Genomic DNA, 72,089 nt, shown 5'->3' on the forward strand with positions numbered 1-72,089 from the left:
CAGAAGCGACAAAGGCGTCGCAGATGCGAGATGAGAGCTGGATGAGGAGGACCGCAGAAGCGGAGATTTAGGCGCATATGCGGATGCGCAGGTGCGCAATGATGGAGTGCAGGAGCGAGGTATTTCGCAGGTGCGGATGGTGGCTCGCACCTGCGATGTCGCAGTAGCGGATATTTTGTCCGCAGGTGCGAGGGTCGAATTTGAAGATGTAGCTGCGTTCCGGTGCTAGCTGCCTCTTGTTCGTGGTAGCCTTAGATCTATAAAAATTCTGTTTATGTACTTTTCAAACAGACGATGTATTCATTTCATTTCAGCTTTGTAAACTCTATTCTTAGAAGCTCATGATTTGTACTACCAGTTCTTGGGGAATGTATTAGATTCAGATAATTTCTTTACTTAATTACTTTATTAATTGTTATTGGAATTGGTTAGTGGTTAACTGGCTTACCTAGCAGATTGGGTGCCATCACGACTATTTGGATTTTGGGTCGTGACAAGGTGGTATCACAACTCTAGGTTCATAGGTTCTACAAGTTATGAGCAAATGTCTAGTAGAGTCTTGCGGATCGGTATGATGACGTCTATACCTATCTTCGAGAGGCTACAAGACATTTAGGATATACTTCCCATCTTTCTTTCCTTATCACGCGGCATTAATTCAGCTTGAAGAGTAACTCTTTGAATTCCTTCCACGCATTCGTATGCGCATGTGAGCGCTCGGTATCGGTTGTGCGCTGGTGGCTTGTGATTCCATGGTTGAGGTGCGAGATGTGATTTTGGTGTGCTGATGATGGGCCAGTCTGGAGGACTTGAGGCCGGATTCTGACGGTAGCTTGAGCACAGAGATTTCGATTGTGTGAGCACGGGCTTTCGGGACTTATAGGTCCGTTGGTGTCCCTATTAGTGAAATTTGTGATTGGATGACTATGTGGTGAGTATGATGAGACTGGGAGATGTGTTCAGATTGTTCGAATGTGACAAGAAGAGTTCACTTGAGATGTAGCAAGGACTATGGGGTGTCTGATTTCTGTCTTGATTTGGCATATGGTTTTGAGTTTTGGGTGTGTTGAGGGATCTCTCATGTTGTTTAGTTGTGGGGTGAAGTAGATTCTCATGTCTTGTTGATGAGTTCGGAATCAAGAAGATTAAGTGATTGCGTAGTAGTCGTGACTGTGGAATGGTATAAAGAGATATCAGTTTCAGGAAAAGTAGGTGGGTTATCCCCTGCGGAGTAATCTACGTAGGTGTGTTCCTTATAATGTGAATAGAGAGTTTCTTTTCTGCCAGCGGGGCGTATGTGTTGGGATTTGAATTTGCATCTGGTTGAGAAAGTTGACTTGAGTGTTAAGAGAATGAATGTGATCTTAGCGGACGATTCAGGTATTTTTTATGGTTGGCATTATATGAGCTTGAGAAGAATTTTTGTTGTACAAACTACAGTATTATGGCAGTAATAAGGTATGGAAATTATGAATTATGGAGTGTTTTAATCTATGGCTTTGAGCCAAGTGGGGGTGCCTGCTATTGACAATTTCATTTCACGGTTATGTGTTAACTTTTAATTTTGATCTGAGGCATACTTGTGGATTAGTTATGACTTACAGAGATTGAGTTCGAGATTGACTCGAGTAAGAAAATTTCTGGATACGGGTTATGGCACATTAGGAGTATATGAAAATCATGGGAATCATAAAATAATTGAGTGGTTATTCACGAAGAATGTAGTGTACATGGAGTAGGAATTTGCTAGGTTGCTTAGGAGTGCGAGTTACTTCCTTGGGTGTTAGTGTGCTAATGGGGCACAGATCGTTCGGTCTGTTTGGTTGATTTAATTGAGATTTGAGTAGAGTGAATGACTCTCGAGAATGGTTCTAATGGATTCAAGATTTATATGTAGCGATTTGGAATTTTCAAGATTCGTATATGGCTAGAAACTGAGAGTTACATTGGATGGTGTCGAGACTTGCGGTAATAAAGTATGACTATAGATTCTACATTTTAGTATAAGAAAAAGGAAGAGGAATAATTTTAAATTCACATAAGGTATTTCAGAGTGGATGTCTCGGTTGTGGTGCTTTTGAGGTACTTAAAAAGGGAATTCGACGGCTTATGGGCCTTAGGGCTTTGTGGTTTTATACTAGGGTCTCTTGTGTGGTGAATTTTAGTTAAGGATCGTGGTGTTCTAGCAAGGAGAAGTATCAATTTGAAGGCAATTTGGAAATGACTTGGAGAAATAGGACAGCGTGGTGGTAGGTTGGATCAGCACAGTAACATGTATAATCGGTTCTTTGGGTACTTATGATGTGACTAGCCTCCACATGTATTTTGTGGCAATGCTCTTGGGTTTTGGCGACCTGCGTGGCTAGGTTGAGTTAGAGAGATTCAGTTCTGATAGCTTGGTTGTGTGCAAATGGGTTTCAAAGAGTTCTCAATGGTTTTTACCACAGTTCGAGGAATATATTTCCTACCGGCATGAGGGATATGTTGCAATTGGGATTTTCTCCGAGATGAGATCAAATGGAAGGTTTCTGACTGATTGGGTATGTATTCTGCTTGTCACTCAGAGTTGATTATGAGATTCTTGTACTCTTCACAAGATGGCATGGTTGACGTGGTGTATTGTGTGGGATTGAGATTTGCATGTGCAAGGTCACAATTCAGTTTTGAAGGGAAGGACATAAATTCGTAGGCAGCATGGACGGTTTCAGATGACTAGGAAAATTATATTACTAATCGATATGGCCTGATGAGAGTATACATTTCGGAAGGGGCAAAGTGTTTTGATTTATGGATACTTCATTATTATTGCGACACTCTCCTGGTTGATCGACTACTGATATTCAAATTTTTTTATGTGGCACGGAAGAATTTTAGAAGTATTCCTCGTGGGATGATCGTGTATGAGAGATGTGTTAGACATTCTAGCGGTGGAGTTGGGATCAGATATGGGATTCGTGTGTTCTATGGATTTGGAGACTGGGAGTTCTCAAGAGCAGGTTGTTTTCATGGTTGTGGACTGTGAAGTTATGGCCGAAGCTAGCTAGACGATAGTATGTGTTATGATTCAGTCATTGTGGGCTTTCAGAGGGTTATTTATCTATGTGTGGGTTCCCAGAGTTGATTTGGGGGTCCATTGGTAGGACCAATTAGGATGTGTATTCTACATCGAGTCGGATTGGTTAGATCCATACTGCTATTGTTGAGGGATGTGCAATTCGATTGTTGTTGAGCTTATTCATGTTCTGATATGTTCAGAGAGTTACTTTTCTATACTACGAGGGGTTGTGATTCGTTGTTTGTATGCACCCATGGTGCAGTTCTATTGCGGCCTTATAGCAAAATTTGCGCGAGATGGGTATTTGGGTGATGTATGAGTGGTTGCGCATTGGTTATGTTCTTTCGGGTTTTTATGGCATTGCGTCATTTGATTCTCCATGGTTATGGTAATGCACTTTGAGTACTTGATGTCAGATTGCGCATGGTGGCTGAGGTATTTCATATGGATCAGTGTTTGGATGGGGTCGCGCATTGCGACATGGTTATGTTGAGATATGATCCTTTGTGTTAGATTCGTGTGTTATGGTTCTACGGTGTGTGATGGGTTCTTAGCATTGCGTTGGGGTGATACCCGTCGAGCTTGCGGGACGGTTCTCTTGTTTGAGTCATTTTCGTGATTGAGCACATTTGGAATGTTGCTTATTGGTGCACGGATTGCACGGGTTGTGGCTTTAGATAGTATTGGTGTGGCATGTCAGTAGAGTAGCTGGTATTTGATAAGATGAAGTCATCAGATCTAGGATGAGTGCTATCAGATTTGATTGTGGTACATTTGGAACGATAATATCGAAAGTTGGCTTAGAAATTTGCTATGGTTCTTGTCGAAGGAGAGGGAGCTCCACAACTGGTGGATCTGATGAATGGTTATGAGTTTCTACGTGTTTCTTTCATCATCGGTAGTGTACAAAGTTTTTAGAATGGAGTCTTGTTTGATATGAGGTTTATTACCGGCATTGGGTTGCTTTGAGCAGCTACTGTGATTACAAATCATTGCTTCGAGCATTTGAACTATGTGGTATTGGAGTTTTGAGTATTTGAGTTATGGTTACGGCTTTTGATACAACTTGTTCAGACTTATACAGTTTGTAGGTTGCGGGATTCAGATCTTATAAGAAATTCCGGATGTTGGAAATTGGATTCTAAGTCTTGTGGGCTAGGTTGAATTAAGAAAGTTCAGTTATGTGGTGTTATCAAACCTATATGGGATAGGGTGACGTGAGGTCACCCCCGAGTACGTGCGTGGTAAGATGGAATAGCGATTTGGTGGCTTGGAAACAACTCTTGGTACGTTTGAGGATGAACGTATGTTTAAGTGGGGGAGGATGTAACCACCCGGTCGGTCGTTTCAAGTATTACAGCCCCGTTTCCACATTTACTGCTCACTTTATGCTTTACAGTCGTTGTATGACTTACCAGGGTAATTGGTTCGGGTCCGGAGGGATTTCGGAGAGAAATGAGACGCTGAGTCTCATAATTGAAAACTTAAGTTGGAAAAGTTGACCGGATGTTGACTTATGTGTAAACGACCTCGGATTTGAATTCTGATGATTCCAATAGCTATGTATGGTGATTTTGAACACAAGAGTGTGTTCGAAAAATTATTTGGAGGTCCGTAGCGGAATTAGGCTTGAAATGGCAAAAGTTGAATTTTTGGAAAGTTTGACCGGGGGGGTTGACTTTTTGATATCGGGGTCGGAGTCTAATTATGGATATTGGAATAGGTCCGTAATGTGAAATGTGACATGTGTGCAAAATTTGAGGTCAATTAGACATAATTTGATAAGTTTCAACATCAGTTGAGGAAGTTGAAGCTTCAAAGTTCATTGATTTTGAATTTAGGTGTGATTCGTCGTTTCGATGTTGTTAGGTATGATTTAAGGCCTCGAGAAGGTCCGTATTATGTTATGGGACTTGTTGGTATATTTGGTTGAGGTCCCGGGGGCCTCGGGTGAGTTTCGGATCAATTTCGTTGCATATTGCATTGTTGAAGGCTGCTGGTTCTGGTGTTTTCGCACCTGCAGAAATGGGCTCCCAGGTGCGATTGCCGCTGAAGCGACAAAGGCGTCGTAGATGTGAGATGAGAGCTGGATGAGGAGGACTGCAGAAGCGAAGATTTGGGCGCATATGCGGATGCGCAGGTGCACAATGATGGAGAGCAAGAGCGAGGTATTTAGCAAGTGCGGATGGTGGCTCGCACCTGCGATATCGCAGAAGCGGATATTTTGTTCGCATGTGCGAGGGTTGAATTCTCAGGCTGTAACGACCCGACTTGTTATTTTAAGAATTAACGCCCCGTTAAGTGACTTAAGGTCTCGAGCAGTTTTGCAATATGTATTATGAACCGCGGGTGTGGTCGAGTTTGAATTATTGAAGATTCAGAATTAAATTAAAAGAAACAATTCTTATTTAGAAGCTTAAATGGAAAGAGTTGACCGGAGAGTTGACTTTTGAGCAAACGACTACGGAATGAAATTTTGATGGTGTCAATAGCTTCGTATGATGATTTCAGACTTAGGCATAAGTTCAGATTTGGATTTCAAAGTCCGTAAGATAATTCGACACATTTTGGCGAAAGTTGAAAAATAGAAGATTTTGAAAAGTCCGACTGAAGGTTGAATTTTTGATAACGAGGTCGGATTTTGATTCTGGAAATTGGAATAGCTCCATTTCGTCATTTATGACTTGTGTGATAAATTTTAGGTCAATCGGGAGTGATTTGATAGGTTTCGGCGTTGTTTGTAGAAATTAAAAGTTTCAAAGATCATTAGGCTTGAATCTACGTGTGATTTGTGTTTTTAGTGTTGTTGGATATGATTTGAAGACTCGACTAAGTCCGTATGATGTTTTAGGACTTGTTGGTATATTTGGTTGAGGTCCCGAGGGGCTCAGGCGTGTTTCGGATGGTATTCAGAGTATTTTCCTTCATTTTGGCATTGCTGGTAGCTGCTGATTTCTGGTATTTTAAACCTTCTTCGCGATCGCGAAGATTAGGATGCGATCGCATAGGCTTAGTTGAGGCAGTGTTGATTTTGTTCTTCGCGATCGCGTAGGTTGGGCAGTCTGTGCATCGCGATTGCGTGGCATTGTTTGCGATCGCGTAAGGTTAATTGAGGGCTGTTGAGTTTTGTGCTTCGCTATCGCGTGAAGCAGGATGCATTCGCGTAGCTTTGAGATTTTGTAACTCGCGAACTCGTGAAGAAGGTCACGTTCGCGTAGAGTAAGTGTTTCTTATCAAGTTTTGATTAATTTCCATGATTATGCCTTTGAATTCATCATTTAATTCGGATTTAAATGGAGGAAAATCAAGATTTGTATAAAATCTTCCAAAAACGAAAATTTAAAATTTGGAGGTCGAGTTTTTATTGGAATTCGATAAAATTGGTATGGTTGAACTCGTATCGGAATGGGTATTCGGATTTCATGAAAATTATGTCGGATTCCGAGGGGAGGGCCCCGCATTGACTTTTGTTGACTTTTTAGAATAAATTTTTAAGTCGACGTTTTATTATCCGGAATTATTTTTGATGAATTTTAATGAAGTTATATAATTGAATTGGATAGATTTGAGGTGTGCGGAGGTCAATTCAAGCAAGAATGCGATTTTGAAATATCGGCATTACTTCAAAAAGGTAAGTGTCTTGCTTAACCCCGAGTGAGGGAATTACCCCTTAGGCATCGAGTCTTATGTGTCATTTGTAAAATGTGAAAAGCTGTGTACGCGAGATGACGAGTACATACTTGGCTTATATGTGCAAATTTTATTTAGTTAAAGTCTTGAGCATATTGTGTAGTAATTGGATAATTGTTGGCATTTATTTAGTCATCTGTTTGCCATGCTTCAATTCGCATTTATTGAATTTGTTTTTATATGCCGATTTGATGTGCATGTTACCTGTATATTTATGTGAATTTCATGAGTTTGATGGTTTGATATTCGTGGGATTTAATTTCATTATGGATTTTTCCTCTGTAAATTATTAATTAAATGAACTTAAGAAAATGTGTTAATATAATTATCTAAATTTGGATTAATGAAGGTGTGCCCTATGTTGATTATTTTTCTATCTCTGTTGATTATTTTTTTTTTTATATATATATATATATATATATATATATATATATATATATATATATATATATATATATATATATATATGTGTGTGTGTGTGTGTGTGTGTGTGTGTGTGTGTGTGTGTGTGTGTGTGTGGAGCCTTGGGATATTTGTTGTGAAATTAATTAATTTTGCTATATCCTTAGAATTTGTTGTGGCCATTAGGCAAACTGCAGTGTGAATTAATTTTGTTATGTTACCGCAATAATTTTTCGTGTAAATTATTGTGTTATGTGAGTTGTTATTTTTAGAATATAAGGGTGGCATTCCATTGTTAATATTATGTGGGTATAAGGTTAACATTTCACTATTGTTGTGTGTGTTGGGATATTGTCTGGGCGGAGTGATAAGGGTGGCTATAGGAGCGATATGGGTGGCTATAAGAGAGATAAGGGTAGCTATAGGAGCGATAAAGGTGGCTATAGGAGATATAAGGGTGGCTATAGGAGCGATAAGGGTGGCTATTGATATTGTCAGGGCGGAAGGATAAGGGTGACTATAGGAGGGATAAGGGTGGCTATTGTCAGGGGTGACGTGTGATGATGTGGAGTTATTGCGTTGGTGACTGTTATGCGATATTGTGATTTTTCTTGTGTTTATTTTTATATCTTGTGCTATTGGTCTTGTTGTTGGTAAATTGGTAATAGTTTGATTTATGTCGAAATTGGGGTTTGTGGCCATTGCCAGACGGATTATGATATGAAATGTGGGCACGAAGTACCGGGAGTAAATAATGATGATATTGGCACGTGAATTGTCCGTGCAGTGTCGATATGTAAATAAGGGCACGAGGTGCCGGAAAAATATGATGATTTAATTATATGAGAGAAATACTTTCCTCCTGCTATTTGAAAATGAAACATCTTCTATTTGTTGAAAGGAGTTTTGGGAGAAAATCACAGTTTTCAAACTTACTCGTATTTTGGCTTTTTCGGTAAAAGATTTGGGTTTTTACTGAGATACTTGAAAAGAAATGCCTATTTTTCTGGAACTGTGAACGAACTTAGCCTTTTATTTCTGAGATACTCTTTTGTTATTGTATTATGCTGTTATGAATTGTTATGGAATATTGGTGTTGGACCCGACCTTTTTGTTAGCTCGTCACTACGTTCAACCTAAGGTTAGGTTTATTACTTACTGAGTACATGGGGTCGGTTGTACTCATACTACACTTCTGCACCGTGCAAATGTTGGCTGCTGATGTTGCTGTGTTCAATGGGAGCTAGATTGGAAGATATACATGCATCCCGGTTGTAGCTGCCTCTTGTTCGTGGTAGCCTTAGATCTATAAAAATTCTGTTTATGTACTTTTCAAATAGACGGTGTATTCATTTTATTTCAGCTTTGTAAACTCTATTCTTAGAAGCTCGTGATTTGTACTACCAGTTCTAGGGGAATGTATAAGATTCAGATAATTTCTTTATTAATTATTATTGGAATTGGTTTGTGGTTAACTGGCTTACCTAGCGGGTTGGGTTAGGTGCTATCACGACTAGTTGGATTTTGGGCCGTGACAATAAATCTTTCAAAGGATAAATTCTTAAGATATTTTCCTCAACACATTATATTCAAAAATTGGCAAATAGAAAAATACATGAAAGAAATAAAGTTTTTTGTTATTGTTGTAACTTATTGAGTACACCTTCACGTACTTGTAACAATAAACTAGCTAGTAATGATAGTAATAATTGGAGAAAATTTGGTGCTAAGCTCAAATCTCAAGAAGTAGAAAACGAGCATATGATTAATAAGTGTGCGTGGACTGATTTAGAAATGATATTTTACAAAAATAGAACAATTAAGATATATGAGTACAAATAAATAGAGATAGCGAACACTGGAAAGATATATTGTCAAGAATTATTATCGTGGTCAAAACTGTTGAAAAAAATAATTTAACGTTTAAGGGAAAAAAATAAAAAGATCTATCAAGAAAGTAATACACTTTTTTAAGCCTAACTGAAATGATTGCAGAATTTGATCCAATTATACAGGAACAAACATATTCGGCGAATTAATCATGATAAAATTCATATTATTACCTTGGAAATAATATACAAAATGAATTGGTAAACTTGTTGGCAAGTGAAGTAAAGAATAAAAGTATTGAAAATATTAAAGAAATAAAGTACTTCTCAATCATACTTGATTGCACTCCAGATGCAAGCCATCTAGAACAAATGTCTTTTATAATATTGCAGAGTGTAAATATTTTAGCTACCCCAATAATAATTAATAATATGTTAAAGAGTTTTTAATAGTGAATGATACAAGTGAAAAAAGTCTTTTGAAGTTATTATAATTGAGATAAAAAATATTGAACTTAATATTGATACTTTAAGAGGACAAAGATATGCTAATGGATTCAATATGAAGGGAAAATATCAAGGAATGCACAAGAAACTTCTTAATGTAAATCATAGAGCATTTTAAACATCTTGTGGTTGTCATAATTTACAGTTGGTACTCTTCGATATGACTAATTCTTGTATGAAAATTATATCATTCTTTGGAGTGATATAACGTATATATACACTATTTGTTTCTTCTACTAAGCAATGAGAAGTTTTGAAAGATTTTGCACCCAACTTAACACTTAAATCATTATCGTATACACATTGAGAAAGGCGTATTATACGTATTAAAGCATTAAGATTTCAAGTATCACAAATAAGAGATGCTTTATTAAATTAATAAAAGTTAGTGAGGATCCAAAAATCAAAACTGAAGCTACTTGTTTAGTAACATATGAGCTTGAAAAATTTTAAATTATTATTGGATATCACTATTTGGTTTGATATATGTTTGCGGTAAATTCAATTAGAAAAAGTTTACAATCTGAAAATATGCATATGGATGCTGCCATAAATCAGCTAAAATGTCTAACTTCTTCACACTCCCCTCCCCCCCCCTCCCCCTCCCTCCCAAAGAAATATATAGGAAAGAAGGATTTGCAACTAGGTATGATTTCTGCTAAGGAAATTGCATTTGAGATAAATATAAAACCTGAATTTCTTAATAAATGCGTAATATTTGGAAAGGAATAATTTGATGAAACTGTTGAAAACGAAATCACAAAGTCTTTAGAAGAATCTTTTAGAGCTGATTACTTCATACATAGTAGACCAAGTTATTTTGTCACTTCAAAATAGATTTGAACAATTTGAAACGCATGAGAATATGTTAGTTTCCTATTTAGTGGTAAAATTGAGATCACTAGATGATTAGAATTTTAAAAAGCATTGTTTTAACCTTGAACTTTCTTTAACGCATAATAGTTATTCTGATATTGATAGTTTAGATCTATTTTTTGAATTAAACCCGTTAAGAGAAATAATACAAAAGAAGATAATGATCTAATTGAAATACTCAATCAAATAAAAAAACTTGATTCTTTTTCAAATACATATATTGCTTATAGAATATTGTTAACAATTCCTATAACTGTTGCCTCAACAGAAAGAAATTTTTCAAAATTAAATTTGATAATTTTGACTTATCTAATATCAATAATGTCCCAATAGAGATTGAATGAATTATTTAAATTATCAATTGAAAAGAAATTATTAGAACTAATTAATTTTACGTAATTAATGACTTCACATTCGAAAAAGCTAGAAAAGTACAACAACAACAACAACCTAGTAAAATCCCACAAGTGGGGTCTGGAGAGGATAGAAGTGCATTTCAAATAAAAATATATATGACGATGTTTCCTTTAAAAGAACAATTCGAACTTCTTTGTGAAGTTTTGCTTTAGACCTCCAATCTTATTGAGCCAGCCCTGTTTTTGGTATGGCACATTCTGTCACGACCCGGAATTCTCACCCTCGGGACCGTGATGACGCCTAACATTTCACTTGTTAGGCAAGCCTACATTAGAATAATTGTTATCCATTTTTAACAATTCAAATTAACTAATACCGAGTAAACTGAATAAACTGAAATAAAGTGAGAAAATCATACAACGTATCTAAATACAATCCCAAAAGTGGTGTCGCAAGTGCACGAGCGACTAGAATAATACAGATAATGGTCCGAATGAATGTAAAACTGTCTAAAATAAAATAAATATCTACGATAAGGTAGAAGGGGATTTCAGGGCTGCGAACGCCATGTAGTTGTACCTCAAGTCTCCGAACCGACAATCAATCCGAGCGATCTACTAACCATAGCTAGGACCGACTCCAAAATCTGTACAATAAGTGCAGAGTGTAGTATGATTACAACCGATCTCATGTACTTAGTAAGTACCGAGCCTAACCTCGATGAAGTAGTGACTAGACTAAGGCGGGTTGCTTACAATAATCTGTACGTAATATAATAATAATAAGAGGAAAAGAATAAAGGAAAGTAAGGCAGTTAACTTATGAAAATAAACTCAATCCTCAAAATTGGTAAAACCAGAAACACCAGTACTTAGAATCTCGTATGAAAGCACCGAAAGCTAATACAATACAACAATGAATATAAAACACACAATCCGTTACGGCGCGCAAACCTATCCCACCGTACAAACACAATCCTTTATTATTTCACCATATAAATATCACGAATAACATGTAAAATCCGTTACGGCATGCAACCCGATCCCACCATATAAGTAGAATCAATATCATATTCCTCCCTTATTTCACCATATCAAAATCACATATAAAATCGGTTGTGGCAACCCGATTGTCACGACCCAAAATCTCAACCTGTCATGATGGTGCCTATCTCGATACTAGGCAAGCCGATAATCTCAATAAACCACAAATCTCGTTAAGTTTGAATTTATAATATTTAAATACAATACAAAATCCCATAAATACTGATAAGAACACTCCCCAAAACTTGGTGTCACTGAGTACATGAGCATCTTATATGGATACAAGTCAAAGAAAATGATCTATAATAGTCTAAGACCAAATACAGTAAACAAGGAGACAAGGAAGGAAAGACAAGGTCTACGAAATACGACAACTACCTATGATTCTCCGAAAAATTAACTGTGCGAGAGAATCAACACCCGCAATGTCCAGAAGCACATGGAGCTGCACACGAAGTGCATGGTGTATTATAAGTACAATCAACTAAGCAAGTAACAATAATAAATAAGGAATAGAAGATAATGACGAGCTACACAGTTATAGTTCGTTTTCAATAATTCCAACATAAAACAGACATGCTTTCAAATCTAGCAGTTTAAGTCAAATCAATTTATATAGTTCAAGTTCATGTAATCCGGATATAAAATCTTTCAGAGAATTTTAGAACAATGATAAATATCAACTAAGTGCAACAACAAATGAAAAGCAAGTACAGCCTTTCAGGGCAACAGTCGCTCCACTAGTCACAACAAGTCAACCACTCGGCTCTCAGCCCTCATCACTCACACTCAATGGGTACCCGCACTCACTGGGGGTGTACAGACTCCGGAGGGGCTCCTACAACCCAAGTGCCATAATCCGCACGGACAACTCACGTGCTGCACGGACAACTCACGTGCTATAATATCCTGCACGGACAAATCACGTGCCATAATATCCTTACCTCACTGACATTCCCTCAACCTTACTCAGTGCTCGACCTCTCTAGTCTCTCGGGCTCTCAGAAATCACAAAGATCAGCCCAAACAAAGATAACATAGTTGTAACGACCCAACCGATCGTTTTGAGCATTTACACTTCGCTTGATAGTTTACGAGCGTGAGTAGCTCCGTATGATATATTTTGACTTATGTGAATCGTCGGTTTTGGTTTTCAGGTATTTCAGAATCGAATTGGAAGAATGGATTTCATTGTTAAAGCTTTAAATTGGGAGAGTTGACCGAGTTTGACTTTTTAGCATTTGACCTCATATTGGAATTATGATGGTTCTGTTAGCTCCGTTGGGTGATTTTGGACTTAGGAGCATGTCCGGATTGTGATTTGGAGGAATGTAGTTGAATTTGGCTTGAAAAGACAAAAGTTAAATTTTGGAAAGTTCAACCGGGAATGGACTTTTTGATATCGGGATCGTATTTTGATTTCGGAAGTTGGAGTAGGTCCGTAATGTTGAATGAGACTTGTGTACAAAATTTGAGGTCAATCGAACGTGATTTGATAGGTTTCAGCATCAGTTGTGGAAGTTTAAAGTTTCAAAGTTCATTGAATTCGAATTGAGGTGTGATTCATCGTTTCGATATTGTTTTATGTGTTTTGAGGCCTCGAGTAGGTCCGTGTTATGTTATGGGACTTGTTGGAATGTTTGGATGGGGTCCCAAGGGGCTCGGGCGTGTTTCAGATTGATTTCAGATCATTTTTCTTCATTTTGGAACTGCTGTGTTCTGCTATTTTCTGGTATCTTAGTTCTTCATCGCGTTTGCATGGCAAGTATCACGAACGCGTAGTGTATTTTGATGGCAGAAGCAGATTTTTCTTCACGATCGCAAAGTATTTCTCGCGTTCGCATAGAGTTGGGGCAAGTCCTCTTCACGTTCGCATACGGAGAATCATGTTCGCGTAATGTTGAGGTTGGCAGCTGGGAATTTGAGTGTTCTTCTATGCGATCGCGTAAGGTTAGTCGCATTCGCGAAGCTTTGGAAGCAGTGTTCATCGCGTTCATGTGGGGTGGGTGCATCGCGAACGCGTAGAGTCTTTTGTGGCAGTGTGCATTTTGTTCATGGTGAATGCGATGGTTTTCCCGCGTTCGCGAAAGAGGACGTCTGGGAAGTGTATAAAGTATTCTATTTCGAAAGATTCAGACATTTTTACATTTTGGGAGCTATGGAGCTCGGAGTGAGACGATGCTTGAAGCATTTTTTACCATATGAATTGGGGTAAGTGTTCTCTACTCGGTTTTGGTTATATTTCATGAATCTACCTTCATTTTTGGTAATTGGATTGTGAATTTTAAAGAGGAAAATTGGGGGATTTGGCCTAAAGTTTCATAATGTGAAATTTTGAGTTTTGAACATCGAATTGAAGTCGGATTTGAGTGAAACTAGTGTGGTTGGACTCGTAATTGAATGGGGTGTTGGATTTTGTAAATTTTGTCGGGTTCCGAGGTGCGGACCCGGGTTAGGCTTTTGGTCGATTTTGGGCTTTTGATTCAAGATTTGATCTTTTTCGATCGGGATTGGTTCCTTTAGCACTGTTTGATGTATTTGAGTTGTTTTTGGTTAGTTTCAAGCCGTTCGGAGGTCGAAACGCGAGGGATGGAATTTTTGGGGCATCACTTGGCTTGCTTGGTGTTGGAATTGGCTTGGGTATGAAACCCCGAAATACGTGTTATGTGATTGGTATTGAGGTGACGCACATGCTAGGTGACACGCGTGTGGGCGTGCACCATGTGAATTGGGACTCTGTTGTTTCCATGGCACTGTATAGTTTTCCTATTTTGTTGGTATCCATGTTTTCACCGTGTGATAAAGTAGTTAAGCTATCAATCATGCTAGATATCATGTTAGGGCATTATGCCGATACTGTTTGGACCCACAGTGGTCGTTTCTTACTATCATTTCACTGATTTCATTGATATTTTATACTCAGTCATATTCATGCATTCATACCATAGCTCAGTCTCAGATATTATTTATTGATACATCATATCATTGTTGTCGGGATAGTTTCATGACATTGTGAGCCCGTGAGTGAGACTGGAGAGATTGGTGACTAAGTGAGGCCGAGGGCCTGAGTGAGAGTGACATTCTGGGATCGGGTTGCACGCCGCAACATATTATATTGGTTATATCTCTCTCTCTCTCTCTCTCTCTCTCTCTCTCTCTCTCTCTCTCTCTATATATATATATATATATATATATATATATATATATATATATATATATATATATATATATATATATATATATATATATATATATATATATATATTACTGGATCGGGTTGCACGCCGCAACAATATTGGATCAGGTTGTACGCTACAGCAATATAGTGCTTGGGCTGAAAGAGCCCCTCCGAAGTCTGTACACCCCCAGAGAGCGCAGTCGACTATATATATGTGGATAGGGTTGCACGCCGCAACGGACCTTATTATAAATATGGATCGGGCTGCACGCCGCAGCAGGCATTATACAGCGCTGAGTGATTGAGTGTGCTGAGCATAGTGAGAGAGAATGCGGGACAGTGAGATTGAGTACTCTGAGAGTGTGAGTACATGAGCTCATCATCGAGATACATTTCATTTGACATGCATACTTGAGATACATGCATAAGGATGCATTTCCTTCTGCTACCCGATTTTGGGACATTTATGATTTTACTTGTATCTTGACATGTAGGCATAGAGAAGTACTTTCCTCATGCTATCTGAAAATGAAACATATTACTATTTGTTGAAAGGAGTTTTGGGAAAAATCACAGTTTTCAAACTTACTCATATTTTGGTTTTTTTTTTCGGTAAAAGATTTGGGTTTTCAGTGAGATACTTGAAAAGAAATGCCTATTTTTTGTTTTCTGAAACTGTGAACGGACTGAGCCTTTTAAATTCTGAAGTACTCTTTTGTTATGTGTACTATGCTGAACTGTTGGGGAATATTGGTGTTGGACCCGACCTTTCTGTTAGCTCGTCACTATTTTCAACCTAAGGTTATGTTTGTTACTTATTGAGTACATGGGGTCGGTTGTACTCATACTACACATCTGCACCTTGCGTGCATATGTTGGCTGCTGATGTTGCTGTGTTCGATGGGAGATGGATTGAAGATGTACCTGCGTCCCGGTTGTAGCTGCCTTTTGTTTGTGGTAGCCTTAGATCTATACAACTCTGTTTATGTACTTTTCAAACAGACTATGTATATATTTCATTTCCGCTTTGTAAACTCTATTCTTAGAAGCTCATGATTTGTACTACCAGTTCTTAGGGAATGTATTAGATTCAAATATTTCTTTACTTAATTGCTTTATTAATTGTTATTGGAATTGGTTTGTGGTTAATTGGCTTACCCAGCGGGTTGGGTTAGGTGCCATCACGACTAGTCGGATTTTGAGTCGTGACATGTGGTATCAGAGCCCGAGGTTCATAGGTTCTACAAGTCATGAGCAAGTGTCTAGTAGAGTCTTGCGGATCGGTATGATGACGTCCATACCTATCTTCGAGAGGCTACAAGACATTTAGGATATACTTCCCATCTTTCTTTCCTTATCGTGCGACATTGATTCATCTTGAAGCGTAACTCTTTGAATTCCTTCCATGCATTCGTATGCACATGCGAGCACTCAGTATCAGTTGTGCATTCGCTTTCTTGTGATTCCATGGTTGAGGTGCGAGATATGATTTTTGGCGTGCTGATGATGGGCCAGTCTGGAGGACTTGAGGCCGGGTTTTGACTGTGAGCGCAGAGATATTTATTATGTGAGCACGTGCTTTTGAAATTTATGGTTGGATGGCACGGGATGAGTATGATGTGACTGCGAGATGTATTCATATGGTTTGAATGTGACAAGAATACTTTACTAGAGATGTAGCAAGAACTATTGGGTGTTTGATTTCTGTCTTGATTTGGCGTATGATCTCGAGTTATGGGTGTGTTGAGGGATCTGTCAAGCTGTTTAGTTGTGGAGTGAGGTAGATTGTCATGTCTTGTTGATGAGTTCAGACTCAGGAAGATTAAGTGATTGCGTAATAGTTATGATTGTGGAAGAGTATAGAGAGATATCAACTTGAGGCAGAGTAGGTAGGTTATCTCCTGCGAGGTGTCCTGAGATTACGTGGTCCTTATGATGTTTCGTAGAGAGTTCTCTTTTACCAGTGAATAATATATGTTGAAATTTGAGTTTGGATCGCTTGTGGAAGTTGGCTTGACTATTACAAGGGTGAATGTAAGATTTGCAGACGATTTGAGGTATTACATGGTTTGTGTTACATGGACTTGAGAAGGATTTAGTTGAATTTCAGTGCAGGATTCTGGCAGCAATGGAGTATGGATATCGTGATGTTATTGACTCTTTTGTTCTATGGCTTCGAGCCAAGTGGGGGAGTCTACTATCGACGAGTGGATTGCACGATTATGTATTGTATTGGTTTCGGGTTGAGGTATACTAGTGAATCAGTTATGACTGCAAGGGGTTGAGATTGAGGATGACTCGAGTAAGGGCATTTCTAGATACGAGTTGTATTATACTCTATGGGTATATGGGAATCATAAAATAATTGAGTGGTTATTCGCAAAGGATGTAGTGTACATGGAGTAGGAATTTGCTCGGTTGCTTAAGAGTGTGGGTTACTCTTTATTCCCTCAGGTGTTGGTGTGCTAATGGGGCACGGGTCGTTCGGTCTGTTTGGTCAGTTTAATTGAGAATTGAGTAGAGTGGGTGACTCTCGAGAATGGTTCTAATGGATTTAAGATTTATATGTAGCGATTTGGAATTTTCAAGATTTATATATGGCTAGTACTAGGAGTTGCATTGGATGGTGTCGAGACTTGTGGCATTTTATATCATTGTGGATTGTGCATTTCATTATCAAGAAGGTGAAGGAAACAATTTTAGGTTCACATAATGTCTCTTTAGAGTGGGTGTCAGCGGCTTATGGGCCTTATGGCATTGTGGTTTTATACTAGGGTCTCTTGTGCGGTGAATTTTGGTTAGGGGGTCGTGGTGTTCTAGCAAGGAGAAGTATCAATTTGAAGGAAATTTGGAAAGGACTTAGATAAATAGGACAACTTGGTAGTAGGTTGGGTTATCACAGTAATGGGTATGATCGGTTCTTTGGGTACTTATGACGTGGCTAGTCTCTACAGGTGTTTCGTGACAATGGTCTTAGGTCTTGGAAACCTGCGTGGCTGGGTTGCATTAGAGAGATTCAGTTAGGATAGCTTGGTTATGTACAAATGGGTTTCGAAGAGTTCTCAATAGTTTTTTTTTACCAAGGTTCGAGGGGTATATTTCCTGCTGGCGTGAGGAGCATGTGGTGTATAGTGAATTTCTCCTGGATGAAATCAAATGGAAGGTCCTTGGCTTATTGAGTATGTAGTTGCTTGTGACTCGGGGTGGACTATGAAGTTCTCGTATTTTCATATGATGGCATGGTATATGTGGTGTGTTATGTGGGATTGAGATTTAGGTGAGCGGGATCACAGTTCTGTTTGGAAGGGAAGGTCGCAGGCAGCATGGATGGTTTCAGATGACTAGGTAAATGATATTACTATTTGGTATGGCTTGATAAGAGTATACATTTCAGGAGGGGCAATGTGTTTTGATGTATGGATATTTCACTGATACTGCGGCACTTTCCTGGTTGATCGACTGCTGATATTCAAATTTTGCCAGTGGCATGGAAGAATTTTAGAAGTATTCCTCATGGGATGATAGTGTATGAGAGATGTGTTAGACATTCGGGCGGTGGAGATGGAATCAGAAATGGTGATTCGTGTGTTCTATGGATTTGGAGATTTGGGAGTTCTCAGGAGTAGATTGTTTCATGGTTATGGACTGTGAAGTTGTGACCGAAGCTAGCCAGATGATAGAATGTGTTATGATTCAGTCATTGTGGACTTTCGGAGGTTATTTATCTATCTGTGGGTGACCAAAGTCGATTTGGGGGTCCATTGGTATGCACAATTAGGATGTGTATTCTACACCGAGCCGGATTGGTTGGCTCCATACTGCTATTGTTGAGGGATGTTCCATTCGGTTGTTGTTGAGCTTGTTCGTGTTCTGAGATGATCTGTGAGTTACTTTTCTATGCTACGAGGAGTTATGATCCGTTAGTTATAAGCACACCTGGTGCGGTTCTATTTGGGCTTTATAGCAGAATTTGAACGAAATGAGTAATTGGGTATTGCATGGTTAATGGCGTATGGGTTATGTTATTTCAGGTTTTGCGTGGCATTGTGTCATCTACTTCTCCATGGTTATGGTAATGCAGTTTGAGTACTTGATGTCGAATTGCGCATGGTTATTGATTTTTAGTAGGGTGGCTTGAGATGTTTCATATGGACCAGTATTTGGATAAGGCCGCGTGTTGCAGCAGAGTTATGTGGGGATATGATCCTTTGTGTTAGATTTGTGTATTATGGTTCTATGGTGTATGATGGGTTTAAGCATTTCGTGGTGGTTGTACTTGATGAGCTTGCGGGGCGGTTCTCTCATTTGAGTCATTTCCCATGATTGAGTACATTTGGAATGTTGCTATTTGGTGCACAGATTGCACAGGTTGTGGCTTTAGATTGTATTGATGTGTCATGTCACTAGAGTGGTCGTGTTGGATGAGATGACGTCGTTGGACCTAGAATAGGTGCAATCGGATTTTATTGTGGTATATTTGGAAGGATAATATCGGAAGTCGACTTAGAAATTGGCTATAGTTCTTGTAGAAGGAGCGGGAGCTCCATGACCTGTTGGTCTGATGAATGGTTGTGGATTCTACATGTTTCTTTCATCATCGGCACTGTACGAAGGTTTTAGAGCGAGGCTTTATTTGATATGAGGTTTATTACCGGTATTGGGTTGTTTTGAGCAGCTACTGTGATTTGAAATTTTTGCTATGAGTATTTGAGTTATGTGGTACATCATGTGATTACATCTTGGGTTATAGATATGGCTTGATACAGCTTGTTCAGACTTATACAATATGTAGATACGAGATTCTGATCTTATAGAAATTGTGGATGTCGGAAATTGGATTCTAAGGTTTATGGACTAGGTTGAATTAAGGAACTACAGTTGTGCTGTGTTGTCGGGCCTATATGGGATAGGTGACATGAGATCACCCCCGGGTATGTGCATGGTAAGGTTATACGGCGGTTTGATGGCTTTGAAAACAACTCTGGACACGTTCGAGGACGAACGTATGTTTAAGTGGGAGAGGATGTAGCGACCCAATCGGTCGTTTTGAGCATTTGCACTTCGCTCGATAGTTTACGGGCGTGAGTAGCTCCGTATGACGTATTTTGACTTATGTGAATCGTCGGTTTTGGTTTTCAGGTATTTCGGAATCGAATTGGAAGAATGAATTTCATTGTTGAAGCTTTAAATTGGGAGAGTTGACCGAGTTTGACTTTTTAGCATTTGATCTCGAATTGGAATTTTGATGGTTTCGTTAGCTCTGTTGGGTGATTTTAGACTTAGGAGCGTGTTCGGATTGTGATTTGGCGGTCCGTGGTTGAATTTGGTTTGAAATGGCGAAAGTTGAATATTTGGAAAGTTTGACCGGGAGTGGACTTTTTGATATCGGGGTCAGATTCTGATTCTGAAAGTTGGAGCAGGTCCGTAATGTCGAATGTGACTTGTGTGCAAAATTCAGACGTGATTTGATAGGTTTCGGCATCGGTTGTGGAAGTTTAAAGTTTCAAAGTTCATTGAATTCGAATTGAGGTGTGATTCGTCGTTTCGATGTTGTTTTGTGTGTTTTGAGGCCTCGAGTAAGTCCGTGTTATGTTATGGGACTTATTGGTATGTTTGGATGGGGTCCCGAGGAGCTTGGACGTGTTTTAGATTGATTTCGGATCATTTTTCTTCATTTTGGAACTGCCGTGTTCTGCTATTTTCTGGTATCTCAGTTCTTCATCGCGTTTGCGTGGCAAGTGTCGCGAACGCGTAGTGCATTTTGATGGCAGCAGCAGATTGTTCTTCACGATCGCGAAGTATGTCTCGCGTTCGCGTAAAGTTGGGGCAACTTCTCTTTGCATTCGTGTACGGAGAATCGCGTTCGCGTAGTGTTGAGGTTGGCAACTGGGAATTTGAGCATTCTTCTATGTGATCGCGTAAGGTTAGTCATGTTCGCGAAGCTTTGGAAGCTGTGTTCATTGCATTCACGTGGGGTGCATCACGAACGCGTAGAGTTTTTTGTGGCAGTGTGCATTTTGTTCATCGCGAACGCGATGGTTTTCCCGCGTTCGCGAAAGAGGACGTCTGGGCAGTGTATAAAGTACTCTATTTCGAAGGTTTCAGACATTTTTACATTTTGGGAGCTATGGAGCTTAGAGTGAGACGATGCTTGAAGCAATTTTTACCATATGAATTGGGGTAAGTGTTCTCTACTCGGTTTTGGTTATATTTCATGAATCCACATTCGTTTTTGGTAATTGGATTGTGAATTTTAAAGAGGAAAATTGGGGGGTTTGGCCTAAACTTTCATAATGTGAAATTTTGAGTTTTGAACATCGAATTGGAGTCGGATTTGAGTGAAACTAGTGTGGTTGGACTCGTAAATGAATGGGTTATTGGATTTTATAAATTTGATGGGTTCCGAGGTGTGGACCCGGGTTGGGCTTTTGGCCGATTTTGGGCTTTTGATTTAAGATTTGATCTTTTTCGATCGGGATTGGTTCCTTTTGCATTGTTTGGTGTATTTGAGTTGTTTTTGGTTAGTTTTGAGCCGTTCGGAGGTCAGAACGCATGGGATGGCATTTTTGGAGCATCGCTTGGCTTGCTCGGTATTGGAATTGACTTGTTCGAGGTAAGTAACTCTTCTAATCTTAGTGCTGAGGGTATGAAACCCCAAAATACGTGTTTTGTGATTGGTATTGATGTGACGTACATGCTAGGTGACGGGCGTGTGGGCGTGCACCATGTGAATTAGGACTCTGTGGTTTCCATGGCACTGTATAGTGGTCCTATTTTGTTGATATCCGTGTTTTCACCATGTAATAAAGTAGTTAAGCTATCAATCATGCTAGATATCATGTTTGGGCATTATGCCGATACTATTTGGACCCATAGTGGTCGTTTTTTACTATCATCTCATCGATTTCATTGATATTTCATACTCAGTTATATCCATGCATTCATACCATATCTCAGTCTCAGATATTATTTATTGATACATTACATTATTGTTGTCAGGGTAGTTTCATCACATTGTGAGCCAGTGAGTGGGACTGGAGAGATTGGTGACTGAGTGAGGCCGAGGGCCTTAGTGAGAGTGACATTTTTGGATCGGGCTGCACGCCGCATTATATTATATTGATTATATTTTATATGGATCGGGTTGCACGCCGAACGAGCCTTCGGGCTATATATATATATATATATATATATATATATATATTATTGGATCGGGTTGCACGCCGCAACAATATTGGATCGGGTTGCACCACAACAGTATTGGATCGGGCTGCACGCCGCAGCAATATAGTGCTTGGGCTGAAGGAGCCCCTCTGGAGTCTGCACACCCCCAGTGAGCGCAGTCGGTTGTACGCCGCAACGGGCCTTATGGTCATATATGGATCGGGCTGCACGCCGCAGCAGGTATTGTACAATGCTGAGTGATTGAGTGTGCTAAGCATTGAGCATAGTGAGAGAGAATGCGAGACAGTGAGATTGAGTACTCTGAGAGTGTGAGTACATGAGCTCATCATTGAGATGCATTGCATTTGACATGCATACTTGAGATACATGCATAAGGATGCATTTCCTTCTGCTACTCGGTTTTGGGACATTTATGATTTTACTTATATCTTGACATGTAGGCATAGAGAAGTACTTTCCTCATGCTATCTGAAAATGAAACATATTACTATTTATTGAAAGGAGTTTTGGGAAAAATCACAGTTTTCAAACTTACTCGTATTTTGGTTTTTTTTCGGTAAAAGATTTGGGTTTTCAGTGAGATACTTGAAAAGAAATGCCTATTTTTTTCTGAAACTATAAACGGACTGAGCCTTTTAAATTCTGAGGTAATCTTTTATTACGTGTACTACGCTGTTATGAACTGTTGGAGAATATTGGTGTTGGACCCGACCTTTCTATTAGCTCGTCACTACTTTCAACCGAAAGTTAGGTTTGTTACTTATTGAGTACATGGGGTTGGTTGTACTCATACTACACTTCTGCACCTTGCGTGCAGATGTTGGCTGCTGATGTTGTTGTGTTCGATGGGAGCTGGATTGAAGATGTACTTGCGTCCCGGTTGTAGATGCCTCTTGTTCGTGGTAGCCTTAGATCTATAAAACTCTGTTTATGTACTTTTCAACTAGACTATGTATATATTTAATTTCCGTCTTGTAAACTCTATTCTTAGAAGCTCATGATTTGTACTACCAGTTCTTGGAAAATGTATTAGATTCAGATATTTCTTTACTTAATTGCTTTATTAATTGTTATTGGAATTAGTTAGTGGTTAATTGGTTTACCTAGCGGGTTGGGTTAGGTGCCATCACGACTAGTCGAATTTTGTGTCATGACAATAGTGTATCAACAAATATCAAGAAAGACTGAGGTATGATACGCAAGAAAAATTATGACTAAGTATAAGACAACAATTAGCAAATAATTCAACAAGTAGGCGACCTCTGTGGGTCCCAACAGTACTATCATATAACCTAAGCATGATTTCTATCATGATTTAGAGTCAAATTTCTTCAACACATAGAGAGCATATAACTAATAATAAATTATTCAACTATACAGTTTCCACGGGACGGACCAAGTCACAATTCCCTCGTTGCACGCCCGTCACCTAGCATGTGCGTCACCTCCAAAATATCACATGACACAAAATTTAGGGGTTTCATACCCTCAGGACCAGATTTAAAACTGTTACTTACCTTAGAGCATGAAATTCTTTACTATGCTATGCCCTTGCCTCGCAAATCGGCCTCCGAATGCCTCAAATCTAGTCACAAATAATTTGTTTCCGTCAATAAAATTTATAGGAATTAATTCCATAAGAAAATACTAATTTTCCATAAAAATCCAAATTTTAGCTCAAAACTCGCCTGTGGGGCCCATATATCGGAACCCGACAAAGTTACAAAATATGAACGCCCATTCAACCACGAGTCCAACCATACAAATTTTACTCAAATCCGACATCAACTCGACCCTCAAATCTCCAAATTAAACCAAGAGGGTTTTCACAATGTTTTAACTTAATTCACCAAATAAATGTTAAAAACAACTAAGGAGTCGGGTAATTTAACCAATATGGAGTTAAGAACACTTACCTCGTTGGTTTTCCTGAAAAACTCCCGAAAATCACCTCTTCCCGAGCTCCAATCCGTCAAAAATGGAAAATGAGATGAACAAAAGTTAAACTCCCTGCCCAGTCATTTGCTCTACGCGATCGCGAAGAACGATTTTCCATCGCCCAGATTTAACTCTACGAGGTCGCGCACTTTTCCACGCGATAGCGATGCACAACATCATGGACCTACACGATCGCAGACCTAACCACGCGATTGCGAAACACAAATGCGTGATTTCCACTTCTACCCCATTTCCTCTACGCGAACGCGACCTTCTTCACGCGTTCGCGAATAACAAAGTCACATAGCTACGCGATCATGTCCCGCTTCACGCGATCGCGAAGCACAAAATATCACTGCCTCAAATTAACTCTACGCGATCACAGATATCCCCACGCGATCACGTAGAACAAAAACCTTCACTGACCAACTAAGCCTACGCGATCGCAGACACATTCACGCGATCGCATAGAAGGAAATGAGAATCAGATATCACAAAATTCTAGTAGCTGTTCAAGTCCAAAGTTTTGATCCGTTAACCATACGAAACTCACCTGAGCCCCTCGGGACCTCAACCAAATATACCAACAAGTCCAAAAACGTCATACGAACTTAGTCGAACCCTCAAATCACCTCAAACAACACTAAAACTATGAATTACACCCCAATTCAAGACTAATGAACTTTGAAATTTCTAATTTGTACAAACAACTCCGGAACCTATCAAATCACGTCCGCTTGACCTCAAATTTTGCACACAAGTCATATTCCCAAAAATTCAACTTTTGGCATTTCAAGCCAAATTCCACTACGGACCTCCAAACATTTTCCGGAGCTATTGGAATCAATAAAATTCAAATCCGAGGTCGTTTACACATAAATCCACATCCGGTCAACTTTTCTAACTTAAAATTTTCAATTATGAGACTAAGTGTCTCATTTCACTCCGAATTCCTTCCGGACCCGAACCAACTAATCCGATAAGTCATAAATCAATTGTAAGGCATATATTTAGCAGTAAATGGGGGAACGAGGTAATAATATTCAAAGCGACCGGCCGGGTCGTTACATCCTCCCCCTCTTAAATAAACGTTCGTCCTCGAATGGGTTTAGAATCATACCTGAAGTCTTAAATAGGTGTGGATATTTGCTCAGCATCTCCTGCTCAATTTCCCAAGTAGCTTCTCCGACTGGATGGCCCCTCCACTGTACCTTCACTAATGCTATGTTCTTTGACCTCAGCTTTGGGACCTGCCAGTCTAAAATAGCCACCGGCTCCACATCACAAGTCAAATTACCGTCCAGCTGTACTGTACTGAAATCTGGAATATGCGATGGATCCCCGACATATTTTCGGAGCAATGGATACATGGAACACTGGATGGACACCTGATAGACTAGGTGGCAAAGCAAGTTCATAAGCCACCTCTCCAATCTTCTTAAGTATTTCAAAAGGCCCAATATACCGAGGGATCAACTTTCCCTTCTTTCCGAACCTCAACACACCCTTCATTGGTGAAATATTGAGCAGAACCTTCTCCCCAACCATGTAAACAACATCACGAACCTTCCTGTCGGTATAACTTTTCTGTCTAGTCTGTGCCGTGCAAAGCCATTCCTGAATCACTTTGACCTTCTCAAAAGCATCCTAAACCAAGCCAGTACCCAATAGCCTAGCCTCACCCCACTCAAACCAACCCACCGGAGACTGATACCGTCTCCCATGCAAAGCCTCATACGGGGCCATCTGAATACTCGACTGGTAGCTGTTATTGTAAGCAAACTCCACGAGTGGAAGAAATTGATCCCAAGAACCCCCTAAATCAATGACACAAGTGCTTAACATATCCTCCAATATCTGAATAGTGCTCTCGGACTGTCTGTCTATCTGAGGGTGAAATGTTGTACTTAACTGAACATGTGTGCCCAATTCTTGCTGCACTGCTCTCCAAAAATATGAGATGTAAACTGCGTGCCTCAATCTAATATGATGGACACTGGTACACCATGTAGACGAACAATCTCGCGAATATAAATCCTAGCCAATCGCTCCGAAGAATAATTAGTACTAACTAGAATAAAATGTGCAGATTTGGTCAACTGATTTAATATCACCCAAACATCATCAAATTTTCTCAAGGTCCGTGGGAGCCCAACTACAAAATCCATGGTAATACGCTCCCACTTCCATTCCGGAATCTCAAGTCTCTGAAGCAATCCTCCCGGTCTCTGATGTTCATACTTCACCTGTTGATAATTTAAACACCGGGCTACAAACCTAACTATATCTTTCTTCATTTGCCTCCACCAATAGTGCTGCCTCAAATCTTGATACATCTTCGCGGCACCTGGATGAATGGAGTACCGCGAACTGTGAGCTTCCTGTAGAATCAAGTCACGTAAACCATCTACATTAGGCAGACATAGCCTGCCCTGCATCCATAATACACCGTCATCTCCAATAGTGACTTCCTTGGCATCACCATGCTGAATCATGTCCTTAAGGACAAGAAGATGTGGATCATCATACTGGCGCTCTATGATGCGATCATATAAAGAAGACCGAGAAACCACACAAGCCAAAACTCGATTCGTCCCGGAAACATCCAATCTAACAAACTAGTTAGCCAAGGCCTGAACATCCAATGCTAAAGGCCTCTCTTCTACTGGTAAGTATGCTAAGCTGCCCAAACTCTCCTCCTTACGACTCACGGCATCGGCCACTACATTGGCCTTTCTGGGATGATAAAGAATGGTGATATAATAATCCTTAAGCAACTCTAACAACCTTTACTACCGCAAATTAAGATCCTTCTATTTAAACAAATGCTATAGACTCCGATGATCGGTATATACCTCACACTGGAAACCGTACAAGTAATGTCACTAAATTTTCATGGCATGAACAATAGATGCTAACTCAAGATCATGGACCGAGTAATTCTTCTCATGTACCTTTAACTGTCTGGACGCATAGGCAATCACCCTACCTTCTTGTATAAGCACTGCACTGAGACCAATACGCGACACGTCACAATACACAGTATAATACTCTGAACCTATAGGCAACACCAATACCAGAGTTATAGTCAAAGCTGTTTTGAGCTTCTGAAAGCTATCTTCACATTTATCTGACCACCGGAACAGAGCACCTTTCTGGGTCAATTTAGTCATAGGTAATGCAATAGACGAGAAACCCTCCACGAAGAGACTATAGTAACCAGCTAAGCCAAGAAAACTCCGAATCTTAGTAACTGAAGATCGCCTGGGCCAACTCTGAACTGCCTCTATTTTCTTCGGATCCACCTTAATTCCTTCACTGGACACTATATGTCCCCAGAATGCCTCTGAACTAAACCAAAACTCACTTTTGGAGAATTTGGCATAAAGTTTCTCCTCCCTCGGCCTTTATAATACAATACCCAAGTGTTGTGCATGCTCCTCCTCGCTACGTGAGTACACCAGAATATCATCAATAGATACTATGACAAATAAATGAAGATATCACTGGAATACACTATTCATCAAATGCATAAATGCTGTTGGGGCATTGGTTAGCCCAAAAGACATCACAAACAATTCATGGTGGCCATAACGAGTTCTGAATGCCGTCTTTAGAATATCCGAATCTCGAATTTTCAACTGGTGATACCTAGATCTTAAATCAATTTTAGAGAATACCCTCGCTCCTTGAAGCTGGTCAAATAAGTCATCAATACGTGGAAAAGGATATTTATTCTTGATTATAACTTTGTTCAACTGCCTATAATTGATGCACATCTGCATAGTACCATCTTTCTTTTTCACAAACAGAACTGGTGCACCACAAGGTGACACACTAGGCCTAATAAACCCCTTTTTAAGGAGTTCCTAAAGTTGCTCTTTTAATTCTTTTAACTCAGCTGGTGCCATATAATACAGAGGAATAGAAATGGGCCGAGTGCTCTGCACCAAGTCAATACCGAAATCAATATCCCTGTCGGGTGGCATACGCGGCAGGTCTGCAGGAAATACATCCGGAAAGTCTCGCATGACCGGTACTGAATCAATAATAGGAGTATCTGCATCAACATCTCTCACAAAAGCTAAATATGACATACATCCCTTTCCAACCATACGTTGGGTCTTCAAATAAGAAATTACCCTACTAGGAACAAAATCTAGAGAACCTCTCCATTCAACCTTTGGCAATCCCGGCATTGTCAACGTCACGATTTTTGCGTGACAGTCCAGAATAGCATGACATGGAGACAACCAATCCATACCCAGGATTACATAGAAATCAACCATACCGAATAATAAGAGATCAACTCTAGTCTCCAGTTCCCCAATAGTTACCACACACGACCGATACACATGGTCCACAGTAATAATAGCACCCACCGGTATAGATACACATTCAGGTGAAACTAAGGACTCACAGGGCATATCCAGATAATGAGCAAAATACGATGATACATATGAATAAGTGGAACCAGGGTCAAATAATATAGAAACCTCCCTGTGGCACACTGAAACAATACATATGATCAATGCATCTGAGGTAACAACATCTGGCATGGCAGGAAACACATAGAATTGGGCCTGACCGCCACCTGACCGACCTCCCATTCTTGGGCGACCCCTAGCTACTTGACCCCCACCCCGAGCTAGCTGGGCGGGGGGTGTAACTGCTAGTGCTGGTGCCGTTGGTCGAGAACTCTACTGTAGAGCCCCACTCAACAACCTAGGACAATCTCTCTTGAAATGACCCGATTCTCCGCACTCGAAACAACCCCTCTTCTGACGGAACTGCTGCTCATGATAACCTGAAGAATTACGTGTAGAAGCTTGAGCGGACGAGGCATGATGAGAACTCTGCGCTGGTTGTACACTGAATGAAGTCTGGCCTGAGTGAGAACTGTAAGAACTTTAGCTAGATGATGCACCACGATGAGCTGGACGACCCATCTGAGCGTGTCTGTAAGAATGACCCCTACCGCGGTAAAACTGACCCCCTAAAGGAACACTGCTGAAATTACCTAACGAAAGGAGAGGTTCTCTAGATTTTGGGCCAATCCTGCGTGTGGGAATCAACCAGATAGCGTGATGGGCCAATTATAAAAATCTCATCTCATACTGTGTCACAGACATATCACCCTGACGAAGCTGCTCGAACTGCCTGCGCAGCTTTTTTCTACGGGACTGAGGCACGAACTTCTCCAGGAATAGACCGGAGAACTGCTGCCAGGTAAGGGGTGCTGCACCGGCCGGCCTACACCTCTCATAAGCCTCCCACCATCTGAAGGCAACCCCAGAAAATTGAAAAGTAGTGAATGAGACCCCACTGGTCTCTAGAATACCCGATGTCCGAAGCATCCATTGATACTTATCCAGAAAACCCTGAGCATCCTCTAACTAACCACCGCTAAATGGTGGAGGTCGAAGCCTCTCAAATCTCTCAAGTCTCCTCTGCTCATCATCTGCCATAACAGGAACTACCGGGGCCTGAGCAGCTGCAACCAGCTGGGCTGGTAGTGCCCCCGGTATATGAAGTCCCTGTACTACCTGGTCTGGATTACGGGCAACAGAGGTATGAGTACCTCCCTCGGTGTGAGAAGTGGCAAGTGCGGCCTGAGTCGAAACCATCTGAGCAAGACCAGTGCAAACTGTCAATATCTAGGCCAAAGTCTCTTGAAGGCTTGGAATCTCCATAGGCACAGCTGGTGCCTGAGCTGGTCTTGTCGGTTCAGCTATATTTGGAATCTTCTCCTGAGCTGAAGCAACTGGTGGTACTACAGGTGCTGCTCCAATAGCTGCACGGGCTATACCTTGACCTCTACCTCAGTCCCGACCTCTACCACGTCCCCGGCCTCTCACAGCCCTTATTGGTGGCACTGGTGGCTGACCGTTCTATCCCATAGTACGTGTTCTCACCATCTGTGAGAGAATAGAATAACAAAAATTTAGTTTCCGGAATCAACAAATTCGCACGACAGAATACAAGAAAGTGATATATTTCCTAAGGGTTCTGCAGCCTCTCGAAGATAAGTACAGATGTCTCCGTACCGATCTACAAGACTCTACTAAATCTGCTCATGACTCGTGAGACCTATGTAATCTAGGCTCTGATACCAACTTGTCACGACCCAAAATCCCAACCTGTCGTGATGGTGCCTATGTCGATACTAGGCAAGCCGATAATCAAAATAAACCACAAATTCTTGTTAAGTTTGAATTTATAATATTTAAATACAATACAAAATCCCACAAATACTGATACGAACACTCCCTAAAACCTGGTGTGACTGAGTACATGAGCATCTAATATGGATACAAGTCAAAAGAAAATATTCTATAATAGTCTAAGACCAAACACAGTAAACAAAGAGATAGGGAAGGAGAGACAAGGTCTGCGAAACTCGGCAGCTACCTCTGAATCTCCGTAAAAATTAACTGTGTGAGAATCAACACCCGCTATATCCAGAAGCACCTGGATCTGCACACGAAGTGCAGGGTGTAGTATGAGTACAACCAACTCAGCAAGTAACAATAATAACTAAGGAATTGAAGATAGTGACGAGCTACACAGTTATAGTTCACTTTTCAATAATTCCAACAGAAAATAGACATGCTTTCAGTAAAAACAATTTATACAGTTCAAGTTCATGTAATTCGGATATAATCCGCACGGATAACTCACGTGCTGCACGGACAACTCATGTGCTGCACGGACAACTCACGTGCTATAATATCCTACACGGACAACTCACGTGCCATAATATCCTTACCTCACCGACAGGCCCTCGGCCTTACTCAATCGTCAACCTCTCTAGTCTCTCATGCTCTCGAAAATCACAAAGATCAGCCCAAACAAAGATAACATAGTGTATCAACAAATATCAAGAAAGACTGAGGTATGATACGCAAGAAGAATCATGATTGAGTACAAGACAACAATTAGCAAATAATTCAACAAGTACGCGACCTCTGTGGGTCCTAATAGTACTATCACATAGCCTAAACATGATTTCTAACATGATTTAGAGTCAAATTGCTTCAACACATAGAGAGCATATAACTAACAATAAATTATTCAACTATACAATTTCCACGGGACGGACCAAGTCACAATTCCCTCGGTGCACGCCCGTCACCTAGAATGTGCGTCACCTCCAAAATAATCACATGACACAAAATTCTGGGGTTTCATTCCCTCAGGACCAGATTTAAAACTGTTACTTACCTCAATGCGTGAAATTCTTTACTCTACTATGCCTTTGCCTCGCAAATCGACCTCTGAATGCCTCGAATCTAGTCACAAATAATTTGTTTTCGTCAATAAAATTTATTGGAATTAATTCTATAAGAAAATACTAATTTTCCATAAAAATTTGAATTTTAGCTCAAAAATTGCCCGTGGGGCCCACATCTCAAAACCCGACCTTCTTCACGCATTCGCGCATAACAAACTCACAGAGCTACGCGATCGCTTCCCGCTTTACGCGATCGCGAAGCACAAAATATCACTGCCTCAAATTAACCCTACGCGATTGCAGATATCCCCATGCGATCACGTAGAACAAAAACCTCTACTGACCAACTAAGCCTACGCGATCGCAGACACATTCATGCGATCGAGTAGAAGGAAAACAGAATTAGATATCAGAAAATTCCAGCAGCTATTCAAGTCCAAAATTTTGATCCGTTAACCATCCGAAACTCACCCGAGCCCCTCGGGACCTCAACTAAATATACCAACAAGTCCTAAAACGTCATACGAACATAGTCGAACCCTTAAATCACCTCAAACAACACTAAGACCATGAATTACACTCCAATTCAAGCCTAATGAACTTTGAAAATTTTAATTTCTACAAACAACTCCGGAACCTATCAAATCACGTCTAATTGACCTCAAATTTTTCACACAAGTCATAAATGACATAACAGAGGTATTCAAATTTTTAGAATTGGATTTTCGACCCCTATATGAAGTCCGGCTGTGCTGGTAGTGCCCCCGGTATATGAAGTCCATGTACTACCTGGTCTGGAGTATGGGCAACAAGGGTATGAGTACCTCCCCCGGCCTGACAAGTGGCAGGTACGGTCTGAGCCGAAACCACCTAAGCAAGACCAGTGCTAACTGTCAATATCTGGGCCAAAGTCTCCTGAAGGCATGGAATCTCAATAGGCACAGCTGGTGCCTGAGCTGGTCTTATCGGTTGAGTTATATTTTGAATCTGCTCCTGAGCTGGAGCAACTGGTGGTACTACAGGTGTTGCTCCAACCGCTGCACGAGCTATACCTCGACCTCTACCTTGCCCCCGGCCTCTACCACGGCCCCGGCCTCTCGCAGCCCTAACTGGTGGCTGGTGGCTGGCCATCTGATCCGGTAGTACGTTTCTCACCATCTGTGAGAGAATAGAATAACAGAAATTTAGTTTCCAGAATCAACAAATTCGCACGATAGAATACAAGATAAATACATACGTCTCCATACCGATCCGCAAGATTCTACTAAACCTACTCACGATTCGTGAGACCTATGCAACCTAGGCTCTTATACCAACTTGTCACGACCCAAAATCCTAACCTGTTGTGATGGCGCCTATCTCGATACTAGGCAAGCCAATAATCTCAATAAACCACAAATTCTCGTTAAGTTTGAATTTATAATATTTAAATACAATACAAAATCCCACAAATACTGATACGAACACTCCCAAAAACCTGGTGTCAGTGAGTACTTGAGCATCTAATATGGATACAAGTCAAAAGAAAACGGTCTATAATAGTCTAAGACCAAATACGATAAACAAAGAGATAGGGAATGAGAGACAAGGTCTGCGAAACACGACATCTACCTCTGATTCTCCGAAAAATTAACTGTGCGAGAGAATCAACACCCGCTATGTCCAGAAGCACCTGGATCTCCACACGAAGTGCAGGGTGTAATATGAGTACAACCAACTCAACAAGTAACAATAATAAATAAGGAATTGAAGATAGTGACGAGCTACATAGTTATAGTTCATTTTCAATAATTCCAATAGAAAACAGACATGCTTTTAGTAAAATCAATTTATACAGTTCGAGTTCATGTAATTCGGATATAAAAACTTTCAGAGAATTTCATAACAATGACAAATAGCAACTAAGTGCAACTACAAATTAAAAACAAGTACAGCCTCTCAGGGCAACAGTCGCTCCACTCGTGACAACAACTCAACCACTCGGCTCTCAGCCCGCAGTACTCACACTCAAAGGGTACCCGCACTCACTGGGGGTGTACAGACTCCGGAGGGGCTCCTACAGTCCAAGCGCCATAATCCGCACGGACAACTCACGTGTTGCACGGACAACTTACGTGCTATAATATCCTGCACGGACAACTCACTTGCCATAATATCCTTACCTCACCGACAAGCCATCGGCCTTACTCAGTCCTCAACCTCTCTAGTCTCTTAGGCTCTCGGAAATCACAAAGATCAGCCCAGACAAAGATAACATAGTGTATCAACAAATATCAAGAAAGACTGAGGTATGATACGCAAGAAAAATCATGATTGAGTACAAGACAGCAATTAGCAAATAATTCAACAAGTACGCGACCTCTGTGGGTCCCAATAGTACTATCACATAGCCTAAGCATGATTTCTAACATGATTTAGAGTCAAATTTCTTCAACACATAGAGAGTATATAACTAACAATAAATTATTCAACTATACAATTTCCACGGGACGGACCAAGTCACAATTCCCTCGGTACACGCCCACACGCCCGTCACCTAGCATGTGCGTCACCTCCAAAATAATCACATGATACAAAATTCCGGAGTTTTATTCCCTCAGGACCAGATTTAAAACTGTTACTTACCTCAATGCGTGAAATTCTTTACTCTGCTATGCCTTTACCTCGCAAATTGGCCTCCGAATGCCTCGAATCTAGTCACAAATAATTTATTTCCGTCAATAAAATTTATTGGAATTAATTCCATAAGAAAATACTAATTTTCCATAAAAATCCGAATTTTAGCTCAAAATTTGTCTGTGGGGTCCACATCTCGGAACCCAACAAAGGTTATAAAATATGAATGCCCATTCCTTGAAAAACTCCCGAAAATTGCCTCTTCCCGGGCTCCAATCCGTCAAAAATGGAAAATGGCTTAAACTCTCTGCCCAGTCATTTCCTCTATGCGATCACGAACATTCCCACGCGATCGCGAAGAACAATTTTCCAGTGTCCAGATTTAACTCTACACGATCGCGGACTTTCCCATGCGATCGCGATGCACAACATCACAGACCTACGCGATCGCGGACCTAACCACGAGATTGCGAAGTACAAACGTGTGATTTCCACTTCTGCCCCATTTCCTCTACGCGAACGCTGCCTTCTTCACGCGTTCGCGAATAACAAACTCACATAGCTACGCGATCGCGAAGCACAAAATATCACTGCCTCAAATCAACCCTACACGATCGCAGATATCCCCACGCGATCGCGTAGAACAAAAACCTCCACTGACCAACTAAGCCTACGCGATCGCAGACACATTCACGCGATCGCGTAGAAGGAAAATAGAATCAGATTAAAAAATTTCCAGCAGCTGTTCAAGTCCAAATATTTGATCCGTTAGCTATCCGAAACTCACCCGAGCCCCTCGGGACCTCAACCAAATATACCAACAAGTCCTAAAACGTCATACGAACTTAGTCGAACCCTCAAATCACCTCAAATAACACTAAAACCATGAATTACACCCCAATTCGAGCCTAATGAACTTTGAAATTTCTAATTTCTACAAACGACTCCGGAACCAATAAAATCACGTCTTATTGACCTCAAATTTTGCACAAAAGTCATAAATGACATAACAAAGGTATTCAAATTTTCAGAATTAGATTTTCGACCCCCAGGTCAAACTTCCCAAAAATTCAACTTTCGACATTTCAAGCCTAATTCTACTACGGACCTCTAAATTTTTTTCGAACACGCTCCTAAGTCCAAAATCACCATACAGAGCCATTGGAATCATTAAAATTCAAATCCGAGGACGTTTACACATAAATCCACATACAGTGGAATTTGGGGGAACGAGGTTATAATACATTGTAAGGCATAAATTGAGCAGTAAATGGGGGAACTGGGGTTATAATATTCAAAACGATCGTCCGGGTCGTTACACCGATCCCACCATATAAATATCAATCCTCCCTTATTTCACCAGTTGCGGCGTACAGACTGATCCATAAATAAAATCAGTAAATGTAAGCAATTCAACAACTTAATTCACAAGAATCTCTACCATTAAAGAATATGAAAACAAGCCATAATGGGACCTCGTACCAAATCAAGGAATGCTACAACTAAGACAAACCAACAAGACAAGTCAATTATATGACAGTTCAAGTGTACAAATAAGAAAAGGCAAGTAGCAATTAATCATGGAAGCATAGAAGAAACGTATATTTTAATATGAGAGAAACAAGTGACAAGTAGCGAGTTAAGGCATAGGAAGCAATTAGAGCATGTACCAGTTAAGACATGGAATGAAATAGTTAATGAAATACGGGAAAGCATGGAAACAAGTATCTTGACGGCGTATATACACCCGTCACCTCGCATATACGCCGCTATACATAGCACATAGCTCAAGGATTCCTAATTCCCTCAAATAAAGGTTAGACCCAACACTTACCTTGCTCCGCAAGAAAATCAAAGCTCAACTGGGGAATTTCCTCTAAAATCCGCCTCCAAACTAATCAGATCTTACCAAAATCAACTCAGTAACATCAAACAATGCTAGGGAAATCAATTACAATACATAAAGTTAAGGTCTTTATACTTTTACCAAAAGTCAACAAAAGTTAACCCGGGGCCGCTTGGTCAAAACCAGAGATTAAGACCAAAACCAGATTACCCATTCACCCCGAGCCTAGTTTTGTAATTAGTTTCGAAATCCGACCTCAATTCGAGGTCTAAATCCCAAATTGACAAAAATTTCTAATTCTACCCAAATCCTTAATTTCTACCATGAAAATCCTAGATTTGATGTTGAAATTATGAAATGCAATGGGCAATTGAAAATAATATAGATTAAAGTCATTTACCAATGAATTTAGGAAGAAACTCTCTTGGAAAAATCGCCTCTAGGGTGTTTAGGGTTGAGAGTCTGTGAGAAATGAGCTAAATCCAATTTCCCCCTCTTTTACCGAGCTATGAATTACGCAATTGCGAACATCGTAAATGCGAGAAAGAGGTCGCATATGCGAACCCTTCTCCGAAGGCCAGTCATCACAAAAATGACGTTTCGGTCGCAAATGCGAACCCATTTCCTCGCAAATTTGGACCGTCCCTTCGCATATGCGAAGGTTGCCCAGGAACACGCTGAGTAGCAAATGCGACTCTGTCTTCGCTAAAGCGGCAGTAGCAAGTTCGCAAATGCGAACATTCACCTCGCAAATGCGATATTTCCCAATGAGCCTATGCTCGCAAATTCGTAGCCTTGTTCACGAAAGTGAGGCTCGCAAATGCGAGACCTTTAGTAGAGCACCAGTAACAGTAGAGGCATCAACTATTCTACTAAGTCCCAAATCACTCGTAGCCTATCCGAAACTCACCCGAGCCCCTCGGTGTGATGACCAAAAATGTCATCTTAAAATTTAATAATTAATTCTATATTCTAAGACATCGAAAAGTACTATTTATCATTACTCGACTTGCGTGCGCAGTCCGTAAAAAATTTTCGGAAAGTGTTTATGCGAAAAATAAATTAAAATATGAATTAGAGCTTTAAAACTCAACTGAGTTGACCTTGGTCAATATATTTAGTAAACGTACCCAGTTCAATATTTTGACAGTTTCGGTAGGTCCGTACCGTGATTTGGGACTTGGGCGTATGTCCGGAATCAAATTTCGAGGTCTCTAGCCGGAGATATGGAATTTTGAAGAAAAATATAAAAGTTTAAATTCAAATAGTGACCGGATGTCAAATTATGTGCAAACGACCCCGGAATAGAATTTTGATGATTCCAACAGCTTCGTATGGTGATTTTGGAGTTAGGAGCGTGATCGGAATTTTATTTGGAAGTCCATAGTGAAATTAGGCTTGAAATGGCTAAAATAGAAATTTAAGTTTGGAAGTTTGACCGGGGAGTTGACTTTTTGATATCGGGGTCGGAATTCAGTTCTAAAAATTTTAACAGCTCCATTATGTCATTTATGAATTGTGTAGAAAATTTGAGGTCAATCGAACTTGATTTGATAGATTTTGACATCGAATGTAGAAGTTGGAAATTCTTAAGATTTATTGGGCTAGAATCTATGTGTGATTCGTGTTTTTAGTGTTGTTGGATGTGATTTGAAGACTATGTTCGTATGATGATTTAGGACTTGTTTGTATTTTCGAACGGGGTCCCGAGTACCCCGAGTGCGATCCGGATCGAAATCGGATCAATTTTTGGACTTAGGCAAATTTTAAAATTTGCAGCTTCTGGTGTCATCACACCTGTGGAGGGACTGACCGCAGGTGCGGACTCGCACAAGCGAGCTGTGGCTCACAGAAGCAGACGAAGGGCTGCCCAGTTGGAGCCGCAGATGCGGCTCATGTTGCGCAGAAGCGAGAGGAAAGGAGCAGGTGCGGGCAGGTCCGCAGGTGCGATGGAATTTTATGCACCTGCGAAGGCGCAGATGCGGTCCAAAGCTCGCAGAAGCGAAGGCAGCTGGGCTGAGCAATTTTCGCAGATGCGGTATTTCACTGCAGATGCGGGACTGCAGGTGCGAGAATTTTGTCCGCAGGTGCGAAAGCACTGACTAGATTACAAAAACAGAGTGGTTCCGATATTTTTGTCATTTGGACATTTTCAAGACGGTTTTGGGCGATTTTTCAGAGGGAATTTACGGGGAAACTTGAGGTAAGTCACATGCGATCATTGTTAGTCAATTATATTGGATTATTATTGAACATTTCGAATAGATTACATATTTTTTAGGTGACATTAGAGGATTTGGGCCTAGGGATTTCAAAAAGAGAATTTGAGATTTGGAGGTCAAGTTGATGTCAGATTTTTGTAAAAATGGTATGGTTGGACTCGTAGTTGAATGGGAGTTCATATTTTGTAAAAATGGTATGGTTTGAGTTAATTTTGGATTTTATTGAAAAATATAGTATTTTCTTATAGAATTGATTCTATAATTTTTGTTGACTGTATCGAATTAATTATGACTAGATACGAGTCGATCGGAATCGAAAAATTGAGGAAAAAGCATACTACTTGGTTAAATTGGAGCAAATCGAGGTAAGTGACTTTTCTAACCTTGTGTGGGGGAAATTTCCCCTAGAATTGATATTAATTTGATTATTGAAATATGTTGAAAGTCGTGTACACGAGGTGACGAGTGTGTGCACGTGCTAAATGTGAAAGATTATATTTTTAAATTGTGTAGATCATTGTTGTGCATTTATTAAATTATTTTATCTTGTTATATTCTTCATCATTGATCTGAGATATATACCTTAAATTTGTTTGACCTTTTTCTGCTAATTGTTATACCTGTTTAGTTGAAACTTGGTTTCTTTTATTCTGTGCATTATTTGAAGGGTGGTTTTCTTTAAATTAAACATTATTAATATGAAGTATTTCACATTTTAAATTTGATATTGAAGCAACGTATTAAAGATTTTGAAATATTATTTTCCTGAATTATTTATTCATGAATATTTTGTAAGATTTTTGTATTCATTGTGATGGAGCCGTGAGCTCTTTATTGTGGAAAAATATTATTGATGATTTATAATGGCATGAGCCGTGAGCTCTTTATTGTGAAAAATATTATTGTTGTTGAATTATTTTGGCAAGCTACATTATTTGAGCACTTGAGGTGCAAATTGTGATATATTATGATATTGATACGCATGCGGTGGTATAAGGTCTGGGTATTGAAACGTATGCGGTGAGATAAGGGTGGCTTGATACGCGTGGCTAGTAGGGGAAAACTACTAGAAGTCATGCGGTGTGATAAGGATGGCTAAAACGCGGGATGCTATTTCGGAAAAAATATTTTCTTTAAAATAAATTGTGAAGGCTCCCGCGGTGAGATAAGGAAATGAGATATTGTGAATTTATTTATGATTTGTGACTACGAGGCGGTACCTCGAGAGTGCCCTTGTTGATATTGATTTATGGCCGCAGTTGTCTTGATTATTTGTTGTGATTTTCTTAAAGTTGAAAGGAAATTCGATTTTGTTTCCACGAGATATTATTTGAAATTCTGTTTTGTTTTCACGAGATATTATTTTCCATTATTTTGCTTAATTAAATGGTGACACACTACTTGATTCATTTTCAATGTTATTTTATTTTTTTATATTGTTAAATATTTTACCATGCCATTATTATATTCCAATAGGGCCTCACCTGACCTCGTCACTACTCTATCGAGGTTAGGCTTGGCACTTACTGGATACCGCTGTGGTGTACTTATACTACGCTTCTGCACATCTTTTTGTGCAGATCCAGGTACATCTTACCAGTCTAGACGTCAGTGAGTTACCTGCGCACGGAGACTTCGAGGTATATCTGTCAGCGTCCGCAGACTCTGGAGTCCCCTTCTATCATTTTTATGTTGCTTCCTTATTTTTCTTTAGACCTTGATATATAGAGACATTGAGAATAAATTCTTAGAAGCTTGTCACTTATTTCTATCGGGTTTTGGGAGTTGAAATTATTTGAATTGTAGTTTATTTATTTCATATATTTATTATTATTCTGCAGTGATAGGCTTACCTAGTCTTAGAAACTAGGTTCCATCACGACATCCTACAGAGGGAATTTGGGGTCGTGAAAAGTTGGTATCAGAGCACTAGGTTCATTGGTGTTATGAGTCACAAGCAGGTTTAGTAGAGTCTTGCGGATCGGTTTGGAGACGTCTGTACTTATCTTCGAGAGGCTATGGAACTGTTAGGAAATATTCACTTCTTTGATTCCTTATCATGCGCCTTTGTTGATTTCAAAGTTCTAAACACTTGTCTTTCTATTCTCTCACAGATAGTGAGGACACGCACAACTGGATCTGATGATTAGACACTTGCGCCCCCTGTTGGAGCCGCAAGAGGCCGGGGACGGGGAAGAGGCCGAGTCAGAGGCCGAAGAAGACCACCTGGTGCAGCTAGAGCACCTGCACGAGTTGCTGCTCCAGAGCCACCAGTAGCTCCAGTTGGAGAGCAGGCACCTGAGACGCCTGTTACTACTCCTGCACTTCACGAGACTCTTGCCTAGGTTTTGAGCATGTTTGGCACTTTAGCTCAGGCAGGATTAATTCCACTTGCTCCTGCCACATCTCAGGCTGGGGGAAGAGCACAGACTCCCGCCGCCCGTACTCTAGAGCCACGTGCCCAAGTTGACCATGCCCCAGAGGTTATACCAGTGCAACCAGTTGTCCCAGTTTGGCCTGAGATTAGGACAACAGTTTCAGAGGGGGAGCAGCTCAGGCTCGAGAGGTATAAAAGGTACCACCCTCCCACTTTCAGCGGTTTAGCTTCAGAGGATGCTCAGGGTTTTCTAGAGGAATGTCACTGTATCCTTCTTACTATGGGTATTGTGGATTCCAGTGGGGTTTCTTTCACGGTATTCCAGCTTAGAGGAGCAACCTACTAGTGGTGGCGGGCATATGAGTTGGATAGTCCGGCTGAGGCACCTTCATTTACTTGGACTCAATCTTTCAGATATGTTCTTAAGGGAGTATGTTCCTCAGAGTCTTAGAGATGCATGGCACGTAGAGTTTGAGCAGCTGCGCCAGAGTTCTACGACCGTGTCAGAATATGTGGTCTGATTCAGTGATTTGGCTAGGCATGCACCAGCCTTAGTTGCTGCTGTTCGAGAGCGGGTTCACAGATTTATTGAGGGTCTCCACCCTAGTATCAGATACTGTATGGCCCGAGAGCTAGAGATGGATATCACATACCAACAGGTGGTGTTAATTGCTAGGAGATTGGAAGGTATGCGGACTCGGGAGAGGGAAGAGAGAGAAGCTAAGAGACCCCGAGATTCTGGCACATATAATAATTCTCGTGCCCCAGTTGCAGCCCGTCATGGTAGAGGTTATGTGAGCCGTCCTATTCATTCAACACTTCTAGCTTCCAGTGGTATTCTGGCTACACCCAGACCTCAAGTTCCATATTATGCACCGCATGTGTCTTCTGTACCTCCGGTATGGGGTGCTTTCAGCGGGCAGTCTAGTCGATCAGGCCCGAGCCAGTCCCAGTAGCCACGTACTCCGAGGGAATTTTTTGAGTGTAGTGACACTCATCATATCATGAGGGATTGCCCCAGACTTAGGAGGGGTGCACCTCCACAGATTTCTCAGGCCCCACCTATTCCACAGGGTCCTCAGGCTTCTCAGGCCATGATTACTGCACCAGTTGCCACTCCACCTGCACAGCCAGCTAGAGGTGGAGGTCGGGCAGGTAGAGGTCGCCCTAGAGGGGGAGGCCATGCCAGATATTATGCCCTTCATGCCATGACAGATACCGTTGCATCCGATTCTGTTATCACAGGTATTATTCCGGTCTGTCATAGAGATGCATCAGTCTTATTTGATCCAGGCTCCGCTTACTCTTATGTGTCATCTTATTTTACCCCGTATTTGGGCGTATCGTGTGATTCCTTGAGTTCTTCTTTTTATGTATCTACACCCATGGGTGAATATATTATTGTGGACCGTGTGTATCGGTCATGTGTAATTGTTATCAGTGGTTTTGAGACCAGAGCTGATTTATTATTGCTTAGTATGGTGGATTTCAATATTATTTTGGGCATGGACTGGTTGTCGCCCTATCACGCTATTCTTGATTATTACGCCAAGACGATGACGTTGGCTATGCCAGGTCTACCGCGGCTAGAGTGGATAGGTACCTCAGATCATGTTCCTAGCAGAGTTGTTTCATTTCTTAAAGCTCAACGAATGGTTGAGAAGGGGTGTGATGTGTATCTGGCCTATGTAAGAGATGTTAGTATTGATACTCCTACCGTGGAGTCAGTACCTATAGTAAGGGATTTTTCCGATGTATTTCCAGCTGATCTTCCGGGTATGCCACCCGACAAGGATATTGATTTTGGCATTGATTTGTTCCCGGGCACTCAGCCCATTTCTATTCCACCATACCGTATGGCCCCAGCAGAGTTGAAAGAATTAAAAGAACAGTTACAGGAATTGCTTGATAAGGGTTTCATTCGGCCTAGTATATCGCCTTGGGGGTGCTCCTGTCTTATTTGTGAAGAAGAAAGATGGTTCTTTGCGGATGTGTATTGATTACCGCCAGTTGAACAAGGTTACCTTGAAGAACATGTATCCATTGTCACTTATTGATGGTCTATTTGATTAGCTTCAGGGTGCTAGAGTATTCTCTAAGATCGACTTACGTTCAGGCTATCATCAATTGAAGATTCAGGAGCTAGATATCCCGAAGACTGCTTTCAGGACTTGGTATGATCATTACGAGTTCCTTATGATATCTTTTGGGCTGACCAATGCCCCAGCAGCATTTATGCACTTAATGAATAGTGTATTTCAGCCCTATCTTGATTCTTTCATCATTATGTTTATTGACGACATTCTGGTGTATTCTCGGAGTCGGGAAGATCATGAACAACACCTGAGGACTGTGCTTCAGATTTTAAGAGAAAAGAAGTTATATGTAAAATTCTCAAAGTGTGAATTCTGGCTTGATTCGGTGGGATTTTTGGGTCATATAGTTTCATGCGAGGGGATCAAGGTAGATTCGAAGAAGATTGAAGCAGTGCAGAATTGGTCCAAACCGTCCTCAGTTACGAAAATCTAGAGTTTTCTTGGTTTGGCAGGGTATTATCGCCGATTTGTAAAGGGTTTCTCTTCTATTGCTGCATCTATGACCAAATTAACCCAGAAGGGTGCTCCGTTCAGGTGGACCGAGGAATGTGAGGAGAGCTTTCAAAAGCTCAAGACAACTTTGACTACAACCCCCGTATTGGTATTACCTACAGGTACATGGTCTTATACTGTGTATTGTGATGCATCGCGTATTGGTCTCGACGCAGTGTTGATGCAAGATGGTAGGGTGATTGCCTACGCATCCAGACAGTTAAAGGTGCATGAGAATAATTATCTTGTACATGACCTGGAGTTAGCAACTATTGTTCATGCCTTAAAAATTTGGCGACATTATTTGTACGGTGTCCATTGTGAGGTCTACACCGATCACCGGAGTCTACAATATCTGTTTAAATAGAAGGATCATAATTTGCGGTAGCGGAGATGGTTGGAGTTTCTTAAGGATTATGATATCACCATTCTCTATCATCTTGGGAAGGCCAATGTAGTGGCCGATGCCTTGAGTAGTAAGGCGGAGAGTTTGGGCAGCTTAGCATATTTACCAGTAGTAGAGAGGCCTTTAGCCTTGGATGTTCAAGCCTTAGCCAACCAGTTTGTCAGGTTGGATGTTTCCCAGACGAGCCGAGTTTTGGCTTGTGTGGTTTATAAGTCTTCTCTTTATGATCGTATCAGGGAGCGTTAGTATGATGACCCTCATTTGCTTGTACTTAAGGATACAGTTCAGCACGGTGATGCCAAGCAAGTCACTATTGGAGATGACGGTGTACTACGGATACAGGGCAGGCTATGTGTACCCAATGTAGATGGCTTGTATGAGTTGATTCTCCAGGAGGCTCACAGTTCGTGGTACTCTATTCATCTGGGTGCTGCAAAGATGTATCAAGACTTGAGACAGCACTATTGATGGAGGCGGATGAAGAAAGACATAGTGGGAGTATGTATCTCGGTATCTAAATTGTCAACAGGTAAAATATGAGCATCAGTGATCGAGTGGATTACTTCAGAAGTTAGAGATTCCAGAATGGAAATGGGAGCGGATCACTATGGATTTCGTTGTTGGGCTCCCATGGACTCAGCGGAAGTTTGATGCAGTTTGGGTGATTGTGGATAGGCTGACCAAATCAGCTCATTTCATTCCTATGATTACTACTTACTCTTCAGAGCTGCTGGCTCAAGTATATATTCGTGATATTGTCAGACTTCACGGTATACCGGTATCTATCATCTCTGACCGGGGTACACAGTTTACCTCACGATTTTGGAGGGCAGTATAGTGTGAGTTGGGTACTCGAGTAGAGTTGAGTACATCATTTCACCCTCAGATGGACGAGCAGTCCGAACGCACTATTCAGATACTAGAGGATATGCTTCTTGTGTGTGTGATAGATTTTGGGGGTGCTTGGGATCAGTTCTTACCACTTGCGGAGTTTGCTTACAACAACAGTTACCAGTGAAGCTTTCAGATGGCTCCGTATGTGGCCTTGTATGGTAGGTGGTGCCGGTCTCCAGTGGGTTGGTTCGAATCGGGCGAGGCTAGACTATTGGGTACAGACTTGGTTCAGGATGCCTTGGAAAAGGTTAAGTTGATTCAGGATCGACTTCGTACAGCCCAATCTAGAGAGAAGAGTTGTGCGGATCGGAAGGCTCATGATGTTGCATTCATGGTTGGTGAGCGGGTATTGCTCCGGGTTTCGCCTATGAAGGGTGTGATGAGGTTCGGGAAGAAGGGCAAGTTGAGCCCTAGGTATATTGGGCCTTTTGAGATTCTTGAGAGAGTTGGAGAGGTGGCTTACAAACTTGCACTACCACCTAGTCTCTCTGCGGTTCATCCGATATTCCATGTTTCCATGCTTCGAAAATATCACGATGATCCGTCTCATGTGTTAGACTTCAGTTCGGTTCAGTTGGACAAGGATCTATCTTATGTTGAGGAACTAGTGGCTATTTTGGATAGGCAGGTTCAAAAGCTGAGGTCAAAGAACATTGCTTCCGTGAACGTTTAGTGGAGGGGTTATCCGGTCGAAGAGGCGACTTGGGAGACCGAGCATGATATGCGCAGCAGTTATCCACACTTATTCACCAGCTCAGGTATTTTTTCTAACTCCATTTGATGACGAACGTTTGTTTTAGAGGTGGAGAATGTGATGACCCAAAATGTTATCTTTAAATTAAATAATTAATTTTGTATTCTAAGACCTCGAAAAGCACTATTTATCATTACTCGACTTGCGTTCGCAGTCCGTAAAAAATTTTCGGAAAGGTTTTATGCGAAAAATGAATTAAAATATGAAACTTAGGTCAACTGAGTTGACCTTGATCAATATTTTTAGCAAACGGACTCGGATCAGTGTTTTGACAGTTTTGGTAGATCCGTATCGTGATTTGGAACTTAGGCGTATGCCCCGAATCAAATTCCGAGGTCCCTAGCCCGAGATATAGAATTTTGAAGAAAACAAATTAAAAGTTTAAATTCAAATAGTGACCGAATATCGAATTATGTGCAAACGACCCCGAAATAGAATTTTGATGATTCCAACAGCTCCGTATGGTGATTTTGGACTTAGGAGCGTGATCGAAATTTTATTTGGAAGTCCGTAGTGAAATTAGGCTTGAAATGACTAAAATAGGAATTTAAGTTTGGAAGTTTGACCAGGGAGTTGACTTTTTGATATCGGGGTCGAAATCCAGTTCTGAAAATTTTAACAGCTTCGTTATATTATTTATGACTTGTGTACAAAATTTGAGGTCAATCGGACTTGATTTGATAGGTTTCGATATCGAATGTAGAAGTTGGAAATTCTTAAGATTTATTAGGCTTGAATCTATGTGTGATTCGTGTTTTAATGTTGTTGGATGTGATTTGAAGACTCGACTAAGTTAGTATGATGATTTATGACTTGTTGGTATTTTCGGACGGGGCCCCAAGTACTTCAAGTGCGATCCGGATTGAAATCGGATCAATTTTTGGACTTAGGCAAACTTTGAAATTTGCAGCTTCTGGGGTCATTGCACCTGCGGAGGGACTGACCGCAGGTGCGGACTCGCACAAGCGAGCTGTGGCTTGCAGAAGCGGACGAAGGGCTGCCCAGTTGGAGCCGCAGATGCGGCTCTTGTTGCGCAGAAGCGAGAGGAAGGGCGCATGTGCGATGGAATTTTCCGCACCTGCGAAGGCGCATATGCGGTCCAAAGCTCGCAGAAGCGAAGGCAGCTAGGCTGAGCAATTTTCGCAGATGCGGTATTTCACCGCAGATGCGAGACCGAAGGTGCGAGAATTTTTTCCGTAGGTGCGAAAGCACTGACCAAATTACAAAAACAGAGGGGTTCCGATATTTTTGTCATTTGGATATTTTCAACACGATTTTGGGCGATGTTTCAGAGAGAATTCACGAGGAAACTTGAGGTAAGTCACATGTGATCATTGTTAGTTAATTATATTGGATTATCATTGAATATTTCGAATAGATTATATGTTTTTGAGGTGAAATTAGAGGATTTGGGCCTAGGGATTTCAAAATGAGAATTTGAGATTTGGAGGTCAAGTTGATGTCGGATTTTTGTAAAAATAGTATGGTTGGACTCATAGTTGAATGAGCGTTCATATTTCGTAACTTTCGCCGGATTCCGAGACGTGGTCCCCACAGACCATTTTTGAGTTAATTTCGAATTTTATTGAAAAACATAGTATTTTCTTATGGAATCGATTCTATAATTTTTGTTGACTGTATCATATTAATTATGACTAGATACGAGTCGATCGGAATCAAAAAATCGAGGAAAAAGCATACTACTTGGTTAAATTGGAGCAAGTCGAGGTAAGTGACTTGTCTAACCTTGTGTGGGAAAAATTTTCCCTAGAATTGATATTAATTTGATTATTGAAATATGTTGAAAGTCGTGTTCGCGAGGTGACGAGTGTGTACACGGGCTAAATGTGAAAGATTATATTTTTAAATTGTGTAGATCATTGTTGCGCATTTATTAAATTATTTTATCTTGTTATATTCTTCATCATTGATCTAAGATATATACCTTAAATTTGTTTGACCTTTTTCTGCTAATTGTTATACCTGTTTAGTTGAAACTTGGTTTCTTTTATTCTGTGCATTATTTGAAGGGTGATTTTCTTTAAATTAAATATTATTAATATGAAGTATTTGACATTTTAAATTTGATATTGAAGCAACGTATTAAAGATTATGAAATATTATTTTCCGAAATTATTTATTCTTGAATATTTTGTAAGATTTTTGTACTTATTGTAATAGAGCCGTGAGCTCTTTATTGTGGAAAAATTTTATTGATGATTTATTTTGGCATGAGCCGTGAGCTCTTTATTGTGAAAAAAATATTGTTGTTGAATTATTTTGACAAGTTACATGATTTTAGCACTTGAGGTGAAAATTGTGATATATTGTGATATTGATACGCACGCGGTGGTATAAGGTCTGGGTATTGAAACGCATGCGGTGAGATAAGGGTGGCTTGATACGCTTGGCTAGTAGGGGAAAACTACTAGAAGTCATGCGGTGTGATAAGGATGGCTAAAACACAGGATGCTATTTCGAAAAATATGTTTTCTTTCAAATAAATTGTGAAGGTTCCCGCGGTGAGATAAGGAAATGAGATATTGTGAATTTGTTTATGGTTTGGGACTACGAGGCGGTACTTCGAAAGTGCCCTTGTTAATATTGATTTATGGCCGCAGTTGCCTTGATTATTTGCTGTGATTTTCTTAAAGTTGAAAGGAAATTCGGTTTTATTTCCACGAGATATTATTTGAAATTCTGTTTTGTTTCCACGAGATATTATTTTCCATTATTTTGCTTAATTAAATGGTGACACACTACTTGATTCATTTTCAATGTTATTTTATTTTACTATATTGTTAAATATTTTACCATGCCATTATTATATTCCAGTAGGGCCTCACCTGACCTCATCACTACTCTACCGAGGTTAGGCTTGGCACTTACTGGATACTGCTGTGGTGTACTTATACTATGCTTCTGCACATCTTTTTGTGCAGATCCAAGTACATCTTACCAGTCTAGACGTCAGTGAGTTACCTGCGCACAGAGACTTCGAGGTATATCTGTCAGCGTCCGCAGACTCCGGAGTCCCCTTCTATCATTTTTACGTTGCTTCCTTATTTTTCTTTAGACCTTGATATATAGAGACATTGAGAATAAATTCTTAGAAACTTGTGACTTACTTTTACCGGGTTTTGGGAGTTGAAATTATTTGAATTGTAGTTTATTTATTTCATATATTTATTATTATTCCGCATTAATAGGCTTACCTAGTCTTAGAAACTAGGTGCCATCACGACATCCTACGGAGGAAATTTGGGGTCGTGACACTCGGGCTCCAAACTAAACATGCACACAAGTGTAATAGCATCCTACGAACTTGCTCGTGCGATCAAAACATCAGAATAACACCTAAAACCACGAATCAGACACCAAAATAAATGATGTTTTCAAAGAAACTTAAGAACTTTCAATTTTTCTACTGGATGTCTGAATTACGTCAAATCACTTCCGTCTTGCACCAAATTTTGCAGACAAGTTATAAATACTGAAACGAGCCTATACCATATTTCGGAACCAAAATCCGAACCCGATAGCAATAAAGTCAACCTACAGTCAAACTTAAAAATTATTTAAACCTTTAAATTGCTAGTTTTCAACAAATTACATTAATTCAAGCAAGGGGCTTCCGAACTAGGTTTCGGGCATACTCCTAAGTCTCAAATCACGATACGGACCCACCGGGACCGTCAAAACACTAATCCGGGTCCGTTTACATAAAACGTTGACCGTAGTCAACTTAAATGAATTTTAAGGCACAATTTCACATTTTCATAAATTTTTTCATAAAAACTTTTCGGAATGAGGACAAGGACTATGCATGCAAATCGAGGAAGACTAAACGGAGATTTTCGAGGTCTCGGAACACAGAAATAAAAAGTAAAATTGTAAATGACCTATCAGATTATCACACATTCTTTCTCCATATTTAATTTGATAACAGTTAATGCATGCACTTAATAATATTTTACTAGTATTTATATGGGATTGGGTCTTCAAGGTTGTTATATAGGAAGAAGCCTAACTTAGTGGATGAGGAAAAAACGAAGAATGTGGGTGTGTAGAAGACTGATATGCAAGCGCGGGAGAATTGAGATTTTGCAATAGGGTGCCATCGACTAGGGGCGGATCCAACGCTATGGCTTCAGGTCCATCTCAACCTAGTATTTTCAACGTGGAATTTTAATTTATATATAAAAATTTAATAAAACTATAATAAATAATAAATATGAACCTATAACTTTATAAATATAATGAGTTAAATGTTAAAATCTTAAAAATTGAACCCATAAAATTTAAATGCTAAATTTACATCTGCCACCAACTTGTATGTGTAGTGTTTATTTAGACGTACTCATATTTTTAAAGCTAATATACCACTATGCAGGATACCTAGTAGATAACTTTATTAATAAAAATCAAATTGTCTCTTACATTAAAAAAACATGACAAAAATTTAAAAAATATTTTGGTCAAGTTTCTAAAATTTGCTTATCTTTAAAATTGCTTCTTTCAAAAGTGCTTTTTAATAAGTACTTTGAGAGAAAAATAGTTGTTTGTATTGGTTAATCAATTAGAAAAATATTTTTGAGTTGTAATTTGGGTTTGGCCAACAATTTCAGAAAGTGATTTTCTGTATCAAATTACGAATAAAGATAAGAAAAAATTTACTTAATAGTTATATTATTTAAGTAAGTAAATAATTTTAATTTTTTATGAAAGATTATATTTAATTTTTTATTTTTATTTACGTAAAATATGAAAATATAATTTAAAAGAACTTATTTAAAGAAATTAAAATATCATTCAACAAATATAAAAAATTACTGCACTAATCACTCTATATCAGAATCTACCCTAAAAATAAGAAGAAATACTTTTACATGAGAGTTCCCAAAAATTGCGATTAGGATAACGTAAGTATTAGGTTAAAGTAGGTAGGGTTATTTGGTATATTTTTGTCATGTGAAAAATTACAAATAATTTTTGCTTCTACGGATACACTACATTTTTCAGCTTCTTAAAAACAAAGATTCTGTTTCTACTCAAAAGTACTTTTGTTTCTTCCTAGAAGCTTGACCAAACAACTCAACTTTTTAAAATAAATATTTTATTTAAAAAGAAAAAATACTTTTGACCTCCTAGAAACTTGACTAAACATACTAATATTAATTAATTGCTTCAATTTTCAATTTGGTACAATCTGGTGTGAAATTCGGAAAACAAATAATATTAAATTATATTTGCTATTAAGAAAAAAAAGTTGAACTAAAATCGAACAAAATCATCAATATATACCACTTGTTAAACTTATTAATTCTTTCTCATTTCTTTTCCTAGCTTGCAATAAAAAACCATCTTTGGTAATAGGAAATTCTCCAGTAACCAACAAGCACTAAGATTTTGGTTTGGAAATTTAATTATGTGTTAGCTAGACTTGATTATGAGATGGTATTTCGAGTACATGATATTAATTAAATGGATGCTTTTTTTGCTATACATTAAATGGATGTTGTTCAGTAATATTTCTCTTCAATCTGTGAATCATAAAAATAAATTTATTTGATTTAAAATAAACAACTGATGCTGACAAGTATAGACTCTGAATCACTTATCCAATCCTTTAAAGGCAAACCAGTTAAAATTGAATGGTCGTCATTTTGTTCTTGTCTGGCTGTTAGTTATTTTCTTATCCTCGTCTCCAATTCCTACCAATGTTAACTAACCCCTTTTGCACTTCAAATTAACAAACTTTTCACTTTCACTTTTTCGTTTCTTCATTTCTTTCTTTCCATTTTTCACATCTTTCTATCTCTCCAATCTGATTTATAAAAGAAGGGGAGAGAGGAAAGAAAATTAGTCAAATCATGACTCTATCAAAGGATAATGATGAACAACAAAAACATGTTATGGGGTACCCTTCAATATCTAAATACAATCAAAGTATTAAACACGGGTTCCCTTCACAATATGATAGTAATTACCAACAATACAATTATTTTTCTCAAGGGTATATTTTACCCATCCAAGGCTATCCTAACCCTAACCCTAACCCTAATTTATACGTATCTTCATCATCCAATTATCCGACTAATAAGTACATATCAATGGCGGCTTATAATCCAATGGAAGAACAAAACAATGGAAAATTATCATTTGGTCGTTTGATGGTTATTTTGATGCTAATTTTGGTAGTAGGAATGATCATGTTAAGCCTAGTAATTTGGCTACTTTTTGGAACTGAAGGACCTGTGTTTCATATATTAGCTTTAAGTGTTCCTAGTTTTAGGATTATTAACTCGTCAATAGTTGGTAATTGGCAAGTAAATTTCACAATGTGTAACATCAATGATCACTCAAAAATCAAAGTTTTTCATGGCAAGACTTCCATTTTTTACAAAACTAACCTTTTGGCTGTGACACCTTTTGATCCTGTAAATTTGGAGGCTAAAAGTACGATGAATATGTTGTTCAATTTAACCACATTACCTGAAGGAAATGTTTTGGATCAAGTGGCTATATCAGAAATTAGTAAAGATAAAAGTGATGGGGACATAGAATTTTCCTTGGAGATTTCTTTGAAGGCTGTTTTAGCTTCTGATTTAGAGTGGCAAAGCCATAAGATGATGGTTTATTGCAATAATTTGAAAGTTCAGTTTGGACCTGAAGATAAAGGAGAATTGGTAGCAGCTGACAAAATTAAATGTCTAATTGTTGGATAATTGATTTGGTAAGTGTTCTGCTGATATATTTCCCCATTGATTTTTCACCACCCTTTCCAACCCTTTGCTATATTATATTTTTCTTTGATCTACGTTATTAGTCTGTTTGGCCAAAATATCAAAATCTATTTATTTTGAAAAGTATTTTTTTGTTAGAATTGCTTTTTGAAAAAGTATTTTATGGAAGTAGCAGTTTGTTTCGCTAATGAATTTGAAAAATACTTTTGCCAATTTTAAAGCAGCAATTTGTGCTCAACCAAGTTTAGGGAAAATTATTTTTTTCAGCTTCTCAAAATTAGCTTCTGCTACTACTCAAAAATATTTATTTTTTTCCTAAAAGTTTAGCCAAATACCTCAACTCTTTGAAATAAGTACTTTAAAAAAAAAAAATTACACACTTTGATTTCACATAGGCTTGTCCAAACATGCTATATGTTTTCATTGAATTCCTGAATGCACCATAATAAGAATTCACAGCTTTAGTATTAGAAACTTCTTTTAGAATTATATCTAATACCTTTCCAATTCATGACATTTTCTTAACTAAATTATATGCAGTTGAATTACAAGAAGGGTACGAGGTTTATGAACAAATTCTAGGGATATCTTCTCGTCTGGCTGTGATTCTTGGCAAAGTGAACATTCTTTGGACCAAGTATTTGAGAACAGGAAAGAGGATTTTGGTAGGAATATTGGAGTAAAGCTGAGCTTTCAGTTTATTTTTCTTCTTTTTCTAATAAATCATGTTCCAAGTTTTTCATTAGATGGATTTAGATTTGGGCAATATATATGTAACTGTATTGCACCAATTGGGAGGCTGGTACTTTGGGCATCCAATAGGCCCCAGTTTAATACATTTTTGTATATATTGTTAATTTGTACAGTGCTTTTGAAATACGAAGTATATTGTTACTTTTCGATATTCTCTTACGATTTATTTTCTCCTTTTCTGTTGAAAGGTAAGTTTCACACTCGCCCAAAATATCTGTTTCGGAAGGATTAAGTTGGACCTATATACGTGGATGATACACTTTTGATCACTCAACTATTAGTACATTTTTATTCCAATACTTATGATATATAATTCATTAAGTACATTTTCCCTTGAATTAATCTAATTAAATGTGTGTTATTTATCCCATTACATGGAAAATTATTGTATTTTGGATTATTTTTAGAACTATAACAACGTCAAACATGAAGTAACAATATAAATTTAACATAACAAATGAGAAGAATTAACCCAAATAGCCGTTTACCTAATCACTTAAATTAAAAATAGCCGGTGGAAGTATAATATAAGCATAACTTATGTACTATATGTGTATAATTATGTATAATCTGTGTATATGGCTAAAAAAAGTAAATAATGAATATGACTGGCTAGCCGCCCACCTAATCTCTTGAACTAAAAATAGTCGGTGAAGGTATAATATATGCATACTTTATGTACTATGTGTGTATAATTATATATAATCAATGCATAATCTATATATATGACTAGAAAAAGTAAGTAATGAATATGACCGACTATTTGCGTAAAGCTCACAATAATTTAATGATTTATGAAGATTCACACGTCAAAAGCGCACACTTCAATTGAAGGTTTAGATGTCCTTAACCGAATATCACAAATCCAAAACTTAGAATTTGTTAAAATTTCAGGGACTAAAAATGCAAATTTATGTGCTGTTTTTTTTTTTTTTGTTTGTTTGTTTGTTGATAAAATTCTCAAATTTTATAAGCACGAGTAGTTTTTAGCTCTCGAGGACCTCTAAATCAATCATAAAAATTTAAGGGGTGACCAGGTTCCACCTTGCTATTTAAATTATATCCAACTTCTTCAAAATACTACATATATAATACATAAATTATTCATTCACCGGCTATTTTTAGTTTAAGTGGTAGGGTGAACGGCTATTTGGATTAAGTTTTCATTAAATTCAGCTAAAGAAGACAATTCCCCCTACATTTCAAACAAGCAAATATTCAACTCCTTAGATTTTCCGATCCAAATTCAAAATTACATAAGCCAACTTTACTCAGAACGGGACATCAGAGGAATCAAGTACTCCCTCCGGTCCACAATAAGTGACCATTTTACTTTTAGCACATCTATTAAAGAAATACGAACTCCTAGAGTAAAAAAGATGTATTCACTAAATTAACCTTAATTAATTGTTATCTTGACATATTGAAATATGTAAATAAGGAAAAATTTTGGAAAAATAAAATTAATTTCTTCTTGATTATGTAAATGGACATTTATTTTGGACTAAAATAAAAAGGTAAAATGATTACTTATTGTGGACCGGAGGGAGTAGTGTTTATCATTAGAGCATCATTCATGAGATTTTGTATATTTTTAATTTATGTTTAATGTATTTGATTTGAAAATTTAAAAAGTGACAAAGTTGTCGAAGCCTAAGTTTTTTTTCCTTCATCCTAGCCTAGTATCATCTTTCAAAGAACGAATGAAAAATAATACTACAACATACTTTTTTTTTTCCGATGAAGGTGTATATAAAATTGAAATTATTCAAAAATTATTTCCTGATGAAGGTGTATGTAAAATTGAAATTATTCGATTTTTTTTTTTCCTGATGAAGGTGTATATAAAATTGAAATTATTCGAAACTTTTTTTCCCTGATAAAGGTGTATATAAAATTGAAATTATTCGAACCTTTCGATCCTCAATCTAAACCAACTTCTAGAAGTATATCCCCTTTTTTTTTGGAATTTTTACATATCTATATACTACTGGAAATTTTATTACCCTCCCTACTCAAGTTTTAATTTAATTATATCCTATACAAATTTACCAATTATTCAATTATTTCCCATTCTTATTTTCTCTCCCTCATGTCTCTCTCTCTCTCTCTCTCTCTCTCTCTCTCTCTCTCTCTCTCTCTCTCTCTCTCTCTCTCTCTCTCTCTCTCTCTCAATCCCTAATTCCAGTAATGTAGAACAAAAGAAAAGAGAGCAGCAATTTCACCATTGACAGCCATTAAAAAACTTTGAAGCTTTGAATTCGAATTTGGATTTTCAAAAAATATTATTTGTTTGAATTGGGTGTTGTTGCAAATAATTGGGAATTCTCTCTACGTCTCTCTCTATCTCTCAATCCCTAATTCCAGTAATGTAAAGCAAAGGAAAAGAGAGCAGCAGTTCCACCATTGACAACCATTAAAAAGCTTTGAAAGCTTTGAATTCGAATTTGGATTTTTAAAAATCATTATTTGTTTCGATTGGGTGTTGTTGCAAACAAATGAGAATATTGTTTGGAGTTTACATCTCAATTTTGAGGGTGTTTTGGTGAAGATTAGACTTGATTTTGGCTGAATTTCAGATTGAAATTCGAAGAAGAAGAAGAAGAAGAAGACATAACATATATTATACTTACTAAATTATGTAAGCACATAATTTTTGACCCGCGTAACTTTTAAAAGTAGTATTTTAAAAATATTTACTTTTAATTTCAGTCAACTTTTAATTTTAATTTCAAAAAAATATAAGTTTAAAAATACAAAAATAGTTTTATAATATTTCTTCTCTTATTAATTAGTATATTTTTGTAGTATTTTTATTTTTATTCAATGAGAAAGAATTAAATTTGGAGCAATTGGGAGCTCATTTTCGTATTTTAGTGGCCCAATAAGACAAATGTTCATTCTTCCCAATCTGTTTTAGCCCAAACCCTTTTCTCACCCATCAAACCCTTCCCTTAATCATAGCCATTAATCCACTTCCATCCAAGGGTCAATATTAATTCCCCACCCCAAATAAAACCTAACTAATCTTCCCCAAATAAGGACCTAAATCCAAAATTCCTAAGGAGAACGGTAGACCTCACCCCCAAAACCCAAAAGCTTCAGCCGCCTACTCCTTCTCTAAAATTTAATAATCTATGCTGCTTCAATGATCAATGGAAAACAAAGAAATTAAAGGAATCCATATGAAACAAATCAAATTGAGTTCACTGCTAACACAAGAAATCAAAAGGGATAAGCAATAGGCGAGAGGGGGAAACAGAGTTAGAGAAAATAGCAGAAAGGGGGACGAAAAAATGGTAGAGAACAAAGAGGGGAACGGACAGTGGAATAGAAAACAGACCTGGGGGATTTTCCTTGCAAAAGGAAAAGAGATCTGGAAAAACGGAACAAAGACTTCACCTAAAATTAGTACCAAAATTTCAGTCGAGTTCGAGTTGAGCCCGTTCGAGGTCTTCGAGTTCCGCCCAGAGTTCATCGGATCGAGGTCCATTGCTACACCTTGTTCTTATTTAATTTTTAGTGATTCTTCTTGGTGTATTTTGATATCGAATGAAGTTCTACTTGACTTTTAATTTACACAATGATGTGCTTGTGATGTTTCTGTTTTGCATTAGAGTATATTAAATGCTTATTGATGTCTGATTTCTTAACAAACAAACGTGCTTATTAGATTAATGATGAGTCAAATTGGGAATTTTAATAAAGAGGGACACAAGGTGATTAAGGAAAATATTTCAGTTGGGAATTTGGCAATTTCCTTGTCTATATTTGGTAATTTGAGTTCTAAAAGGCCGATGTTATATTTTAGTTGCATTTTATTTCGCTGGTCATTCTCATCGTCTGTTTCTTATCCACAACAATTTCCATAATTCATGGCCTCACAATAATCTCAAAGATTAGGAAAATAATCAAATGCGCTAGTTTGCTTATATATATTTTTTATTTAAATATTATATGAAAGTTGAACGATATTGTATAAAAATTGTATGATATTATAGTTGTATATAACTGGGTAGAAATAATGTATGAAAGTTGTAGATAAGTTGTATAATATATAATTAGTTGTATGAAATTTATTTTTACTATGTATAAATCAGATACAAAATATACAAAAGACATATTGTATAAAATTTATATAAAAATTATATTTAAGTTGTATGATATTGTAATTATATTTAACTGGGTAGAAATAATATATAAAAGTTGTAGATAAGTTATAGAGTCATAGGCAATTCAAAGCACCACCCATGGCTTTCTTGTAGCAACTTGAATCATTTTCATTTGCAGAGATTTTACTGGCTAATGTGCATACTTGGTGCATTGTATTTCATACACTATCTGTATTGGGAGTTGTTTATGTTATTGCATCCGATTTGTTGATTTTAAAGTAGATCTAAGCTTTAGCTACACTTTTTGGTTGACTTTTCAATTATCGCGATTTATTGGTTAAGTGTTAGAAATTACTATTGAAAATCTAAATTACGTCGTTTAGTTGGTTTTGTTGTTCTGATATAAACTGAAGAAAGAAAATGCTTAGGAACGAATTGTTTAATAGTTGAAAACGTTGAAGGACTAGAGTCTAAGTATCGTAGGATCAGTGATTGTTCAATTTCGCTAATATGCTCGTAGAGAATATCGAAAATATTTAGGGAGGAAGAGCCACTTTTTATTTGTAAAGTTGTTAGTAATGGAGCTAGCTTTGTCAGTGATAATTTTGTGTCACATCTGGCAATTTCTATCACACTTAAACTTTGTTTGGAGAGAAGACGGGAGAGAGGAGAGAAAAAAAGGAAAAGGGTGTAACTAAATCCCTTGATTGAAGGCACAAATAATGGATTAGCCTTTTAAGGTGAATTGTATATATTTTGTAACTAAAATGTGTTTAGGTCGTGTAAATACCAAAACATAAATATTTTTCGTAATAAGATTTCAAATAGTGTATAGGAATGAAAAAATTATTTTTTTTCCGCGACTAGAAGTACGCGTCCTAAACGAGTAGTAATATGTACGTAAAACAAGTGGTTTTTTAGCTCTTCTATTCTATAGTCCTCACAAATCGAGAATTCAAGTTTATGTTGATCCGAAGAAAATGCTTTATATATTACCTAGCTAGTAACAATATTTTAAAATGTAATAAAAAAATCTTAATAAAATTTTCTTTCTTGAGTTTTCTTCCACCCTTTATTACCAAAATTTTCGTTTCGTGTTTCTCTTATTTCTCCATTTTCTCAATCTCCTCCTTCTCTCCTTGAATCTCCGGGCAAGAAACTATCATCCTTTCTCCCTTTCTTGGGAAGGGGACAAATTTAACCATGTCAGATTCTTCAGTTGATGATAAAAAAGATGAAACAAAACAAGTTTTAGATCATAATTTCCCCCCATATTATCCCAATCCTGGATATTATTATGCTCCATATGATCATTTTCCAGGATCATATGGACAACCTTATCTTGGTTATCCTAATCCTAACGTGCCACAATCCCTTTATTTCTACCCAAATTACCAATCTGATTACTATGACAATAATAACAATAATATTAATACTACCCCTCAACCCCAAATATCAAACGTAGCCCCACCATCAAGAAAATTGTTAACTTTCTGTCGAGTCTTGTTTTGCCTTATTTTCATTATAATCTTGGGTATCATTATCACTCTCGTAGTTATATGGTGGAAATTTTTACCATATGAGCCCAGATTTGAGGTTGTATCATTCGTTGTGAATTCGTTCGAGATATCCAACTCCTCAAAATTGAGAGCAGATTGGGAGATAGAAATGAACGTGAAAAATCCCAATAGGAAACTGGATATTAAGTTCGAGCATATATCAACTAGTTTGATGTACAAGTTTACACTTCTTGAAACGTCGTTCAGTGCACCTTTTAAACTGAATAAAAAAAGTGAAGCTACGTTTCGTGCTGATTTTGATATTCCAAATTCAAATCATAAGAAAATGGGAGGTCTTGTTGTGAATGATATAGCTCGAGATCGAAGAAAAGGTCACTTATCTTTTGATTTGAGGATAGAAGCTAAAATATTGAATATGGAAGGCAACAAGGGGAGAAACCGAAAAACAGTGTATGTTATATGTGAAGATTTAAATTTGGAGTTCAAGAATTCTTCTAGCTTGCCAAACTGGGATGGTTATATAGTGGAATGCACTTTTGACGATGATTAAATCGAGTCTTTTTATTCTTTTCTTTTTGCTGCTTTCATTGTCAATACTTTTTTTTTTGGTTAGTTATTTTTTTTCCTTTTTCTTCTAGAGGTAAGATAAAGTTCTAGAAAACAAAATGAGTATTTCTTTTTGTTTTTGTTTTCTTGGAATTAAATTGCAGAATGGCTCACTATTTTTAAAAAGAAATATATATTGGCAGCATTTTGTAGTGTTATGAATTTTTGGGCGTTCAATTACGTCCGTTTAGTTTTCTTTATACTAAATCTAATTGTAGAGATTGAATTTAAACAAATGCTACTATCTCTCTCACTTTTTTGTTTTTGTTATAAGAATTGAAAAATAAAGGACAACTCCGTGTACAAGGCATCTCGCGTTCATACATGGTCAGGGAAAGGGCTGCATCCAAAATGTATAATGTAGACAGTCTAACCTAATGTAAGCGTTGGTGGCTGATTTCACGGCTCTTCCTTAAGAATTGAACAACTCCTGCCATATTCGTATATGTCTACAATTGAATTGCTCATCCTTACAACTTCGTATATGGTAGCCTTGAAGAAATTTCATGGTTCTACACATTAATTAACAAGAAGCAGAGGCCACAAGCAACTTTATTAACTCTAGACACTAACGATGTAAAAAATATTTAGACAATTAGGTCACTTAATTGCAGATGACTTAATTTGGTAAGCATTTATTTGTAATTTATGTCAATATACATGACTTAAATCCTTTACGGTATCTTATTTCCGTGTCTATCACGTTGTTCGCCAAGCTCGAAGCTAAATCTTGTAGCCTCTCTTATTCGCCTCTTCGATTTTGTTGCTTCATCTTCACGTATAGGCAGTGTAAGAATGTGTATATAAAAACAAATTAAATAGTTACGGATATCATAAAATGATAACTTACTTGTTCTTATGTAGCAAAAGCGGAAGACAGGAACAAGCCGCAACTGAAATTGCTGACCGACGGTGATTGTCACAGTATATCGGAGCAACTCTGAATATCACAGGCTAAATCCTAGGATTGATTAATAAAAGTAGAGAGCGGTGAAAAATACTGCAGACTGTGTATATTTAGTTGTGAACTTATATAAGAAATATTTCGGGTTAACTAAAGCATTTACTTTAGGCCTCAGAAAATTAGAGGCCCCCAAAAGTTGCTTATATTATTTAATTATACTAGTCAAAGCGCGTACCCATTTCAATAAAAATATAATTTCCTTTAAAAAATCACATAATATTATTATATAATGTGTACGAATTATATAAAATTATAAATAAAAAATATCTTTAAATGATGCATATTTTTTCTATTTAGCTAGCTCAATAAATAAAGAAATCATATTCCACAGAAATTATGAGATGCCTTATTAAGATTTATGAGGACTTATGTGGGAATGTCTTATGAATTGTTTTTCTTCAATAATGTAATACTGAAAACAAAACATAAAATTACTTTTATCACGACTCTCTCATAGCATAAGTTGAAAATGGAATCTTTGCTTTTTAACCCTATACCTGCTAAAATTATTGTCAGGGACATCGTAAAATTGAAAAAATGACTAATATTGAGATAATATTTATAACAAATAACTAAATATAAAAATATAATATAGCGAACATTGTCATTTGATGGCCAAAATGCAAAAAGTAAAAAGATAAAAATGAAAACTTATTATGATACATTTGTCTTCTAGTATTTTATTTTATTTTAAATTTGTATTTTTACCAATTTAACTTTCAATTTGACGCTATTTTTTTATTTCTTTCACTGGGATGCTCTTCTTATGAAAAATAAATTTATGTACGTTAATAGTTTAGTCAAATTGACAAGTAATTCATTTTACTTATTCGATAAATTTGATAAAGAATAAAATTGGATATTATTGCTAATTATTTAATTAAAAGATTAAATTATTTGTTCTATTAAAGGAAATAATTAGTTTTTGTTAATTCCAATTAGTAATATTAGTTTTTACTATTTTCCAAATACTTTACTTTAAAACCAACTAACGCTATGTGTTATTAAATTTTTCTTTATTTAAAATAAATTAAGATTTTATTTTTTATATATATTTTTTATTTAAACTATGTAACATAATTATAAATGTAACGACCCGACCGATCGTTTTGAGCTCTAGCGCGTTGTTCGGCGGTTTGAGGCCTTGAGTAGCTTCACTTCAGGTATTATGACCTGTACGTGTGGTCGGAATTGAATTTCGGAGTTGATTTGGAAAGGAAATTCTAAATTCAGAAGCTTTAAGTTGGAAGAGTTGACCAAGGTTTGACTTTTGAGTAAGCGACCTCGAAATCTGGATTTGAAGGTTCCAATAGGTTCGTATGATGATTTCGGACTTGGGCGTATGTTCGGATTGAGTATCGGGTGATCCGGGGGAATTTTGGCATTTTGAAAGTTTTAGAATTACCTAAGTTTGGTTTGAAGTGGATTTTGGTGTTATCGATATCCGTTTGGGATTCCAAGCCTTGGAATAGGTTCGCATCGTGACTTATGACTTGCACGTAAAATTTGGCGTCATTCCGGAATGTTTACGTGTGATTCGGACGCTTTCAGCGAATAGTGAAGGTTTGAAAGTTAAGAGAGTTTAAGAAATTGAGTTTGATCTTTAATTCTTGGTAATTTGTGTTCCGATCCTTCGGATAAGTTTACATAAGGTATATAAACTTGTTAGAATTATTGAAGGGAGTTCCTCGGGTGAGTTTTGGGGTGGTTTCAGACCACTTTTAGGCCTTTTGGAACTGCTGATAACCGGTGTCGAGGGCGTGAAATGCGACGGCGGAGGTTTGAGCCGTGATCGCGAAGAGCAAAGTGTTGTTCCAGGCCTGGTGAATCACGATCACGGAAGGAAGGTCGCGATCACGTAGAAGAAATTTCTGCTATCAACGGTCTGACTTCGGAAGCTTATATCTTGTAATCTATATGGAATTTGGAGATGATACAAAAACGAAAGTTGTAGCCCTTTGAATCTAGTTTTTAAAAAATTAAATCGTTTGGAATTTGAAATTTTATACAAAATGTCATGGCCATTATATTGAAGGGTGTCTATGACGAAGAAAACACAAATTGTACATTGCGATCGCGGGATTTTGGCCGCGATCGCGATGAAGGAAACGTTGTTGGAAATTTTGTTAACTGCGATCGCATAGATTATGATCATGATCGCGAAGAAGGAGGCATAGCAGGTGTATTAAATATTTAATTTCGGGATTTTGAGCTCATTTCTTCACTTTTAAGTTCTTGGAGATCATGTGGGGCGATTTGGGGGTGATTCTTAAAGATCATTTTCGCCGTATATCATAAGGTAAGTTGTTCCTACTTGTTTCGAGTTAAATACATGGGTTATATATGGATTTTAACATGTAATTTGATAGAAATTGTGGATGTTTTGGAAGAAAACCTAGAATTGATATTTTTGGATTTTGACCACGAAATTAGATATGCAATTGGGAATAAATTATATAATTGAGTTCGTGGTGCTATGGGTAATGTTTATCTTCAAAAATATTCAGAATTTGGGCACGTGGGTGATAATAGGCTATAATTATATAGTTTAGCTACTATTTGCACTCTAACTTAGCTGTACTTTATTGATATTTGAATGTTAAATAATAATAAATTACTCTAATTAAGAACTTTATGCTTTGCAGGAGCAATTCCACGCTATGAGGACGTTAAAGAGTGTTTCGGAGCTAATATGGAGCATTGAAGGCCAATTGGAGGTTAGAGCGCTTAAAAAGAAGAAAGAAAATAATGCTGCAGAAAATCTTCTAGGTGCGCGGTCTATGCGCGGCCTCGCGCTAGGCCGCGCATGTCAGGCAGAAACTGGCCAAAGTGCGCGGTCGATGCGCGGTGGATCTGCGGCCGCGCACGTGCTTCCGAAAAAAATCGTCCAAGGCCAATTTTGTAATTTGAGATGCGACTAACCTTGACCTATATGAAGCCCAGCTCGCCCAAAAAGAGGGTATCTCTATTTTTAGAAGAACTTAGGAGGCAAGAACACAAAAAGAGCAAGACAAAGAATTCTCCTACGAGTTTTTCATCATCTTCTTCTTAATTCCCTTGTTGGTTATGACTTTTTATATTGTAATCTTGCATAGTAGTATGAGTAGCTAAACCCGTCATCTAGGGTTGATGGAACTAATTGTTGGATGAAGTCTTGATTACGTTTTGATATAATTGAGCCATTTTTTCTCTATAATTGTTCAACTATGTGTTTCTTGTGATTAATTGAAAGGGCCCTTGATTAATCGTGGCTAGTTGTCTAGTGTTGCTTGAGAAAGAACACTTGATTAGATTGTTGTTGAACAACGCCACTTTCGAGTAAGTTAAGAGATTAATTACTTAAATTTAAAAGTGGGATTAGAGATAACGAAGCTTTGGTGTGATATTTATGAGTTGTACAAATTGTCAACTAAAATAGTTCGAGAGAATGACTCTAGTAAATTATCATAATTGATCGAGAGATAAGTACGGTAAGTAAGAACTCATCATCTTTATAGAGTGTTACGGCGAGATTATAGCTAACGTGCCAGGAATTAATCCGACAATTGAGAAAATCAATAGCCCTAGATTCTTTTACCCTTGAATTCAACTTCATTCTTGCTTATTGATAGTTTTTATTGTCATTTTTCCTTAGTTAAATAATTTTTGTTAATTATCAAATAAAATCTTGTACTCTGAAAATTGTTTGAGCTTATCATTAGCGATACTAAAAGTTATAGCAAATAGGTTAGTTCTCTGTGGGATTCGACTCCAGACTCTTGAACCGGATTATTTTTGCAACGACCGCTTAGTCCTTTTTATAAGGCATAGTTGGGCGTGATCAATATTTGGCGCCGTTGCCGGGGATCGAACCCGGGCCACCCGCGTGACAGGCGGGAACGCGCACTAGGTGCCGGTTTTAGGTTATTTCATTAGTTAATTTATTTTTTCTCCCTTACTAATAACCGACCCCCCCCCCTCCCCCCTTATTCCTCCCCTAAAATCTGAATAAAAAAACAAAACAAACCCTCCTCTCTCATAACAAACACACGCCCAAAACCCTCCCTTCTCCCCAATTTCAAAAGCAAAAACCTACCTCCCTTTCCTCCTCTTCCTTACTCAATCACTTCCCAATTTCTATTCCTCACAAGCTTATTCAGGTAAGTGCCATGGCTTCTATTTTCCTTTTCCTTCAGTTTTTAATTTTTTAGTTTTTCCAATTTTATTTTTATTTCTACTTCTATTTTAATTGTATGGTAGTAGAAGTCATTGTTGTTCTTTTCTTTGCTTTGTATTACTAAGTATACTTGTTGATATGTGAGGATAGTGGAATTTCATCTTGTTGGGCTGGATTAGGCATTGTTAAGATTGTGGTGGAATTGAGGTATAATTGGGTGTTTGGGGAATTTGGGGTGAATTTGCACATCAAGTATTTGTTTAAATGCCACAGTGAGTTCGTGAATGTAATTTATGACCAATTGTGTGGGTTAAATCCCAGTAACCGTTATTGGTTCACACATCCTGCCTTATACTTGGTGGGGAGGGGGACTATTATGATACGTATAGCCGAGAACCAACCTCCTGGAACCTATTTTTCAGAACAATCTGTGTGCAAAACAAAGACATAGTGTGGGTTACGCCGGGGCGAAAGTTTCACTCGGCCTCACTCACCTTTGAAGGGAAGTGTTGGATTTATATCACCAATAGCCGCCTGCTGCCTTCCTCCAACACCACTGAGGTGAACGGTCCCAAAGCTGCATTTAATCTGGTGCATCATGAATGGACACGATTTTGATGTGGCTAAGGTTATTCACGATGAGATGTTCATCCGTTGTCCAGTGCAGAGGTATGGGTTCTTCTTCCCTTCACTAGTCACTAGATTATGTCGGGCAGCACGGGTGCCGGAGAACAAGACCGTGGATGGAAAAGTGAAAAAAGAACCAAAGTTTCGGACAGATAAAGTGACCATTGGGAAGGATCCTGTGGTACCTGGCAGAGCTAATAGTGATAAGTCTGATGCGCCAGAGGAGGGAGATAAAGGGCAGGCTAAGGATGTGGCTGAGTCACCTAGACACGAGCAAGTTGCTGAGGCTGAGGGAACATCTATGGTCAGATGGGATACGCGGATGACAGCCCTAGAACATGATATGGCAGGGTTACGCACTTCTGTCACGGATTTGGGGACTCGAGTTGATGCATTGGCCACCCAAAATGCAAAATTTGAGAAGAAGATCATGGCTTGGCTGTGTGCGCTGAGGAGGGCTTGCCATCTCAACCCCGGCACTGTCTCCGATCAGGATTGATGTACCAGGGAAGTTTCTTTTACCTCGTATTTTTTTTTATTCTTTTGTATGGCATGGGGACATGCCACCATTTTAAGTGTGGGGTGGGGGATATTTTGTATGTATGTTGTATGTATAGAGTTATGTAGAGTAGTGTAGTTTCGTTAGTTAACTGAATAAAAAAATTCTTCAAAAGTTTCGATTTGTTCCAACGATGGATATCATTCGACGGGTTTCTTGAGAGATTCAAGTCGAAGAAAAAAAAACACAAAAATATTTTCTTTTGTTAGGAGTGTATCAATTCCCGCTTGGTTTTTCTTTGGGTCACGGTTCTTTTCCAAGGGTTTCGTTTGAACTGGGTGTAGTTAGTTTTTTTTAATTTTTTTTAAGTTAGGAACCCTTGGGATATGGGCTGAATTGGAAATAGGATCTCTTAACTTCGTTATACCTTGAATATAGCGGGTACTTTAGTGTGATGCTTAGGCTCAATTGTTGATTCTTGTAAGAGTGCCTTAAATTGTATGTTCTTAACTTGGCTTAAGTACCCTGACTAGAGTGTTTTGATGATCCAATCTGGAGTGACTCTTGTGCCATGTGTGTGTGAGGCTTGTTGTATTCTGTGCACTGCATTTGATGTCTAGAACTTGCCCCGTGTGTTTGCAAAGAGAAATAATAGTCTTGTTCAGTCTTGGAAGTGATATAGGTGTTTCTTTGTTGAGCCAGATATGTATATTTTACCCGCCTAATTGTTATGTATCGTAGTTAACCCCTTTGAGCCTGTAATCCTATTTTTTTGGCAACCACATTACAAGCCTTACCCATTTGTTTGAATTAACCATCAATTTGAACCTTCTAACCTCTCATGAGCACTTGAATTATTATGAACTGTGTAAAAGTTAAAGTGTGGGGTGGTTAGTTTGGCTTTTGAGTGAAACTAATGAAATAAGGAGAAAGGTGCATTGTTTTGAAAAAGTAAGAGCCACTTGAATTGAAAAAGAAAAAAAAGGAAAAAATAGTTGTATTGCTGTGAAAAAAATTATTCCTTGATAAGTGGTGACTCTTGATGTAATTGTGCTTAAAGAAGTATGGGGTAATATACGTTGATGTGAAGGTGGAGTGTTGATTTGACATAAGTATGGACTTGAATTTTAAAGTATATGTATTAAAGTGCTTAGGGGGGTGTAGTCACTCTTATATCTAAAAATATCCTACCTGACCCGCAGCCTACATTACAACTAAATAAAGTCCTACTTGATCCTCGACTGAATGAGCTTGATTAGTAGAGTAGTACACTACGGGCAAACCTATGGAGCATCTTTTGTGGCACAAGAATATCGTTTCTGAGGGTGAGTGAATTATGTCTATTTTGAAGTCCTTCATTGTGCGTGAATTTTATTGATTGTGGAATGAGTCTCTTTTGTTGTGAGCAGGCACTTGATTCATGAAGGAAAGGTAATTATTGACCTCTGCATTAGAGTAAGTGAGTAAGTTAGGAATATTGCGTGGTGCGTGGGAGTCAACTCTTGAGGTGAAGATGTTATACTACTGTGCTCAATCTATGTGAAATATTCTTGGTGTGAGGAGTTAGGGAAGTTGCTTAGTGAGGTTAGGCCTCTGTAGAATGTGGTTTGATTGCTCGGGGACGAGCGATAGTTTAAGTATGGGGTATTGATAGTAGGCTATAATTATATAGTTTAGCTACTATTTGCACTCTAACTTAGCTGCACTTTATTGATATTTGAATATTAAATGATAACAAATTGCTCTAATTAAGAACTTTATGCTTTGCAGGAGTAATTCCGGGCTATGAGGACGTTAAAGAGTGTTTCAGATCTAATATGGAGCATTGAAGGCCAATTGGATGTTAGAGCGCTTAAAAAGAAGAAAGAAAAAAATGCTGCAGAAAATCCTCCAGGTGCGCGGTCTATGCGCGACCGCGCACTGGGCTGCGCATGTCAGGCAAAAACTGGCCAAAGTCGCGGTCGATGCGCGGCCGCGCACTGCTTCCGAGAAAAATTATCCAAGGCCAATTTTGTAATTTGAGAGGCGACTAACCTTGACCTATATGAAGCACAGCTCGCACAAAAAGAGGGTATCTCTGTTTTTAGAAGAACTTTGGAGGCAAGAACACAAAAAGAGCAAGACGGAGAATTCTCCTACGAGTTTTTCTTCTTAATTCCATTGTTGGTTATGACTTTTTATATTATAATCTTGCATATAGTATGAGTAGCTAAACCCGTCATCTAGGGTTGATGGAACTAATTGTTGGATGAAGTCTTGATTATATTTTGATATAATTGAGTCGTTTTTACTCTATAATTGTTCAACTATGTGTTTCTTGTGATTAATTGAAAGGGCCCTTGATTAATCGTGCCTAGTTGTCTAGTATTGCTTGAGAAAGAACACTTGATTAGATTGTTGTTGAACAATGCCACTTTCGAGTAAGTTAAGAGATTAATTATTTAAATTTAAAAGCGGGATTAGAGATAACGAAGCTTTGGTGTGATATTTATGAGTTGTACAAATTGTCAAGTAGAGTAGTTCGAGAGAATGCTTCTAGTAAATTATCGTAATTGAGCGAGAGATAAGTACGGTAAGCAAGAGCTCATCATCTTTATAGAGTGTTACGGCATGATTATAGCTAACGTGTCAGGAATTAATCCGACAATTGGGAAAATCAATAACCCTATATTCTTTTATCCTTGAATTCAACTTCATTCTTGCTTATTGATAGTTTTTATTGTCATTTTTCCTTAGTTAAATAATTTTTGTTAATTATCAAATAAAATCTTGAACTCTGAAAATTGCCTGAGCTTATCATTAGGGATACTAAAAGTTGTAGCAAATAGGTTAGTTCCCTGTGGGATTCGACTCCGGACTTTTGAAGCGGATTATTTTTGCAGCGACCGCTTAGTCCTTTTTATAAGGCATAGTTGGGTGTGATCAGTGGGTCCGGAGGTTGAATTTGTTGACTATTCGAGCATAGTTGAGAATTGTTATTAATTGATTAATTAAGAGTTTTTGGGTATATTTTGATTGGTTTGCACGTTGTTTGACTAGTTTCGGATCGATAGGAAGCAGTTTGAGGTTTTAGAGTGGTGTTGGAACCGGTTATCGGATTTCGAAGCAAGGTAAGTCTCCTGTATAACCTTACGAGATGGAAACTATTCCCTAGGTGATGTAATTGTTATGTTCTACTAGTTGTGGGTGCTACGTACGCATGAGGCGACAAGAGTCTGTACGTAGCTAAATCATGTTTATGTCCGAGTAAGCTTAGGGCTTTATCATGTAATATTTGAATTATTTGAACTCATTTTTGCTAGTTTAATTAAGTGAATATTTAATTGAAATTGATTTAGGAATATATATTAGTCATTGGAAAAATAGTTGATAAACAGTAAAGGGTATATCCACTTTATGCTCATGTACTTGTATTATAAGCATGTGACTCGTAATTCGATAAGTTCCTTCCTTTCTTATGGAGCGGGTCAAATGCCTCAACAGTATATTGAGATGCATCTATGGTTCGTGTCGGTCGACCCTCGGTTGTGTACACACCACTATGGGTCAGGTCGTACGACCTCGATATAATCGTGCGTTATATCGCTAGCAGTCTGAATATTCGCGAGATTTTTCCTTCTACTGATGCCTAGCATTTTATGTGGTATTCCTTATCTGTTTAATACTAGAACTTGATATATCTTAGCTGTTGAGATAGAATACGAGATTGAGAAATTTATATCTTTAAAAGAAATTTTAGAAGATTTTGTAAATTACAGTCTTAACCCATTATTACTGTTGTGCTTCATATCAGTTTATGACTTATTATACTGCTTTATTGGACCTCTAGTAATTGTCGATGTCGGTCCCTCGTCACTATTTTTTTGGGGTTAGGCTAGATACTTACTGGGTATGCGTTAATTTACGTACTCATGCTACACTTCTGTACTAAATGTGCAGGATCTGACAAGTTCATTTGGTGGTCATCTTGGCGCGTAGATGCAGTTGCTGAGGAGACTTTTGGTGAGCTGTATTCCAGGCTACGTATCGCAGCCCACAGAGTCTCCATCATACTATTTACTCTATGCTGTCTTATTTACATTTAGAACAGATATTGTATTATTTTGTACTCCTTAGTAAATGTTCATGCACTTGTGACACTGGGTTTTGGGAATACTCTAGTGATTGATATAGTTCGGCTTAATATTGTCATCTTTTATTTTATATCTTACTAATATTTTAAGTATTCATGATTTTTAAACGTATTAAATCCTTTACTTAATAAGGCTTATGATTTTAAAAATAATAAAATGAATAATTAAGCTGATAGTTCACCGTTGGCTTGCCTAACGGCGACGTTGGGCGCCATCACGACCTATAGTGGGTTTTGGATCGTGACAATAAATTACTTTACCTAATAGTATCTACTTATATTTTTATAAAATCAAAGAAATTAGGCTACCGTCATATTTAAAAACTGTGTAAATACGTTCGTTAATTGCTAATTTATAATTAAAAGAAATATGCTAAGACAAGTGAGTTATCACTTGAATAAGAAACCAAGTGAAGTACGTTGTGTTATCTTAGTCAGCATATATAATATATGTATATATAAAATATTTTCACAACATATATAGTCTTTTATTGTGGTTTGTAAGAAATGCTCAAAATTTATGTATCAAAATATGATAGTAACAGTAACGGAAACATATTGAGTTTTTTACAGATTTGATCTTTTTTTAACTACTAGTTTTAGTGTACGTGTGTTGCACGTGTATTCTACGCCTATCGATTAAATAATATATGGAATATTGAATAAAAATAAATTATGTGTAATAGCAATTGATGTAGAGATAGATACAACGGTCATTTAAATGAAAAAAAAAATACTTTATCTAAAAATACAAATGTACTGACAAAATAAATTCTAGGGATAAACTCATGCTTAGAAGCACTTTGGCCATGCTTATCGAAAAATGTACTTTTTTCAGCTTTTACTACTATTCGAAAGCACCTCAAAACACCTTAACTCTCTAAAATAAGTATATTTAAAAAAAAAATATTTACCTTTGACTTCCCAAAAACTTGGTTAAATAGGCTGGCCTACATATTTTGGATGTGAGAGGAATCGACCTTTTTTAATTTGTCTAACTCAATTTAAAGTTTGATCGTCCAATTCGTAGAGGCGTCAAAAAGCCACTAAACAACCAAACTAAGTTATCTTAACGAATCCATTCCACGGGCTACCGTAGGTTCGATAACTTTGGGAAAAAAGAGAGGAGAAATTAAAACACAAACCTAAAATTTATGAATTCTAATCAACCTAAAATTGTGTGAATCTTCTTTTATAAGATTCAAGTATCATAGTATATTGTGATATAACATACAATCTAAAAGAATACCACATACAAATACTACAAATAGGAGTGATGTAATGAGTATAACAGAGCTATGAAAATTTTCGGAACTGGATTCCGACCCCGATATCAAAAAGTCAACTCCCCGGTCAAACTTCCAAACTTAAATTCTTGTTTTAGCCATTTCAAGACTAATTTAACTACGGACTTCCAAATAAAATTCCGAACACGCTCCTAAGTCCAAAATTACCATACGGAGCTATTGGAACCGTCAAATCCCGATTCCGGTATCGTTTTCTCAAAATATTGACCGAAGTCAAACTTGACCTTTTAAGGTTAGCTTAAGGAACCAAGTGTTCCGAGTGTTCCGATTTCAACTCAAACACATCTAATTTCCGGACCAACCATTCCCGCAAGTCATAAATTATTAAAAATATATTTGGGAAGTTTAATTTAAGAGAACGGGGTTCTAAAAGTCGAAACGACCGGTTGGGTCGTTACATGTCCAAAATACAAATTAGAAAGGAAAATATAATAACTCTGAAGGAGACTCTGTTAGCTGCGGATCGTAATATAGAATGCAGCTCACCTATATCCCCACAATTATTAACCACACCTCTGCGCCCACAAGGCCGCTATACATATATGTACCTGCACAATAAAATATGCAGCAAGTGCAGTATGAGTACGAAAACAACGTGTACCCAGTAAGTATCAAGCCTAATCTCAAAGAGGTAGAGACGAGATGGCCGACATTGACACTCACTATGGGTCAATAATATTAAATAATCATGAAATAGAAATATCTATATCAACGTGATTCACAGAGTTAACAGTAATTTTATTGACCAGTAAAAATAATTAAATTCCTTCAAATGCAGCAATTCTCAATATATTAATTAAATTCCTTCAATTCCAATAAATTTCCAAATTTATCAAAATTAGTCTCATTTACAGAAATAACAATAATTCTTAACAAGCAGGAATAATAATTCAATAAATTCCAAAGATTTCCAATTTATCAATTAGCTTCACAAGCTACAATAAACTATTAAGGTATCGTGTGATTATTATTATTATTAAGCACGATTTCTGCCGAGGGCGTACGGCCCGATCCAGAGTGTCGTGTATACTGCCGAGGGATATGCGGTACGATCCATAGATGCATCTATCCTGCCGAGGCGTTCGGCCCGCTCCACAAGAAAGGAGGACATTTTTCTTATGTACCTCCGGGAATGAGAGTATGTTTATTATAAGATAAATTCGAGAGGATGAACAATTTCTTTTAACAATTAATTAATTTAAACAGAAAATCAAGCATATGAGATTTTCATCCTTTAATATCTTTATCTAACAATTCACAATATAATCATATTTATATCCATTAATATTAATTAAACATATATATATATATATATATATATATATATATATATATATATATATATATATATTAATTAAACAAACAATTCAATGTACACAAGTAATTCATGCTTTGAGTCCTAAACTACCAAGACTTTAGCATTAATAGTAGCTACGCATGGACTCTCGTCAGCTCGTGCGTACGTAGCCCCCACAATTAGCAATAATTATTCAATTTAACCCCTATGGGGTAATTTTTCCCTCACAAGATTAGACAAGAGACTTACCTCAATTTGCTCCAATTTAATCTAATAGAAGGCTCTTTTCCACGGTTATCCAACTCTGACTGGCTTGAATCTAGCAAAGAATAATTCGATACAATCACTAAAATTTATTGGAATTAATTCCATA

The 72,089-nt window shown here is 38.1% G+C and overlaps 1 long non-coding RNA gene across 1 annotated transcript; it reads left to right on the forward strand.

The window, feature by feature from the left end:
* Positions 1–50,745: 50,745 nt before the first annotated feature.
* Positions 50,746–52,642, forward strand: LOC107815002 (uncharacterized). The gene is made up of 2 exons (XR_012706705.1): positions 50,746–51,733; positions 52,284–52,642. It is a non-coding gene; the product is annotated as an uncharacterized LOC107815002 (long non-coding RNA).
* Positions 52,643–72,089: the final 19,447 nt, after the last annotated feature.

The sequence above is a fragment of the Nicotiana tabacum genome, chromosome 24, assembly GCF_000715075.1.
Source record: "Nicotiana tabacum cultivar K326 chromosome 24, ASM71507v2, whole genome shotgun sequence".
In the NCBI taxonomy this organism is placed as follows: Eukaryota; Viridiplantae; Streptophyta; class Magnoliopsida; order Solanales; family Solanaceae; genus Nicotiana; species Nicotiana tabacum.